Raw genomic sequence first — 72,089 nt, 5'->3', positions numbered from 1 at the left:
AAGAGAAAAAAACCCCAGCCACCTAATACACCCATGCTTTACCCCTACCCCACCCCATGCTGCACCTCTACCTCACTCCTCATTACTTCAACGAGGGTAGCAGTGCAGGCTTCAGTGGCCAATTAATTGAGAGCTAAAGGAAGCACAAGGAACTGCACTCTTCTTCAGCCCCCATTGAGCCAAGGTCCTCCAACACACATATGGTATTGAAAGCCAAACACTGAACGCCAAACACATTCTGCATCCAGAGCACCTCCTGGCTTCCATCAGTAATGGATGCAGAGCACAGCAAGGACATTTCCCCATAAAACTCACCATACAAAGAAATTCTGGTAATCTCAATAATAGACATGTTGTAAAGTAATTTTTAAAAATCTACAAACAAAAGGTCACTCAGAATCTAGAGCAAATCTACCATGCCAGCACTAACTTCCAAAACAAGGATCCTCTACCTATGAAAAGCGGCTCTAAAATATTGATACATCTATCAAGAAAACTGAACAAGCCAAATTACTACAGAATGCTACATAGAAATTTCATGGTGACAGAATACCTCGGGGCCACGCACACAGAACACAAGAGCCAAATACAGAATAAGTGACCACAAACTCTATAAATATAAATTAAACTGAAACCCCAAGAAACCAGACCTTGTATGTAGTACAACACTAGAGAAACAAAAAAGAAAGGCATTTCCTCCTGTGCAAAATTTAAAGGTATCACATGCCAGGGATGATGTCTTTTTTTTTTGGGGGGGGGGGTGCAAATAGGGCAATGTGCTTGGCTTTCTGGCCAGAGAGAGCCCTAAGCCTGCCAGAAGCTGAAGAAGGTGCAGCCTGGTAATGGGCTTTGGGGTCCTCTCCTAGATTTCTTCCCTGGGCCCCAGCCATGTCTGACATATGCCAACTCTGACATAATCTAATCACAAAATAGAAATAAAAATAATTTTTGTACCTTTTTGTTGTCTGGTCATTTTATTTTTCATATCATATTGGTCCCTGTCTCTGGTTTCTGCTTCCCTGTGTCTTTCCTGTCCAATTGACATTTCTTCTGTCTCCATGTCCACCATCCATCTCCCATCTCTGTGTCCATATATTTCCTTATCCAGAATCTCCCGTGTTCATATCCCCGCATCCATTATCATTCCTTTGTGCACCCATGTACCCCATGCCCAGCATCTCCCATCTGTGTTCATATTCTCCCTCTTGTCTGGTATCTCCCCTCTGTGTCCATTATATCTCTATTCTCATACCCCCCCCCCATGTCCATTGTATCTCTATTCCCATATCTCCCTCCCCACCCCCATGTCAGGCATTGCCCCTATGTGCCCATATGTCATCCCAATACAGCATCTCATCTGTGTCCCTGACCCCATGCTCCCATCCAATGCTCATCCCTTCTGTTTCTTTGTACCTCTCTATGTCCCCTTTCTCCCTCCCACACACCTTTCCTCTCTAACCAGCAACTTTCCTTCTCTCTCCCCCCCCCTTATGCATCTGGTTCATTCTCCACTGTGGGTTCAGCATTGACCCCCCCCCCCCCATTCCTTTATCTCCTTGATCCAACATCCTTCTCCCTTTCCTCTAACACTAACCCTTCCCCCTCTCATAGGTCCAGTGCTTCTCTCCCTTTGTTCTCGCCCCCCTTGCAGGTCCACATCTCTCCCTCTTCCCTCCAGTCCTCCCCTACATATCCAGCACCTCTCTCCCTTTGCTGCAGCCTCCCTTGCATGCCCAGCACCTCTCCCCCTTCCCGCCTGCCCTCCCCCACAAATCCAGCAGCTCTCTCCCTTCCCTCCCACACCCTCACCCAGCACATCTCTCCCTTCTCTCCCTCCTACATATCCAGCACCTCTCCCTTCCCTCCCACCCACATATCCAGCACCTCTTTCCCTTCCCTCCCACCCACATATCCAGCACCTCTATCCCTTCTCTCCAGCACCTCCTTACATGCCCAGCACCTCTCTCCCTTCTCTCCAACCTCCCACCCACAAGCATACATGTCCAGGGCCCCTTCCCTCCCCTCCAACCCCCATGTCCAGCGCCTCTCTCCCCTACCACAGTTCCGGCACCGCCAGGGCGCTACCTCCGTGTCTTCCTTACCCACCCGCCATCCTTGCCGTGGAACTTCTCTCTCTATGATCGCCGCCCAGCAGGAACTTCAAACAGCGCGTCAGCGCTGTGTCAGAGCCTTCCTCTCTGCCGCGTCCCACCCAGCCTGCGTAAACAGGAAGTTGCGTGAGATGCGTCAGAGAGGAAGGCTCTGACACAGCGCTGACGCGCTGTTTGAAGTTCCTGCTGGGCGGCGATCATAGAGAGAGAGCAAGGTCCGCGGCAAGGATGGCGGGTGGGTAAGGAAGACACGTAGGTAACGGTGCCGGAACTGTGGGAGGGGAGAGAGAGGCGCCGGACATGCGAGGGTGGAGGGAATTGGTTTGGGTGTAGCGCTTCTGGGTGGGCCTGAAGCAAGACTGGACGGGCCTAGGCCCACCCAGGCCCACCCGTAGCTACGCCTCACACTCCCTTTCTCCAAGCAAGCTACTTGAAATTTCAGGACCTTCTCTGTTCTCAATCTCATACTATAGAACAAACTTCCTAGAAATATCTAAGAGGCCCTGTCTCTGGCTTACATCCGGTCTAAACTTCCCTAATTTTTAAGTAAGTGATCCAATCGATTTATCCTCTTTGAAATGATTTAGCCCAACTGTATCTTAACTCCTGCTCCTCACCATTGTTATACACCACGAAAGAACGAAAACAAACATCTATACTTTAGGACTGAAAAAATACAAGTAAGATGTCTGTGTTTTCATGGCGTAAGGTTGAGTGTCATATCCATGTATTTAAGCAGGGGCAAGTTTTGTAATAATGTTGACTGAAGCTGAAAGAAAAACAAGTAAACATTTGCAACCCCCCCCCCCCCAAAAAAAAAACAAAAAAAAAAAACAAATAGGTATTTAATTGAAAAACCTGGCTGATATTACTTGTTATAGCTGGTGGCACCTTATAGATTAATAGATGTTATTGAAGCATGCAATACAGTGGACTTGTCATCAAAAGCTAATGTCCCAATGAATTTATCTGCCTATAAAGTGCCACCAGCATCTGTGTCATTTTTGTTACTATCTCTACATAGTTTCCTTGAAGTGCCAAGACAGGCAAACATTGAGGGCCCCTTTTACAAAGCAGCGGTAAGCCCAATGCAGACTTATCGCTCGCTATAAAGGAAGTAACGCCGGGCCACCGCAGCAGCCCAGTGATACTTCCCACCCCCAGAGTGCCATCATACACCAGTGTGTACCCAGAGGTAATGGGCAGTGCCACATGCTGCCCAGTTACCATTGGGATAGCGCTGGAGCCCTTACCACCACCTCAATGGGTGGCGGTAAGGGCTCCCTCCAAAAAAAGACCACGCAGCAAATGCTTCACTTGCCACATGGCCATTTCTTAAAAAAAAGAAAGACCTACATTATACCAGCTGAGGTAAAAGGGGACCTCGGCGGGCATCAAAAACACAGGCCCCCTTTTACCGCAGCCTGGTAAAAGGGGCCCTCAGTGCCTTGGTTTCTCTTACGAATTAGGAAGACTGGATCACATATAAGTGCAGATAGATTTTTAAAAGTGCCAAAACTCTCAATTCATTCTCATCAAGTGGCTGCTCCTCTGATACAAAAGGAATTCTGAGGGCTAATTCTCTAACAGTGCCCCTATGTATGAGGCACAATTCAACTGTGTTGTTCATGAAATCCTCAGAAGAAGACATGGAGGGGGCATAATCGAACGGGGCACCTAAGTTCTCATAAGGGCGCCCTTTCAGGATGGCCCCATAAAGGGACGGGGCAACCCGTATTATCGAAACAAGATGGGCATCCATCTTTCGTTTCAATAATACGGTTGGGGACGCCCAAATCATGAACTTTAGGTCGACCTTAGAGATGGTCGTCCTTAGGTCGTTTTTGAGATGGTCGTCCCTGGTTTTCGGCGATAATGGAAACCGAGGACACCCATCTCAAAAGCAACCAAATCCAGGCCGTTTGGTCATGGGAGGAGCCAGCATTCGTAGTGCACTGGTCCCCCTCACATGCCAGGACACCAACCGGGCACCCTAGGGGGCACTGCAGTGGACTTCAGAAAAAGGTCCCAGGTGCATAGCTCCCTTACCTTGGGTGCTGAGCCCCACACCCCCCCAAACCCACTCCCCACAACTGTACACTACCATAGCCCTTAGGGATGAAGGGGGCTCCTAGATGTGGATACAGTGGGTTTCTGTGGGTTTCATAGAGCTCACATTTGCCACCACAAGTGTAACAGGTGGGGGGGATGGGCCTGGGTCTGCCTGTCTGAAGTACACTGCACCCACTACAACTGCTCCAGGTACCTGCATACTGCTGCGATGGACCTGAGTATGGCATTTGAGGCTGGCATAGAGACTGGTAAAAAAAGTATTAAAAAAATTTGTTGGGGGGTGGGAGGGGGTTAGTGACCACTGGGGGAGTAAGGGGAGGTGATCCCCAATTCCCTCCGGTGGTCATCTGGTCAATTCGGGCACCTTTTTGATGCTTGGTCGTGAAAAAAATGGACCAAGTAAAGTTGCCCAAGTGTTCGTCAGGGACGCCCTTCTTTTTTCCATTATCGGCTGAGGACGCGCATCTCCTAAGCATGCCAGAGTTCTGCCTTTGCTGCACTGCCGACACGTCCCCGTGAACTTTGGTCGTCCCCGTGATGGAAAGCAGTTGAGGGCGCCCAAAATCGGCTTTCGATTATGCCGATTTGGGCGACCTTGCGAGAAGGACACCCATCTCCCGATTTGTGTCTGAAGTTGGGCGCCCTTCTCCTTCGAAAATTCACCTGAAAGAATCTTATTCTCTAGAACTGCTCTTTTATGGAACTTAGCTAGTGGAGAAAACTCAGGAAAAGGAAGAAAGTCCTCACCAGAGATGCCCTGCCTGTGACAATATGTTTGTATAATTTAGGTATGAGCACTTACATCAGACAGAATGTTGTCACTGCTTACGCCTAAATGCCTTTGAAAAACAGCCCTTTTTCCCAGACACAGTAAAAACTGGCCCAGCTCGTGCCAAAAATACACGCCCACACTACTGCAGGCCACTTTTTGCCACAGCTTAGTAAAAGGACCCCTAAGTGACTACAGATTCATAACACTAAAATGCCATTTACAGGTTCCTAAGACTCAGTGAGGCCTGACCAGTGCATGTCCTCCTGTGCAGATCAGAATTTATTTTTTAAATTTCTTCTGTACCATCTTAAAGCCAGAAGACTATTTTATTTTATTTTTTTATTTTTGTTACATTTGTACCCCGCGCTTTCCCACTCATGGCAGGCTCAATGCGGCTTAAATGGGGCAATGGAGGGTTAAGTGACTTGCCCAGAGTCACAAGGAGCTTAAAGTGATGTATATTCAGGTATAGTTAGGTACCGGGCTTTTTTTGAGGGGGTACTTGGAGGGTATTGAGTACCGACACCTTTTACCATTGTCTGCTAAAATTGACCCATGGGCCCCAAGTTTGAATGAAAGAGCTCAGGCTCTACACACCAATTCTGCCTTGTCATAGATTCTGTGACTGGTTGCAGGGGACCTGGCTATTGTGGGGCAGGTCCCTCAGCGATCACCCCACCCCTGAAGGGTGGCCTAGTATTTGAGTACCGGCACCTTTTTTGCTAGAAGAAATGCACTGAGTAGATATTTTCATGTCTGTGGAGGGCTCACGATCTGAGTAGTGTGTACTTTGTACATGAGGCAATGGAGGGTTAGGTGACTTGCCCAAGGTCACAGGTGCTGCAGTGAGATTTGAACCGGGGTTCTCTAGTGCTCACTTCACTGCTCTAACCATCAAGCTACTCCTCCACATCAAGATGCAGACAGAATCCAAATGAAACCAGGACATTCCCCAGTTTATTCACCCTGTCAGAACTGGCCCATCTATACAGCTTTGTGTTTCCATTTCAGTCCATAATAATCAAGCAAAATAAAGGTTATCTATATCTAGGACTCTGATCGTCAAATGAAATTAGGTCAAGCCAATATGGCACCAGATATGCCTTCCTAAATGTTAACATCATAAAGAGACCAAGAGTCAGGTTGCTACAGGCCATGTTCTGCTCGTTTTTTAATTTAAAATCCAATTTCAGGTCATGTAAAGTCTTTGCTCTTTCCCACAATGAAAAAAAAAGCATGAGGTAAAGAATAAAGTGGTTTAATATGGGCTTTCGCTGTTCATTTATGCAGGGCTTTTTAACTTCGAGCAGCGATAAACAGCACGAGCTCTGTGGAAGTACTGAAGGACCTTGGGTCATAAACTTCGTCTTGACAGGAGACTTGAGATATAATAACCTTTAAGAGAATAAGATGATTCTAGTGGCAATAAAAGATGACTGCTACTTTGTAACAATATTGCTGTGAAATAATGAATTTTAGTGTAACTTAAAGGGATAACCATCCTGTTGGACACTGGAGGCTTCAATTTAACTAAATTTAGGGGCTCTTTCATTAAAGAGCTTTAAGTTTTGGGATTAACGAGCTGTAATGCAGGATTTTAACATGTGGCAAGCCCAAAACTAACATGACAGCAAGAAGAGGCATTGACAGCATTTTCACATTCTGGCCGTGCGTTAAAATTGCCAGTAATGCGCAGGACTAGTGCTCTCTAACCGCAGATGCGCTTACCCTCAAATTCTATAAATAATGCATTAAGTTGTGCGTGCTAATTTGGTCACACGGCCAAATAGCGCATACAACTTAATTGAATAACAAGCCAATCAGTGCTGATAATTAGTACTTAACAATCAATTAGCAGCACTAATTGATTTTAATTAGAATTTATGCACACAACTTTCTAGGCATATTCTATATTGTGGTGCATGTAAATTCTAATGCGAGCACTTGAAAAGGGGACATGGCCATGGGTGTGGAATGGGTGGGTCATGAGCATTTCAAAAAAACATGTGCACTATTATGGAATACACCTGATCTGCGCCTAAGTTGGGCGCAGGTAGTTAGGCCTGGTTTTAAGTGGCCTAAATAGGTGCACCTACATTTAAGTCTCCAGAACGATACGTGAGCATATTCTATAAACTATGCCTATCTTTAATTGTAATTAAGTAGAATTGCATTAAGCGTGTGGTTTTTCAGTGCCAATTTTTAAGGCGTCATTTATAGAATTTGGCCCTTAGCACCTCCTATTTAGAAGGCAGTAAGGGCTTCTTTTACAAAGCCATGCAAGCAATTCCCACTCTGCAAATGAGAGGGCGCCCATAGGAATTGAATGGGCTTCCTCTCATTTGACACACTGAGAATCAGTAGCGTGGCTTTGTAAAAGAGATCCTAGGTGCCTCTGCATTAACAGCGCATTAAGAGGTCCTTTTACTAAGCCATGTAAGCGTCTACACGCGCCCAACACGCGCCAAAATGGAGTTACCGCCCGACTACCATGTGGTTCTTGTGGTAATTTCATTTTTGGCGTGCATCTGATATGTGCGTCTGAAAAATATTTTTTTATTTTCGGGCATGTGTAACAGATACGCGCCAAGTGGCATTTGCCATGCGTAGGTCATTACCGCCCAGTTACCGCATGAGTCTTTACTGCTAGGTCAATGGCTGGCGGTAAGGTCTCAGACCCAAAATAGACGCGTGGCAATTTTCATTTTGACGCACGTTGATTTTCGGCAAAAACAAAAAGAATGCTTTTTTTTACAGGTGCGCTAAAAAATGGATTAGCACACGCCCAAAACTCGGGCCTACACTACCACAAGCCATTTTTCAGCACACCTTTTTAAAAGGACCTCCAAGTCAGTTAGCATGCTGTAACTCCAGTGTGTTAACTGCAGGGGGCACTCCACCCAGCATCACCTCCTAACCCCAAACTCCATTAACACATGACTTACCATGTGCTAATGGAGGTTTTACCACAAAGCAACCTTGTGTTAGCTGTTACATCATACTAAACCACACTTAGTAAAAGAGCCCCTTATTGCTGGGGTTTGGTGCAGCTGACCAGGTTACAATTTTTTAAATTATGCCATGTCAGTATAGTTTGGTTGAATGATTTATTTTTTATTTATGTATTTATTTTTAACATTTGTTTTCACAGCCAGCAAAATTTTCTTCAGTGAATCTGTCTAAAAGAAAAGCCCAAGGAAAAGTAGCAAGAATCCCATTAACTTCCTTAAATGTGTGAAACTTAAAAATGGCACAAAATTCAGCAGCTTCAGCAGCTTTGTAATTTCACAACCAAGCTGCACAGTTTTAAACTTGCACGTTTTGTCTGCAATGCAAAAAATGGTGGGACAGTTCTTAAATCTGGACCTAGCCTTCTAAAGTTATAGTGCCTGAAAGCCTGGGGTATCCCAATCTGCCACAGCAGCTGCACTTAGCAGATCTATTGCAGTCTTCCACCTCCTTGTATGCAAGATTTGGATTGCTAATGATTCAGTAATGGATAGATTAGGACTTTCTGCCCACCAGGTCTCTTCAGTTGTCCCTAACTGCTGTTACTGCAGATATTATTCCAGGGGTACTCAACAAGGGCCACAGAGACAAGTGTTGCCAGAGCCTTTGTAAAAGTGGGTGCATGTTTAGTGGGGGGGGGGGGGGTGAAGGGAAGTCAATGGCAGAGGATGTTGACATCACCATGTCCCCTCTCTCCTCCCCCTTGGAACTTCATGCACCTCTTCTCTCTTTCCCAGTATACTGCTACTCTGTCCTCTCCCCAAACCTCATGGTCCCCTTCTCTCTGAAGCTCTGTAACTGCCCCAGTTGAAATGGCAGCAGGCAGTTACTACATGGACTCACTGAGCCTATGTGCACTCACATGCCCTGCCTTCCATATGAAATCCAGGAAGGTATGGGGCACTGATCTCATGCATGCTCAGTCAGTCCTTGTGCTAACTGTCTGCTCCACCTCTGGGGCTATTTTGCTTCCAGAATAGACAGGGCATCACCAGAGGCAGACAAACCTAATTTTTAGGATTCTTATAATAAATATAAAAACATAGTAAATGATGGCAGGTAAAGACTATATGGCCTATCCAGTCTGCCGATCCATACAATCTTCTATCTTTTCTTCTCCATTAGAGGAGACATATTTGATCTAAATCTGATTTTTTCAAGCTACTTGTGAATTTTAAACAATTTTAACAAACAGTTTTACACCAAATAATTTGTATAAATGTATAGGTTGCACAAATTAATTTATATTTTTGCTTGCTTGTTTTGTAAAAAATTGTCCATCCATGTTACCACAGGCAGTGAAATGATAAAATATAAATAAGATCACAGCAACACACACCCTCCTGTTTATTTTCGAAGGAGAAGGGCGCCCATCTTCCGACACAAATCGGGAGATGGGCGCCCTACTCCTAAGGGCGGCCAAATCGGTATAATCGAAAGACAATTTTGGCTGCCCTCAACTGCTTTCCATTGCAGGGTCGGCCAGATTTCAAGGGGGCGTGTCAGCAGTGTACCGAAGGCACGACGGGGGAGTGGTTAAGAGATGGCCGTCCTCGGCCGATAATGGAAAAAAGAAGGGTGGCCCTGACAAGCATTTGGCCGACTTTACTTGGTCCATTTATTTTCAGGACCAAGCCTCAAAAAGGTGTCTGAACTGACCAAATGACCACCGGAGAGAATCGGGGATGACCTCCCCGTACTCCCCCAGTGGTCACCAACCCCCTCCCACCCTAAAAAAATAAAATAAAAACATTTTTTTGCCAGCCGCTATGCCAGCCTCAAATGTCATACCCACCTCCATGACAGCAGTATGCAGGTCCCTGGAGCAGTTTTAGTGGGTGCAGTGCACTTCAGGTAGGCAGACCCAGGCCTACAATATCCCTATAGGCGCCTACATGGTTAGCATGCGTGCTAAGTGTAGGCATGCTAAAAACACTAACACACCTTAGTAAACAGGGCCCTTAAGAATTGTTCTCGCTCTACAAGTGGAATGCTGAGAACAGATGATGGTCAACGGGCAGGCTTGGTACTGTAATGCATAGTTTTGGCACCTTGCTGATAGATTCAAAGGGGCAAAAAGGCTTGACAGCAACATTTTAAGATAGGGTTCCTAGCTAGGTACATTTGAAACTTTCAGTTCACCAGGTTTGGCAGAGGCAGCTTTGCAGAAGAGGATAAGATGGTGGGATCCTACAGGTAGCTTGAGCTCACAGCAGGGAATCATAAAGGGTGATCGATTTTTTTTCTACCCACCTATCTCCCCCGCCATCCCCTGCCTTCCATACATGGGTACCTATAAGTTACTATATCTGCCGTGGAATGGGTTCCATAATCCGGCACATTCTGGGCACTGTTTGAACAGAAAGAGCAGACAATGTGGGAGAGTTTATTTTCAGAGTTTTGCTGTTCAGTCGTTTTAGTCTTAAAATGGAACAACTCATCACTGAGGAGTACTGAGCTTTCGGCTTCTAAGTGACAGCCTATTGTTTGGGAGGAGAGGGAATTGGGTCTCTGTGCTGCATTTTTCTACCATTTTCAAATGCAGAATATAATTTTACAATTGGATTGGGGGCCCAGATTCTCAGAAAAGCAGAAGAGCTATAACGTTCCCAGTGAAGTTTCCACAATCATAATGTCAGGTTCAATTTGTTTGAAATATTTTAAAATAAGGAAATTAGTGCCAGCATCAGTGGAAATAAAGCTTTTATACCAGAGAAATTATTTTTAAGAGTGGCAGCACAAATTGCTAGGGAGGGACAATTTAACGATAATGTAGAATCGGACACAGAGTTTCCTAATTACTACACGCATTCAAGGAAAGAAAAGGCAATTAACTTAAACAAGTAGCATGCGTGAGACATGTGAAAATGGGTTTGCAATTGATTTCTAATGTGGGAGTGGTGTCAAATGCAAATAGCTTCATTTTTGATTCTGTATTTGCAAGGTCCTGGTAATTGAAAGGACTCATCTTGCTTAGGGGCCATATATCATACACTTAATATTAGATATAGAATCAAATCAAATCAGCATTTAAATACCGCTAATATCCCCTGGATAGGGTTCAGTGCCTGTCTTCATTCTCTTTTATTCCCTAAACATATTACAGGAATAAGTGGATCAGGTGTAGGTGAGGGATCAGTTTTTGTTTGTGTGTGGAGGGGGGGGGGGGGGAGAAGTTTGACTCAATAAAATTACAAAGCACAAGGTGCTTGTGACCTGTTCCAGAGAAATGGAAACCAAAAACAATAGAAGGATCCATTTTAGGCTACCAAAATAATTCTAGAACTTAATGCCTTGAATTTATATTGGCAACACAAAACAGAGAGGCTCTTCAGATCCGCAACAAGAACAGAGACCACAAATAGCAGGTCCAGAAATGGTGATAATACAAATCTTTTCTCGCCTGACGTGGCCACATTTTGCCTGAAGGCTGCGTCAGGGGCAACACTACAAAACATATGAATATAAATATATAAAAACACTTAATTTTAGAAAATTATATAAATAAAAAATACATAAGAACATGCTCATAAAATGTACACATATACGAATAAAAATAATAATGATAATAATAAATAGTGCAAGGTACATCTTCACATTTCAAAACATGCATTCAAGGGTGATGGACAAGTAAATCATAGAACGCCATAGAAATTGGTGCATTCTAAAAATCATTTACTTCAACAGTAAGCGTGAACAAAAATCATGTATTTCAAGTGAAGCAGGCACAGTGATGAGTTCAATGATCATAGTATTGTCAAAAAAGACACATACCTAATAGGGATTCAGAATAAACTCCCCCCTCCCCCCCCCAATGTTTTTATGTATTTATATAGCAGTGTTGCCAGCCTTTGGGTAAAACATGGCCATGTGGAGTGGAGCAGTGGCCTAGTGGTCAGAGCACTGGTCCTGCAATCCAGAGGTAACTGGTTCAAATCCCACTACTGTTCCTTGTGATCTTCAGTAAGTCACTTAACCCTTCACTGCCCCAGGTAATACAAACTTAGATTGTGAGCCCTCCTGCAAGCAAAATCTAAATAAATAAATGTCAGGTGATTGTTTCAATAAAGAGGTTTGTATTGTCACTATTTCTGGACCTGCTGTCCTTAAATTTAGGTTGTACACCACTTAAAATTGTAAGATAGTGTGGTTTATAAATATTTTAAATAAATAAGGGCCCCTTTTACCAAGCTGTGGCAAAAGGGAGCCTGTGCTGGCATCAGCGTGCGTTTTTCACACGTGCCGAGGCCCCCTTTTACCGCAGCGGGTAAAAGGGAAGTCTCTCTTTCCTGCAAGAAATGGCCATACGGCAAGTAAAGCGCGTGCCATGTAGCCATTTCAGGGGGAGCTCTTACCGCCACCCATTGAGGTGGCGGTAAGGGCTCCCGCACTAACCTGGTGGTAACCAGGTAGCACATGGCACTGCCCGATTACCACAGAGTACACTCTGTTGCTACAAAAATAAATATATTTTTGTAGCACCGGATTTGACGGCACACTAGGGGTGGGAAGTACTGCCGGGTTGCTGCAGTAGCCCAGCGGTACTTCCTGTTTAGTGAGTGGTAAGACCGCATTGGGTTTACCGTCACTTAGTAAAAGGGGCCCTAAATAAAATAAATAGGTGCCACAATGAGACACGATGAGTGCCGATTCTATAATAGCACTTAGATGCATCTTAGATATTATAGAATACTAACCTAAACCAACTTGGCACACCAAAAGATAGGCACAATCATGTGTGCCAGGGCAGTGGTTGATGTAAATGGGGGCACCTAAGTGTGCCCTGCAATGTGTACAACTAATAATATTCTCTGGGTCAGTGTTTCCCAAGTCCAGTCCTGGAATACTCCTTGCCAGTCGGGTTTTCAGGATATCTTCAATGAATATGTATGCAAGAGATTTGCATATAATGGAAGCACTGTATGCAAATCAAGTTCATGCATATTCATTGTGGATATCCTGAAAACCTAACTGGCAAGAGGTACTCCTGGACTGGATTTGGGAAACACTGTTCTAGGTTATGTGCATCGCTTGGTGCCGTGCCCATGTGTGTGCCTAAATTTTATAACCTTAAATTTCAGCACGGTATATAGAATACGTCGAGCGGCTTACCACATGACCAAATTGGGTCGCATCCATTTAGGCCACGTTTTACTTGGTGTAAATCCCGACACTTAAATTAGGTACAGATCAGATCCGTTCTATAATAATGTGGATAGATTTTAGAAACGCGCATGCCTCACCTATAGCCATGCCCCTTTTTCAACCACACAAGTTAAAGCTTAGGCGCACCACGTTATAGAATACACTTAGCGAGTTCTGCGTGTAAATCCCAATTAATGCCAATTAGTGCTGATAATTGCTTGTTAACATTCAATTAACAGCACTGATTAGCTACTTAACCAATTAAATTATGTGTATTGCTATGGAATATACTTTGGTTTCCGCACTGATTTTCAGGCGCCATATATAGATTCTGGGGGTTATTGTGTATCCAACATATAAAGCAGAGTAAACGAAATTTTTAAAAACCCTATAAACGACAAAGTATTTTTTTTCCCATATTTCCAACAGATACAAATAGAGCTCTAAAAACCTTTATTGTGTTTCCAACACATAAATGTGGAGCTCAAAGATAAAGCATGGTGCCGTGTTTTGGCAAAAGGTGCCTCAGGAGTCACACAGTCTGGAAATACTGAGCTCAAATCACATCAACAAGTGCAAGTCAGTACACACATGAAATTGTTTTCGGGAGCAGTTCTTGTGTCTGTGCCGTGCTCCTATTCAGGAGGCACTAAGGGGCCCTTTTACTAAGGCATGCCTAAAAGTGGCCTGTGCTGGTGTAGGCGTATGTTTTGGACGCACGCTGCTGCATTTCCTCAGCAAACCTGGAAAAAAAAGCATATTTTTTTTGTGCTGGAAAATGGACGTGCGGCAAAATGAAAACCAGCTCGCGTCCATTTTCGGCCTGAGACCTTACCGCCACCCCATGGACTTAGCGGTAAGGTCTCACAAGCTGACTGGGTGGTAAGCATTCAGCGCGTGTCAACTGCCAGTCACTATCGAGTAAGCACCACGTGATAGAGAATAGAAAATATTTTCTACCGGGTGTTTTGGGTGCACTCGAAAAATGGAATTACTACCCGGGACATGCAGTAGCAGGGCGGTAGTGCCAATTTGATGTGCATTGGACACTTGTAGGTGCCTACGTGCCTTAGGAAAAGGACCCGTACGTGATCCCACATTAAGTCTGCTATATCCAGTTAATCAAAACACAGCAGTTGGATAATGCTTCCATGCCTATTTTCCACCCATGGCACACCCCCTCCTGAAAAATAACAAAACCAAATAACATTCCTCCCTGGCAATTCCGTTCACTGGGTAAATCTCTCTTATCTGCACCCTTCTCCTCCACCGCTAACTCCAGACTTTGTTCCTTTTATCTTGCTGCACCATATGCCTGGAATAGACTTCCTGAGCCGGTATGTCAAGCTCCATCTCTGGCCGTCTTCAAATCTAAGCTGAAAGCCCACCTTTTTGATGCTGCTTTTAACTCCTAACCCTTATTCACTTGTTCAGAACCCTTATTTTATCATCCATACTTTAATATTCCCTTAACTCTTATTTGTCCTGTTTGTCTGTCCTAATTAGATTGTAAGGTCTGTCGAGCAGGGACTGTCTCTTCATGTTCAAATGTACAGTGCTGCGTACATCTAGTAGCGCTTTAGAAATGATAAGTAGTAGTAGTAGTAGTAGTAGTAGTAGTAACTAATGCACAAGTAGTGATTACTAACAGGCAAATTACCGCAAAAGGCTTTAACATATTTTTGGCATGCTAACTGCACATTAAGACTAAGGGCCCTGTTTACTAAGCCACACTAGAGGCGTGTTAGCATTTTTAGTATGTGCTAACCATGTAGATGCCCATAATATTCCTGTGGGCGTCTACACGGTTAACGCACTAATTTTTAGCATGTGTTAAAAACCTTAGTAAACAGAGCCCTTAATACCCTCTAGTAGAAAGGCACACATTCAATAGTGGATTGAAACATAAATTTGACTCACTCTTAATGTGCTCACTAATTTGTGGAGGAAAAGATCTCAGAGATCTGTAATACGGCGCCAATTACTTTGCTTATCACATGGGGCAATTGCTGTTCAATCAGATCAAAACTCAATCATTGGTCGAAAAACCTCAACTTTATCAAAACTATGATATTCTGATTAGTCTGCTATATTTTTTATTCACAAAGATTTTTCTTTTCAAGTAGTTCATGAGAGCAGGAATAAAACAGCACTTAAGTGCATAAGAACATAAGAATAGCCATACTGGGTTAAATTAATAGTTCATCTAGCCCAGTACCCTGTTTCCAACAGTGGCCAATCCAAGTCACAAGTACCTGGCAGAAACTCAAATAGTAGCAGCATTCCATGCTACCAATCCCAGGGCAAGCAGTGGCTTTCCCATATCTGTCTTAATAGCAGACTGTGGACTTTTCCTCCAGGAACTTGTCCAAATCTTTTTTAAACCCAAATAACCGCTGTTACTACATCCTCCCCAAAGAGTTCCAGAGCTTAACTATTCTTTGAGTGAAAAAATATTTCCTCTTATTTATTTTAAAAGTATTTCCATGTAACTTCATTGAGTGTCCGCTAGTCTTTGTACTTTTTGAAAGACTAAAAAATCAATTCACTTTTACTCGTTCTACACCGCCCAGGATTTTGTAGACCTCAATCATATCCCCCCTCAGCCATGTCTTTTCCAAGCTGAAGGGCTCTAACTTCTTTAGCCTTTCCTCGTATGAGAGGATTTCCATCCCCTTTATTATTTTGGCTGCTCTTCTTTGAACCTTTTCTAATTCTGCTATATCTGTTTTTAAAATACAGTGACCGGAATTGAACACTATTCTCTAGATGAGGTGGCACCGTGGAGCGATACTGAGGCTTTATGGTATTCACAGTTTTATTTACCGTCCCTTTTCTCCTGTTTGCTTTTTTGGCTGCCGCCACACACTGGGCAGAAGATTTCAGCGTATTATCTACAAGGACACCTAGATCTTTTTCTTGGGTACTGACCCCCCAATGTGGATCCTAGCATCAGGTAACTATGATTTGGCTTGTTCTTCCCAAGGTGCGCCACTTTGCATTTGTCCACATTAAATTCATCTGCCATAATCACTCTTTTCTTGTGATTGAGGGCTTTGGTAAATAGGCCCCATAATAAGATGAAAGGGCTACTTCAAAATTCTTCACCTTCCCTGCAGATAAAAGTATCTACAGCTGCCAGAGCTTATTGTTTGCCTTGTCTACAACTTCTCCTTGTTGTCCCACAGTAGCTGTTGCCAGAGGTGACTGCTTAGTTTTCATAATGGTTAAGCCAACCTTGCTATAGCAATTTTCCAAGTGAACGTATGAATATAATTTCACATTGAAAACTAGTGCAAAGTCCATGGATAAAAAATTGCCCATGAATTTTGCAGCTATGCAGACAGCATGGAAATTACACCCAAAAAGATTATGTCTGGCACCCTTAATCAAGTGGGTTTCGTAACTCCCAAGTACCCAGAGTTAATGCAAGAATAAAGCCACAGTCCAGTACGCAATGAAGCAAAGAGCTCTCGATAGATGGCATGAGGGCAACAGCCAGTGCTCCGGGAGGAAATGTTCTTACTGCAGTCCACTTCTCCTCATGCACACGAGAAGCACCTCTATGTGTAATTAAAATCTTCAAGATTTACAGCTAGATTAGAGGCATTTTTAAGCAGTGCTTTCAAGAAGATTTATACTGGCCATGCTTGGAGCAGATTGTGAAAAACAGAGTCACAAGGCCACCGAAACCCTTCCAGCTGCTGCCTCCCCTCTCCCAGCCTTCCAGTGCTATAATTCTTCTGCACTGAGTTGGGCTAAAGTTTCTGTAGCATTTGGTGCAGGTTTAAATGTAAATTCAGAACCATGGGACTGGGGGATTCGGATCTATTTGAACCCTGTCATCATCAGAGTCCAACTGAATACAAATCAACCCCATTTTCTCTTCCTGGTATTTTCTTTAGGAAAATGTTAATTTAGCTGACCTCTTTTCTAGCTGTAGATTAATATTGTAGGCACCAAGTAGCATCTTAAGACAGTGTTTGGTTGCAGGAATCCTTCCAGCTTCCATTGGGCGCTCCATTAGTCATAATTAAACAGGCAAGAAGGCTTTTTAGCTATAGCTGTGCAGGTAGGCAACTCAGGGGTGGTTAGTTTAAAATTCAGCAGGGACACCAGGGGTTGTTTTAAATGCCAGAAGCTATGGCTGAATAAATTCCAGATATTCAATGCTCATATCTGGATAGTGGCTGACTAGTATATCCAGATACTATGGTCATTGCTGCCAATATCCAGATAATTCACTGCTCCACCCACAGACTGTGATGCTAGTCAGTGCCACTAACAATATAATTACTACAAACTACTACAAATTATTTCTATAGCGCTACCAGTCATACGCAGCGCTTCACAATTGAACATGAAGAAAAGACAGTCCCTGCTCAAAAGAGCTTACAATCTAAATCAGGACAGACAGACAGGACAAATAAGGGATAAGGGTAGGACAGACAGATAGGACACGTGGAGGGGAATAATCGAACGTCGCCGGCGAAATAGGTCACTTGCGATCTATTTTGGTGGCGGCGCAACAGCTGGCCGGAACCGTATTTTCAAAAAAGATGGCCGGCCATCTTTTTTTTTTCGATAATACGGTGTGAGCTGGTGAAATACCTTAGATTTCGCCAGGTTTGAGATTGCCAGTTTTGTTTTTCCGCCATAATGGAAAAAACTGCCGGCGATCTCAAACTCGGCGAAATCCAAGGCATTTGGCTGTGGGAGGAGCCAGCATTTGTAGTGCAATGGTCCCCCTCACATGCCAGGACACCAACCGGGCACCCTAGGGGGCACTTCAAACATCTTTTATAAACAACCAAATTAGCTTCCAGGTGCATAGCACCCTTCCCTTGTGTGCTGAGTCCCCCAAATCCCCCCCAAAACCCACTGCCCACAAGTGTGCACCATTACCCTAGCCCTAAGGGCTGAAGGGGGGCACCTACATGTGGGTACAGTGGGTTTTGGGGGGTTTGGGAGGGCTCAACATTACCCACCATAAGTGGAACAGGTAGGGAGGGATGGGCCTGGCTCTGCCTTTCTGCAGTCCACTGCAACCAACAACAACTGTTCCAGGGACCTGCATACTGCTGTCAGGGTGCTGGGTATGACATTTGAGGCTGGCATACAGGCTGGCAAAAAGGTTTGTATTTTAATAATTTTAATGTGGGAGGGGGTTGGCGCCACTGGGGGAGTAAGGGGAGGTCATCCCCTCCGGTGGTCATCTGGTCAGTTGGGGCACCTTTTTGAGGCTTGGTCGTGAAAATAAAAGGAGCAAGTAAACCCGGCGAAATACTGCTTATCGCCGGGTTTTATTTTTCCATTATCCGCGAAAGCCGGCCATCTGGTAGCCACGCCCAAGCCTGCCCATGTCCCACCTTCGCTTCGCCGCCAACACGCCCCTTTGAACTTTCGCCGGCGAGGCGATGGGAAAGCGGCGAAGCTATCACAAATGTAGCTTTCGATTATACGCTTTTCACCGCTTTTGCGAAATCGCCGGCCATATCCCGATTTGTGTCGGGAAATAGCCGGCGATTACTTTCGATTATAAGCTGGATAGGGAAAAGGGGACTAGTGAAGAGAGGAAGACAAGATAAGGTTATGAGCAGTTCTGTGTCCTAGGTATTTACATTTATGCATGCGGTACACTCATAATATTTAGAAAACGAGCATTTATTAATGTATGGAGTGGAGAAGTGGTCTAATGGTTAGAGCACCGATCTTGCAATCCACAGGTGGCCAGTTCAAATCCCACTACTGCTCCTTGTGGTCTTGGGCAAGCCACTTAACCCTCCATTGCCTCAGGTACAAACTTAGATTGTGATCCCTCCTGGGACAGAGAAATATCCAGCGTACCTGAATTGACTCACCTTGAGATACTACTGAAAAAGGTGTGAGCAAAATATAAATAAATAAATATGTGCCCACTTATGTGTGAAATACAAAAAAAAACACTGAACAATTCCACAATAAAAAGCTCAGTTTAAACCAAAAAATGTGGAAACAAACTAACCTTGAATTATAATCTCTCAACACACCTCCAAATGTAGTGAATCTTTTTTATATAACTTTTCTTATATAAATTATTTTTCTTTCATTTTTAGTCATTTACTAAAAAGGAAGAAAAAAAAAAGCCTCAGCAATCGCATATTAACGAAGTGGGAACTGGGCACTGTTCTTCTAACCCAGTAAACTCTCAGCATGAGAACCACATCTCCTTCCTACTCAGACCAATCATCGGCAAAAACCTCCCAACATTCTTTCTAGTTTCTTCACAATCTTGCAGCAAACATATAATATAATTGCATTTCTGGTATCTGGTCACACAGCGAAAAAAAACCCCCACCTAACTTAATTGTGCTCCGACTTCATCCTGATCCCAACGGGGACCCGTTTCACTACCACAGGTTTCATCAGGGGAAAATGTCTATCTTGCAAGCTGCATGAAAAAGAAAACATATGGGTGGTAAAATAGGTTAGATAAAAAAAGATATACACCAACTCCATCGAGGCACATACTTCTCACCATGCTGCTGGGACTTCACGTTTACCTACAAAGATCCTTCCATTCAAAATGGCACAAGTACTCATCAACAGTAATTTTAAGTAAGAAAAGTTATTTAAAAATTCACTAGATTTGGAGGTGTGTTGGGAGATTATTATTCAAGGTTAGAGTCTGTTTCCACATTTTTTGATTTAAGCTGTCCCATTTATGTGTGGTATGCTAATATCACCTAAGTGATATTTCCTCAAATATCTGCATATTTGCAAGGAGAGTGTACACAGGGATGGAGCATGGGTGGGATATAGGCGGGGTTCCCACTAATATCTGTACATTTTAAAATATTGTAGGTTATGTGCATTCCTTCCACACTTAGGTGCTCACACACCAGTTCTACAGCTGTCATTAGCGTTGGTGCCTAAATACTAAGAACATAAGAATAGCCATGCTTTGTCAGAGCGATGATCTATCTTTCTCAGTATTCAGCTAGCAGCAGTGGTCAATCCAGGTCACAAGTACCTGGCAGCAGGGGCGTAGCTAGGTGGGGCCACGGGGGCATGGGCCCCCGCAGATTTAGCCCTGGCCCCCCTGCTTTCACCCCCCAATGCCGCTGCCCCTCCCCCGCCACATTCTACCCCCATTCCACCGACGCCAACTCTCCCCCGCCGCCGCCATCAGGTACCTTTGCTGGCGGGGGTCCCCAACCCCCGCCAGCTGAAGTCCTCTTCAGCGCCGATCTCCGGCGCGTTGCTGATCTGAATTCTGTTTCTGTGAGTCCTGATGTCCTGCACGTAGGAACGTGCAGGACGTCAGAACTCACGGAAACAGAATCCAGATCAGCGAACGCACTGGATTCGGAGACCGGTGCTGAAGGGGACTTCAGCTGGTGGGGGCTGGGGACCCCCGCCAGCAAAGGTACCTGGCGGTGGCAGGGGAGGATTGGCAGCGGTAGGAGGGGGGTCAAAAGGGACGGGGGGGGCAGCGGCACCCGGGGGGGGGGGTCAAAAGTGGCGGAGGGGTCGGTGGTGCTGGGGGGGGGGGCTAAAATATGCCCCTTCACCTCGGGCTCTGGACCCCCCTCCCGCCAGTCTGGCTGCGCCCCTGCCTGGCAGAATCCCAAAGAGTAATAATAAACAAAAGAAAGGGTAAAAACCAAAAAACAATCCAAAAAATCGTGCTTCTCAAACATTACTATATACTCAAAGGGAGCAAAGAACACTGTAACATAATACTCAAAAAGGGGGAAAAGTGAAAAAAGAGGAAAAAGGACCCGGGGGCATCAGATATCCATCAGTGCAAATGCAGGATAAGTAGTCGCATATTTTCTTTTCTGTTCTCCTATTGCAATTTTGTTGTAACTTTAGTGAGGCTTTACGTTTAATGCCTCAGATGTAGTGACTTAAGGAGCTACTTGTGTGGTTTGCGTTTTGTCTTTATATTTTCTAACATTTTTGAATTTGAAATGCATTCATAATAGAAGTTTAAATAAAAGTTGATGAATAAAGTAGAGGTCTTTTTTTGTTACATTTGTACCCTGTACTACCCCACTCATGGCAGGCTCAATGCAGCTTACATGGGGCAATGGAGGGTTAAGTTACTTGCCCAGAGTCACAAGGAGCTGCCTGTGCCAGGAATTGAACTCAGTTCCTCAGGACCAAAGTCCACCACCCTAACCACTAGGCCACTCATCTCTGGGGTCAAATGATTGATTAAATGCAGTAGATTCAAGGGTTTGGAATAGCTTTGACACTGATGGATATCTGGTTTCCCCCCCCCCCCCCCCCCCGGGTCTTTTTTCCTCTTTTTTCACATTCCCCCCTTTTTTGAGTATTATGTCGCAGTGTTCTTTGTTCTCCTTGGGTACACAGAATCCCAAACAGTAGCAAGATTCTATTCTACTGATCCCAAGGATAAGCAGTGGCTTTCTCCATGTCCATCTTAATAGCAGATTATGGACTTTTCCTCCAGGAACTTGTCCAAACCTTTTTTAAACCCAGATAATGCTAACTACTGTTACCACATCCTCTGGCAACAAGTTTCAGAGCTTAACTATTTGTTGAGTGAAAAAATATTTTATTCTATTTCTTTTTAAAGTATTACCATTTAACCCTAGACTTTGTACTTTTTGAGAGAGTAAACAATCAATTCATGTTAATCCCTGGATTCTATATAGCATGACTTACATTGTGTGTGCAAATCTAACAGGCCAATCAGCGCTGATAATTGCCAATTAACAAGCAATTATTGATACAAATTAGCATTAATTAGAATTTTCACACACACAACTGTTTAAGCGTATTCTGTAGAGTAAGACATGTAAATTCTAAGACGCATAGCTGAAAAGGAGCCATGAGCATTTCTAAAACCTATGCGCTTTGTTATAGAATACACCTAGTCTGTGCCTAACTTAAGTGTCGGCATTTATACAGTTTTACTTGGTACAACTGCGCATGACTAAATTTAGCCCTGCGAATGGGCGCTAGGCATGTTTTATAAACCATGCCTAAATTTAAGCGTACTATATAGAATACACCTAAGAGTATTTCTTTTCTGCGCCAATTTTATAGGTGTGATATATAGAATCTAGCCCTAAATGCATATAGAGTCTGGATTATCTGATGTAAATGGGACCTGCCTGTTGTCAGATAACTAAAATGTCAGATAATATGGAAAACAATATTCACTTTAAAAATGTTTACCAATTTAACCCTTTAGGTTAGAATATGTTTTTAAATTAAAAAAAAACTGGTCAACAGGATTGGGTCTGGGTCAGGAGGCAGGACCTGTATTGACATTGCCATGGCTGAAAATAGCAGGAAGATCTGGTGGTCCGAGTCCAGACAGGATCGGGGCTGAAGAGATTCACAGTCGAGGCTTGCCGCAGGCACTGAAATATTATGGTAAATCAGCCAATATCTGATCAGGCTCGACTCCTGACAATCTCAGTGCATGTGCAGGAAAACTGCGCATGCACAACAAACATCCCGATCAGGCCCAACATTGCCTGTCCCTCACGCTCCCAAGGCATGTGCTCTTTCAGCCCAGACTCCTTAGCCGCAGCGTCAATGCAGCCTAACACTGCCTGTTCACCACGGTACTTCAGCACTCACAGAAACCCTCAACAACGAGTCCATGTTGGGTTCACAGTGGGTCAAGTTTTAACTTCTGTTCCACGTCTGAACTCCAGTGTCTTCAATAAAGGACTTGATGATTTCATTCTGGTCCATCTGTGTGATCAATCCCACTGGGTTTTCTCCTCCTTACCTCTGCAGAGTGCTAGATAAAACTCTGGCCACCTTGGTTGGGTAGAATGTATTGACTGTGTAGGTCTTCATCTGCTGACATGTTACTATAAAACCTTCAGTGGTCATTGGGATCATTGCCTTTTCCCCACAATGGAAGAGTCCTTAGCCATTCTCCAGCATGAGGCTCTACTAAACAAAGAAGTTTTGGGTTCACAGCCAGACAGGTGTTCTAATTGTCTGACTGTATGCTCAGGGCCTTTCCAGTCTCTTTTACTGCAGCCTAGATTAAGCTGTATCTATAAAGTAAGCAGTACTTTAATTGCACAGTCTAATTAAAATAGATTGAAGATACGAGAACTGAAATATATGAAGTGGGAAGAGTTTGCTATATAACCCATATCACATCAATTCAGCATGAAATAAATACAGAAAATTTAGTAAAATGCCCTTGCCATTAAACTGGGGCTATTTGACTATTACCCATCTACTACCTGTCAGAGATGGACACCTTCTCTGATTTGTAACTGCTTGTTGGAAGCAATTACCATTATAGATTTTTCTCTTCCAAAGCTCAGTGTATCTGTAATTACTATGTACAAAATCACCTGTCTGGAAACCATGTCTTTAGAAAGAAACCTCTGTGCCCATAAACCGCTGCACTGTGCAGAAACAGGGCAATTGGTGCCATGTTCTCTATATAAATTCTGTGGACCTGATATTGTGCTGATGGCTTTACTCCCGGATATTCAATATTGGGCCATGCCCAGGCACCGACATTCGATATCTGGGCATACGCAGCAAGATAAAACCTATCCAGTTAAGTGCACTATTCAACACTTAGAGGCACATTTACTAAGCCACATAATCGAACGGGGCTGGCCATCTATAAGGGCGGCCATCTCTAATGACGGCCCCGTCAAGCGGCGTACCCGACTGTATTATTGAAACAAGATGGCCGGCCATCTTTCTTTTCGATAATACAGTCGAGGCTGGCCAAATCTCAACATTTGGGCTGCCCTTAGAGATCGCCGGCGTTAGAGATGGCCGACATTGGTTTTCGCCGATAATGGAAACTAATGGCAGCCATCTCAAACCCGGCAAACTCCAAACCATTTGGTCATGGGAGGAGCCAGCATTTGTAGTGCACTGGTCCCCCTCACATGCCAGGACACCAACCGGGCACCCTAGGGGGCACTGCAGTGGACATCACAAATTGCTCCCAGCTGCATAACTCCCTTACCTTGGGTGCTGAGCCCCCCAAATCTCCCCCAAAATCCACTACCCACAACTGTACACCACTACCATAGCCCTAAGGGGTGAAGTGGGGCACCTACATGTGGGTACAGTGGGTTTCGGGGGGGTTTGAAGGGCTCACATTTACCACCACAAGTGTAACAGGTAGGGGAGGATGGGCCTGGGTCCACCTGCCTGAAGTTTACTGCACCCACTAAAAACTGCTCCAGGGACCTGCATACTGCTGTCATGGAGCTGGGTATGACATTTGAGGCTTGCATAGAGGCTGGCAAAAAAATGTATTAAAATTTTTTTGGGGGGTGGGAGGGGGTTGGTGACCACTGGGGGAGTAAAGGGAGGTGATCCCCGATTCCCTCCGGTGGTCATCTGGTCAGGTTGGGGACCTTTTTGAGGCTTGGTCGTGAACAAAAAGGGACAAAGTAAAGTCGGCCAAATGCTCGTCAGAGCCGGCCTTCTTTTTTCCATTATCAGCCGAGGCCGGCCATCTGTTAACCACGCCCACGTCCCACCTCCGCTACCCTGCCAACATGCCCCCTTGAACTTTGGCCAGCCCTGCGACGGAAAGCTACATCTTCCCAATTGCAGAGGAATAAAGTACAAAACCACCCATGAAACCAATTTCTCCTTTAAAGGCAGTCAACTCTGGAATGCCCTACCAAGATCTATCCGAGCGATCAAACTATCTACCCTTACGGAAACTACTGAAAACCCACCTTTTCAAACAAGCTTACCCAAATGACCCGACTTAGCCTAGGGACCCTCCCACACAACAACAACAGATCAGACAACAGCCCATATTATCTTAGACCTCGTCCTCTATTAATGCCCTTATCCTCACCCTACCTATCCCACATCTACCTCATACCCCATCCCCTGTTAATTCCACTCTATCCCCCGCCTCTCTCCTGCCAATACTACCCCTTCCCCTGTTCATCTAACAAGCACTATAATATACGTTCTCTCTACTACACTTTGTAACCTACCACTATGTAAGCCGCACTGAACCTGCTATGAGTGGGAAAGCGCAGGGTATAAGTGTAACAAATAAATACATAATAAATAAATAAAAGCAGTTGAGGCTGGCCAAAATCGGCTTTCGATTAAGCTGATTTGGCCGGCCCTGAGAGAAGGCCGCCCATCTCCCAATTTGTGTCGGAAGATGGGCGCCCTTCTCTTTCGAAAATGAGCTGGATAGGCACCTACGTGCGTCCAATGTGCACCAATTCAGAACTACCACCTGGCTACCATGTGGCCCAGGCAGTAATTTCATTTTTTACATGCACAGGAAAATTTCTGGTGTGCGGCACCAACCGGGCAGTAATCAGCATTGTACGTGCTGATGATTACCGCCCAGTTAACACATGAGACCTTATCACTAAGTCAATAGACGGCGGTAAAGTCTCAGGCCCAAAATGGAGGTGCGTCAATTTTCATTTTGCCGCATGTCCATTTTTGGCCCAAAAAGGCCTTTTTTGCAGGTGTGCTGAAAAATGAACCTGCACACGTCCAATACATGCGTCTATACCAGCGCAGGCTACTTTTTGCTGCACCTTAGTAAAAGGACCCTTTAACTGGCTAAGATGAACTGCATAAAGATAGAATTGTTTTATGTGGTCCTATTTATGTGGTTATCCTATCTGCTTAAGTGCTGACTCTGCTTCTGTAAATGTTCAGGGCATTTTCAGTGGCACTATCCAGTTAAGTGCCCTATGCCTGGTTAGCTCTGGACAAGGTATTTAAATGGCCAGGATCCATTTCTGGCCATTTAAATTGCTTTGGAATATTGACCTCTGTATTTTTTTTAATGTTTTTTTGACCCTTTTCATGTAAAAAACCTTTTCACTTTAACAGCAGAACCAATGTAGGTAGCAGGTCTCCAAATATACTTTCCTATGGAGTTGCAGGAGAAACATGGAGGGTCCCATCTCCAAAGAAAGATGCAAATCAATGCAGATTTGGAAACGGTTCAATAGCGTCTGAGCCTGACCCTTTGGAGGGAACTATAAAAACCTAAGTAAAAGGGAGGAGCCGGGTGTTCCTGCCTCAGAGGCTGCTCAACAAGGAACATGTAGAGGAGCAGTAGGTGAGGAACCCCACCCAGGGTCCCATTGGAGCTTTAGTTCCCTGCTCTAAGGACTATGGGACAGGAAGGGAGAAAATGCAGAGTGAAGCTGCTGTCAACAGATAGTCCTAGATGGGTAAGGGACTTGAAGCTGGAGACCATGAGGCTGGTGAGTGCACGAGGATAAGATATCCACCAAAAGGCTTGTCCTTAACCTGTCTAACAAGGGTTAAAACAGTACTCAAGAACTACAGAAAACACCAAACAGAATTAATTATCACCATAAAAAGATAAGAACACAGAAACCCTATAAAATAATTCTCTTGGTAAATAAGACCCACCACAATGGACACCCATTGATTCTTTCAAGTCTTTTGATTCCTTACTCACCTGTTCGCCTATTGTGCTCATCACAACTACAACAATTAGTAGTTCTTTCTTTTCGACAAATTTGCTATGATTTTGTCCATAGCCGTACTTTTAGTGTAGCGGGACCTTCACTCTGGAGCACTCTCCCTCTTTATTTATGATCAGAATGTTCCTTGACCATATTTAAAACTGAGAGTTTACTAAAGGGTGGACTATCAAATTGAAATAAAAATTGGACTGGGATATCCTTATTCTGAGTTAGACATACTTTTTAGAATGCTGTTCTACATCAAAAGGCTCAAATTTATCCACATTCTTTATTCATGATTTCAAACAAAAATGTAGCCAATTGGTGACGCAAGACTTCCCTTGGTAAAATCCATGTTGGCTTTGTCCCTTTAGAACCATGTCTATCAATGTGTTCAATAATTTTGTTCTTTATAATAGTTTTGACCATTTTGCCTGGCACTGATGTCAGGCTCACTGGTCTGTACTTTCCTAGATAACCCCTGGAAATTGGTATTATATTGACCAATCTCCAATCATCAAGTACTGCAGTTTTAACTTTTCAGTTTGCTTCTGTCTAGGTCTTGATGTCATCTATTATATCTTCCAAGTTCACTGAGATTTGATTCAGTTCCTCTGAATCATCATCATTAAATACCAGTTCTAGCACAGGTATTTACCTTACAACTTCCGCAATAAAAACTGAAGCAAAGAATTAATTTGGTCTCTCCGCTGTGGCCTTGTCCTTTCAGAATGTCTTTTTCTTACCCTGTGATCATCTAATGGTCAAACAGACTCCCTCACATGTTTCTAGCTTTGAATGTACCTGATAAAGGTTTTGTTATGAATTTTTGCCTCTACAGAAAGCTTCTTTTCAAATTCTATTCTTTGCCTTCCTTATCGGTGATTTGCCAATATTTATGCTGTTTCCTGTTTGCTTTATTCGAAGTTATTTTCCATTTTTTAAAAGATGTTCTTTTGGTTATAATAGCTTCTTTTACATCATCTTTTAACCATGTTGGCTGCCGTTTGCCCTTCCTTTTGCCTTTTCTAATAGATGGAATACCTCTGATCTGGTCTTCCAAGGTTTCATTTTCGAATAACTTAATGCCTAATTTAAACTCTTAACCTTTGAATCTTTTACTTTTTTAAAACAAATTTATTATTTTATCAGAACTGTGGATAAAAGCAGTGGCGTACCAAGGGGGGAGCGGTGGGGGCGGTCCGCCCCGGGTGCACGCCGCTGGGGGGGTGCCACGCGCCTGTCGGCTCTTCGTTTTCATGCTCCCTCTGCCCCGGGAACAGGTTACTTCCGGGGCAGAGGGAGCATGGACCCCCCCCAGCGGCATGCACCCGGAGGGTTCTCTCGCTGGGGGGTCGTGCTGCACCCAGGGGGTTATTTCGCCGGGGGGTGTCGCGCTGTTCCGAGGGGGGGCGCTGCACCCGGGGGGCGGGGCACATCGGCGATCCGCCCCGGGTGTCAGCGCCCCTAGGAACGCCACTGGATAAAAGTTTACAAAGGTCAAATGTGAACTGTGTTACAGGGGAAATGGAATTAACTTATTGGTAGTTGCATCAATGTCTATAATACTGTAAATTTGTTTTGCCATTCAAACACCATCTGTAGAGCTGTGGCAGTTTTTCTGGAAGTGTGCCTGTGCCTATGGCCTTGAAGAGGTGAATCTCTTCCCCCCAATCCAGAGAATTCACGCCAGGTTTTCCAGAGACTGGACCTTGAGTATCTGAGGGAGGGCCTGCTGGGTACATACCCATCCTAACATGAGCAGTGCTTTTTGTTTTGCTTTATTTTTGACCCAGCAGTTTCCTCCTGCTTCATTGGGCTTCCATCTCATATGGAAAGTTATCAACGCATGTGGTAAAATAACATGTCTTAATGGTAGCTCAGGTTGATAACTACCCTCCTTTAGTGTGAGGAGTTTCAATCTCTGGTAACCAGAGCTGGTATTATGATGTCATAATACCTTTTTCCACCAATGCTTAAGAGCCAGCCTCATCAGTGATGTCATAATTGCTTGAGTGCCCTACACTATTAGAACGTGTATCAGTGATTAAAGGGTTCTTTTATTGAGGGGACCCAACACAGGCCGTGCTTCGGTGACCAAGCGCCTGTGTCAGGTGTCAAAGCAAGTTTAAATGGTGACTCACATAGCATTGTCACTGTTAAAGAACACAAATACAAAGGTCCTGCTTGAAGTTGGGAAACAGGAACGCTTCTGAATGATATCAGTCCTTCAGTCCTGTGCCGAAAAAGCTGTTATCAAAAAAACCCTGAAATAAGCAGTGGATTTTCCCCAAGTCAATTGTCCAGATATTTTTTAAACACCGCTAAGCTGACCACCTTTACCACATTCTCTGGCAATGAATTCCAGAGTTTAATTACACATTGAGTGAAGAAAATTTTCTCAGATTCAAATTAAATTTACTACTTTGTAGCTTCATCGCATGCCCCCTAGTCCTAGTATTTTTGGAGAGAGTAAACAAATTTTCCAGGTCTACCCTGTCCACTCCACTCTTTATTTTATAGACCTCTATCATATCTCCCCTCGACCATCTTTTCTCCAAGCTGAAGAGCCCTAGACGCTTCAGCCTTTCCTCATAGGGAAGTCATTCCATCCCCTTTATCATTTTCATCGCCCTTATCTGTGCCTTTTCTAATTCCACTCTATCTTTTTTTGAGATGCGGCGACTAGAATTGAACAGACACCATAAAAAAAAGCACCTCCAGGACTTATGGGACACGATATAAGAAAGAAGCTATGGTTGGTTAAAAAAAAAAAGGCTAGGGAGGGTAGGAAAATAGGAGGGGGGGGGAGAGTCCTTGGTGGGAACTGTCCTCCTTAAGTAGGAATTGCCCTAGGGGGAATTGTCCTAGGTGGGAATTGTCTTGGGGAGAATTGGCAGGTGGGAACTGTCCAGTGGGAACTGACCAGGTGGGAACTCTTACTGTTGAATATATATAATGCATATTCATTGGGGAAATCCTGAAAACCTGACTGGACTGCAACCCTCGAGGACTGAGGTTGGATACTCCTGCCCTAGAGATTTCTCCAGAATGATGCAATCAAGAGCCTTAAATCCATGCAATGGTCTGTCCTCCAAAGGGGCTATGAGTGCTGCTTCTGCAGCTTAAACCAACTCTGAAATCAAGCCCAGGTCCCTCTGCATAACAGTGCACAGCCTGACTCCTTATCGGCATTTTTTTTTAACATGACTGTCTTTTAGCTGGAGCTCTGTAGAAGTACAGTATTAAGAATTAAGCAATTAAAACGTGTTTTATTCATACTGCAGAAACATCAATTTTCAATAATGTAACTAATTAAAGTGTGATGTGACTTAATAAATTGTTTCTCATCAAATCCCACTAAAACTCCCTTTTGCTATTACTGACAAATGCTAGTTTGTACCCTTGTAAAAAAAATGGAATGGGGCGGGATTGCTTATCTCCCACAGTGTCACCGTATTTGCACAGATCAGCCCTAGTCCTGAGCCTTGTAAATAGCTGAATATTCTCATTTGATTTATTATTTTTATCTGCCAACTTATTGAATACAATTGTCTTAGATGGCTCACACAAAAACATTCATAATAAAACCAAACATGCAAAAATAACAATATCAAAAAGCAACAATTTTTTTAAATTCATAGAACAGAAAAAGTTTTAGCATCACCGTCAACTTCAAACCACGTACATATTAAATTAACCCCAACTTCTTTCTTTCCTAAAAAAAAAAAAAAGTCATTGCCCCAAAAGATAAGATTCTGCTGTAGAACAAAAGGTTGCTGGTTTTGGGTTAGTCGGTGCCAGCTTGATAAAAAGAAGCTGCAGGGAAAAGCAAAAGCAGATCACTCTGGTCAAAAGAATACTGTACATGGTGAGAGAAGGGTATGGAACGGTAGGTGGACACTGAACAGATATTTGGGGGGGGGGGGGAGGTTCTCTTGTTTAATTTTTTAATTTATTTCTTTTATTTCATTTTAGAAGGAATGAAACAAATAAATACAATGGGACCGATATTCAAAGCAACCTAACTTGCCCGCTTAAATCGCCTTTTGTGCTGGTGGTACTAAAGCAGGGGCTGCTGCTGAATATTGCCTCTGACTGGCCCCCCAAAAAGTGGGCCATCAGGGGGCGACACTGGGGAGGAGCCAGGGCTTATGCAGACAGTCATCAATTTTTAGCCAAGGCCCACATAAGTTAAGCAGGTGAATTTAGGACAGCTCAAAAGCTGTCCTAAATTCACCTGCTTATCTTATGCAGGCCCCAGTTGAATATCAGCATATGCTCTAGCAGCCTACCCCCCCCCCCCCCCCCCAAAAAAAAAAAAAAATTATCCCCCGATATTCAGTGCCGGTGTCTGGACATGGCCCAGCACTGAATATCGAGGGATAATTTAGCCAGGAACAATTAGCATTTTAAAAAATGTTGATTGCTGCCAGCTGAATATCAAGGGAGGGGGAATGAAAATGAATGAAAGAAATGTAACAAAAATATTCAATGCTCATCCAGAATTTTAGCCACTAATTCTGAGATTATTGTTCCATCAAGAAACAAATTGGAGATGGAAACCAGAAATCTATGGTGCCATGTACCAACCATAAATGTGAGTAAATTTTTGAAGTGAAGTATGGTCAGGGCTTTTTTTGAGGGGGTACTTGGGGGTACTGAGTACCGGCACCTTTTCTATTGTCTGCTAAAATTGACCCAGGGACCCCAAGTTTTAATGGAAGACCTCATGCTCTACACACCAATTCTGCCTTGTCGTAGATTCTGTGTAGGAGGCCTGGCTGTTGTGAGGTGGGCCCCTCAGTGATCACCCCACGCCTGAAGGGTGGCCTAACATTTGAATACCGGCATCTTTTTTGCTAGAAAAAACACATTGAATATGGTAGTACTTTTGCTTTGACATTCTAGCAGAGTCCACAAAGTGCCATTGTCTTCACTCACAGTCCTAGAAATTAGCCAACAGGTTAGGTTTTCAAGATATCCCTAATGAATATGCATGAGAGAAATATGCAAATCTACTGCCTCCATTGCATGTATATCCTAAAAGCCTGACCCTTTGGTGGCCCTTGAAGACTGGGAGTGAAGATAAAGGATGTAGTGTATACACATACATTTTATCACAAATGTGGACTGTTAAAAAATTACCCCATACAGAACACATTTTAGAAAGTGTTTCTTTGGATAAATAAGAATGTGCCCACAGCAAGACTCCTGAAAGCTATTTCCTTCCACTGTGGGAAAGTAGTCACTATTCACAGCATCCACATTTTTTCCAGAAGTGAAAAGAGACAGTGCCAGGGAAGGGACTGAGGCAGCTCCACAGTCTCTCTGGCAAGGTACACATAGGGAAGGATCATTTTTAGCTCCCCTTGTATACTTTACAGTAGGATGTCTGCATCTGCAAACTCGGGGTACTTTTGTACCCACAATCCCCACTATGCCTAAGATTTCTGAAGGAAAACTCTAGGGCTGGCCCTGCTGCTAGCCAGACCTAGATGTCTGTCTAGGGCAGCAGAAGTTTGGAGTCATCAGTGTAGCCCCAGCATGGGAGACAGCCTCCTCCTCTTCCTGTCCCCCTTGCAGGGCTGCTACTGTCCTAACTTCTCTGGGGAAAAGCCCAAAGATACAAGAATATTGAGTGCTGTGCAGGCCTAGAAGCACAGACTTGTGCTCACATGCTGCCAAGTCCTGCTCCCCTCCAATGCAGACTTCCTGTTGGAGGTGAGTGGGGCAAGGCAGTGTTGCACATGGATCTGTGCTTAAAGGCAACATGCAATGCTCAGTCTTCCTTAAGCTTTAGTCTGAGAAGAAGTAGGACAACATTGGTAGTGATTCGGAAGGAAGATAGGAAGAGAGAGAAGATTCTGAATATTAGGTAAGGTTAGACAAGAGGAAATAAGAAGCTGGTCCCTTGGGGGGGGGGGGGGGGAAGAACGGAGGGGAAGGGGAGATGCTGGCTATCTGGAGGGAGATAAAGGTGAAATAAAGATGCTGGTGGGGGTAGAAAGGAAAAGGGGAGGTGCTGGTCAGATAGGGGGGTAGAGAGGGGAAAGGGAGATGCTATCCCTGTGAAGAGGAGGTGCATAGCTGAAGGTTCACATAAAGGGGCATAATCGAATGGAAACGTCTATCTCCATGGGCGTTTATCTCCGAGAACGGGTCCGTGAAGGGGCGGACCGAACCGTAGTTTCGAAAAACATGGACGTTTATCTTTTTTTGAGCTGGGCGTTTTTGTTTTTTCAGCGATAATGGAAACCAAAAGCGCCCAGCTCAAAAACGAATAACTCCAAGACATTTATTCGTGGGAGGAGCCAGGATTCGTAGTGCACTGGTCCCCCTCACATGCCAGGACACCAACCGGGCACCCTAGGGGGCACTTTTACAAAAAAAAAAAAAAACAAGGTAAAACAGCTCCCAGGTGCATAGCACCCTTCCCTTGGGTGTTGAGCCCCCCAAATCCCCCTCAAAACCCACTGCCCACAAGTCTACACCATTACTATAGCCCTAAGGGGTGAAGGGGGGCACGTACATGTGGGTACAGTGGGTTTGGGGGGCGGTTTGGAGGGCTCCCATTTACCAGCACAAGTGTAACAGGTGGGGGGGGATGGGCCTGGGTCCACCTGCCTGAAATCCACTGCACCACCTAATAACTACTCCAGTGACCTGCATCTGCTGCCAGGGAGGTGGGTATGACATTTGAGGGTGAAAATAAAAAGTTGTGAAACGGCATATTTTGTGTTGGGAGGGGGTTTGTGACCACTGGGGGAGTAAGGGGAGGTCATCCCCGATTCCCTCCAGTGGTCATCTGGTCATTTAGGGCACTTTTTGGGGCCTTATTCATGGAAAAACAGGGTCCAGGAAAAGTGCCCTAAATTCTCGCTAAAAATGCATATTTTTTTCCATTATCGGTGAAAGGCGCCCATCTCTGATCGGCCGATAACCACGCCCCAGTTCCGCCTTCACCACGCCTTCGACATGCCCCCATCAACTTTGTCCGCATCCGTGACGGAGTGCAGTTGAAAACGTCCAAATTCGGCTTTTGATTATACCGCTTTATTTGTTTTTGTGAGATAAACGTCTATCTCCCGATTTGGATCACAATATAGGCGTTTTTCTATTTCGATTATAAGCGGGAAAGGGTATCAGATACACCTGGGTTAGCCCTGGAAACTCCACAGAGTTTGCCTTAGAAATGTAGCCGGCAGGCCTGCAAGCTCCACAGGCAGTCTGAAAATTTCCCTGGTAAGGCTAAGGAACACTGAAAGATGCAGCCTCTCAAGTTTCTTCATGGATGGTAGCCCGTGCTCTCTCTTATGCATGAGGGTGATCTCAGGTCTTTCTCCATAGGAACCTTCTTGGTGGGAACCGTCAGAAAAACGCCTCTGACTCTTGTCAAATAATTCTGATAGCAGACATTGATTGTTGCATAACTATTCTCTTTATGATAAACAAGGATGAGATGAAAAGTTTTACAGAAGGAAAAACATTTACAGTGTGTTTACAATCCATCCAATGTGCATTTGGATGAATGAACTCCTTATTCTTCCCAGCTCTTTATTACAGTTAATATAGTCAATGTTTGCCTCAGTCTCTGAAGCTGTTCAGACTCTACATAATAATACAGAAGACTTTATCTAGGACTTAGTAATTTGTATGTGACTCCCTCCACTCTGTTAAATTCAGAAAATGATCATTAGCCAGTCAACCATAGATCGTATGGGGATTTTTGCCTCCTTCCCTACACAGCATCACTACAGGTCATTTTTGAGTCTGTTTCACAGGACAGTATCCTAAAGGTCCCATCAGCTGAGGGTCTTTCTTACTCCCATTCTCCTGGTTATACAAATCAACTGATACAAAGAAATCTCTTTCTCGCAGAAAGTTATCAGCTGTTCTGATTTGTGATTTTAAAGGAGTTGAGGTTGGGTGAACGCAAATACTGTAATCCTCTATAGTTGAAAAACTGAAAGAGACAGAATATAAATTTGGAAATTAAATCTAATGAAATTCCTTTTTTCTTCCTTAAAAAAATTATATATATATATATATATATATATATATATTCTCACTCCCCCTCAAAGCTATATACCTTACTCAGCTCCTCCCTCTTCATTCTCTATTGGAACTTCTCATTTGCACAGCCACCCTAGGGGTGCACAGGATTGTACCATCTCACTGTCTGTATACTAGTGAGACTATAGGGCTTTAGAGCAGTTTCAAGAATTGCATGATTCTGTCCTAGCTTGCCCAAAATGTTATATGTATCAGCACTGAATATTACCGGTATCCTCCATCTTAAATCCCTTCTCTGACCACCTTAGCACTACCCAGATATAGGGTAATTCTCAAAAGGTCACCTGATGTTAGATGCCACTGTTATAGAATACCAGTGTAAGTCCGCAGTTACATGCCTAACTTAGGCAAGAGCACTTATGCTAGCTGAAAGGCTGGTGTAAATGATGATGCCTAATTGCTGATAGGCACATAAGTAATAGTACTGTACAACCCACGCCCCTGACCTGACTATGCCCCTCCAAGGTCTATGCCCCCCTTGCAGATGCAAGCTATGGATTTTGTGCACATAATTTGTAGAATCCCAAATAAGGGCAGTTACATGCATAACTGCTAATTAGTGCAAATTAGCACCAATTAACATCAATTCAGCCAATTATTGGTTGTTAATGCCAATTAACATCTAATTATTAAATTAAGATACACATGTACATAAGAACATAAGAATAGCCATACTGGGTCAGACCAATGGTTCATCTAGCCCAGTATCCTGCTTCCAACAGTGGCCAATCCAGTTCACAAGTAACTGGCAGAAACCCAAATAGTAGCAACATTCCATGCTACCAATCCCAGTGCAAGCAGTGGCTTCCCCCATGTCCATTTCAATAGCAGATTATGGACTTTTCCTCCAGGAACTTGTTCAAACTTTTTTTTAAACCCAGATTCGATAACCACTGTTACCACATCCTCTGGCAACGAGTTCCAGAGCTTAACTATTCTTTAAGTGAAAAAATGTTTCTTCCTATTTGTTTTAAAAGTATTTCCATTTAATTTCATTGAGTGTCCCCTGGTCTTTGTACTTTTTGAAAGAGTGACAAATCGATTTTTAATCCACTCAGGATTTTGTAGACCTCAATCATATCCCCCTCAGCCATCTCTTTTCCAAGCTGAGGAGGCCTAACCTCTTTAGCCTTCCCTCATATGGGAGGAGTTCCATCCCCTTTATCATTTTGCTTGTTCTTCTTTGAACCTTTTCTAATTCCGCTATATCTTTTTTGAGATACGGCAACCAGAACTGAAGACAATACTCAAGGTGAGCTCACACCATGGAGTGATAGAGAGGCATTATAATATTCTTGGTATTGTTTTACATTTCTTTTTTTTTTAATTTATTTATTTATCATTTTCAAAATAAAATTTACATTAAGTAAATATAGGAAAATCAAGTAAATGTACAAAGGCATATTTCCCCCACCCCTTCAATTCAAGGAGTAATAAAGCAATTACACTGTTACTTAGTCCACAATATGAGATGAAGATATAAGGAAATTAAAGAGAAACATTCTCACTCATTAAAAAAAAAAAAACTAATTATAAGGGTAGAGCCCAATTCCTGCCTGCGGTTTCAGCTCCCTACTGAGGTGACCAGATCTCTTCCGCCTCCACTCTCTTTAGCAGTTATAAACTGTTGCAGCTTATCTGGTTCAAAAAATACATAGTATACTGTATTTAAGGAAATTATACATCTACAGGCAAATTTCAATTTAAATGTACCACCTAGAGCGAGAACCCGGGACCTAAGTCCCAAGAATTCTCTTCTCCTTCTCTGAGTATTTTTACTGAGATCTGGAAAAATTTGTATTTTTGATCCAAAAATCTGGGCAGTAATATGTCTGAAGTAAAGTCTGAAAACATGGTTTCTATCAGTCTCAAAGGCAAAGGTAGCCAAAAGGGTCGTATGCTCAGTTACAACTTCTAATAATGATGTTTCTAAGAATTGTGTCACATTCATTTCCGGAGTCTCTGAACTACATTAGCTCCTGTAATATAGAAAGCCTTCACAATAGGAGGCATAAGCTTCTTTTGGAATACCAAGTACTTCAAGAAAATATTTTATCAGCATTTCAATAGGTGATATTAAGGGGGTCTTAGGAAAATTTAAAAATCTCAGGTTGTTACGCCGGAGCTGATTATCAAAAAATTCAATTTTCCTTCGAGTCAAGTCTTTTTCAGCAACCATATTAACAACTGTCTGTAAGTTCTTTATTTCTTGGGAGTTTGACTCACTTTTTACCTCTTGCTCCTGAGCCTTTGATTCCATCGGTCGACGAAAATCCTTTAAATCCTTAACTTCAGTATTGGAGGAATTTGTTAGTTGTAGCAGAGACGAGTTAATGGTCTGGATCACCTCCCAGAGGGCCTCCAAAGTAACCGCTGCGGGTTTACTCCTCACGCCGAGCACCTTGAGCGGGGTCTCCTGGGTGAGAGAGGGCGAGGAATCGAAACCTCCCGCCCCCTCTTCTGTTGACACTCCTCCCGGGGTCGAAAAACCGATGGGGCCACCGCTAACCTCAGCAGGGGTCGTCTGAAGTTCTCCCATCGTTCCTGGCTTCCCGCTCGGTCTCGGCAGCGCAACTTGCAGGGGCAGATTCAAAGAAGTCGCCTCAATGCTAAGATCCCCCTGTTGTCCTGGGGATCCAACCAGGGCAGGAACTTGGGCGCCCGAAGCACGAAGACCGAATGACTCTAGAGGCGGCTATCGGAGCGCTGGATTACCACCGGGACTCGCAGCAGCTTTTGCCCTGACTTTCCCCTTCCTTTTCACCATTATCACAGGTGAAAAAAGGTAAGCGTTCCTAAAGCAGAAACTGTCATTCGGAAGATTCGTGGCACACACCCTCACGCGGTCGCCATCTTGATCTCAGACACCTTATTTTACATTTCTTGCCTGATAATTCCTAGCATCCTGTTTGCTTTTTTGGCCACAGCCACACACTGGGCAGAAGATTCCAGCATATTGTCTACAATGACACCTAGATCTTTTTCTTGAGTACTGTAGGGCTATTTCCCTGTGAGCCTCACTCGGCTGATCTCAGCCTGTGTATACAACTATGTCAAGATGGAGTCTGTGAACTAAGACCCTGCACTTCAGTGACCAAGCAGATTCAACTTTCTGTTTGTACCAGAGCTCTGTAAATAACTGGCAGGTCTGAAAAAAACTCAAGGATATGCAGTGGGCTACCTGACCCTTGCACCTCCCTGATGAGCTACAGGGGGTAAGGCCATGGTGCCAGCGAGTCTGATGAGAGACAGGAATGCATACCACAATGTAACAACTGGAAGAAAAAAAGGTTTTTTTTTCTTGCTCAGGGAAGGAGCTGGACAAGATCCTGATTAGTTGCTGCCTGGTCACCTGGGAATCAGGGGCCAGAGAGCGGGGGGGGGGGGGGGGGGGGGGGGAACCAGAAAGGAAGTATGGAGAACACAGACAGAAGAAGAAAGAAAAGAAGAAAGGGAGAATTTGTCTGGTTCTACTGGAAGAAGGGTAGCTGAAAAGAAGACCAGCGAGACCTGAAGTGGTCCACAACCTTGTGAACTGACCATCTGAAGAAAGTACCTGTTGGTTCAGCTCTACCAGCCAGAGAGACTATAATCCTGCATGCTGCAGAACCTGTGTTGTTTCCTGAGATGGGGACTCGCTGTGGAAAACAGCTGGAGTCTAAAGGGGAAAACCTGTGTCCACTTCATCTGAGAGACCACCTAGAGTCGGCTTGGTGAGGATTGCAGAGATTTATTTCCTATAGTCGGGGATTAGCTAGTGGGTTCTTACCTAAGCAAAGGCGGGTTAGTCAGAACTTTGTGATCAGGAAGATGTGCTGCTAACTGTATTACTTCATGACCTAGTCAGTATGGCTAATCAGGATTGTGTAATAATCTAGTAACCAGTGATATCAGTGTTTTAGTTAGACAATACATTCTACAGTTGCTTATCAGCATAAGGGAGCTACAATTGTACAGCTGAGCTGTAGTGTAGGGTGTATTATACTATTTTCTTACCTATATAATAAATTAATATATTTCACAGCAGTGACTTTACTTTTACTCCAGTTCTCTCTAACAGAAGAAAAGTTCTGGTGTAGGCCCAGAACAGCCAGGTTCCTTTATAATATATAACCCCTGGACAGAGCTAGGAAGTTGGTTTAGCCAGACTCCTGTAAACGGAACCTGGGAATTACTCATTGGGTAGCTTTGCCCAGAAGAGTTATTCAGCCTATAAAAGCTTACAGTACTGACTCCTAAGGTGGACCCTAACGTTAGATAACTATGATTTGTATAATTCTTCCCAATGTGCATCATTTTGCATTTGTCCACATTAAATTTCATCTGCTATTTGGATGCCCAGTTTCCTAAGGTCTTCTTGCAATTTTTCACAATCCACATGTGTTTTGACAACTTTGAACAGTTTTATGTCATCTGCAGAATTAATCACCTCACTTATCGTTCCGTTTTCCAGATCATTGATAAGTATGTTAAATGGCACCAATCCCAGTACACACCCCTGTGGCATTGACACAATTCTATTATTTGCATGCACAACTTTGTGTGCTAAGGATACAATTGTGCATGCAAGTTAACAGATTTAGGAGGATAGTGTCGAGGAGGCATTATTCGTATAATGCCACTGGACATCACTGAGTGGGGATGGTGAGCACTAGTTATCTGAGTAGCAGGTGCTGCTTTCTGGGCAATCAGCTTTGAATATTGATCCCTGTATTTTCAAACCTATGTGTGTTCTATCACAAATGTCTGAAACCTTTAGAAAGAAGGGGAGTTTCTGAAAAAAATGTCCCCCATCTCTATATAACCCCCTGGCAAAACTGGTATGATGGAAGTATTTTCGAGAGTTGCCCCCAGGGGATTACCAGAGAAGAAATCTGTCACAGAGGGCAGACAGGGAGGGTCTAAGTGAGTGACAGTCTGTTGAGGGGGTGGAGATGTAATATTGTGCTGTTATGGTTATGAAAAATATTGATACAGATGATTGATAGTTAATCGTGACTGGGAGGTGGGGATGCTAAAGAATAAAACCACCCATTGAGCTGAGGATGAGGTCTTTGGTAGCCCAAATCCCTGTAAGGACCTGTGAAGCTAAGGGGGTATCCCACTTGGCATAAGAAACAGGGGCTGCTGCAAAACCAAGGGTGGTTGTCTCTGCTCAGGAGCAGAGGCTGAAGTGTTGCCAGGTGGGACAGGACAGAGAGCCCACTAGGTGTGAGACCATAATTAGTTATGGAGATGAGTAAAGACATTGCTACATCAGATGTTTTTCCTTTCTGTTTGTTGATAAGAACTGTTCATTTTGAATTTTTTTTTTAAATTTCTATCCTGTTAGTAAAGTTCAATGTTTTATAAAAGACACCTTTGGTGTGTGAGTGGACTTTGACTATCTGTGAAGTGGTGAACCCCCCATCCCCCAGCCCACTGGGAATTAGCCCGGCCCTGGCCTCACACATAATAGATTTTTGTGAGTTCTGGTCTGGGTGCCAACCCCAAAGAGCTTAGCTAGCGTCCAGGACTGTATGAGCAGGAACTGGGTTACCTCTATAAATGTCCCGATGACGCCTAATGAAACCATCAATATCTCACTGAGTAAGCTGTGAATTATGAGAGACTGGAACAACCTGAAATCTGATTTTTATTTGGAGGGGAAGAGAAAATGTTTGGAGACAGAACAATGTAATGACATGGGAGAAACAAAGGAGTCTAAAAATCTGACTGAAAAAGATGGAAAAATGAAGGCACACAATTAAAAAGAAGTTAAAAAATAAAACTTCACCAAGATTCCTGTTTCAGCAGCATTGAAATATTGGCCAGTCTTTATTAGTATTCATTACAAATACATGAAAATGCATGGTTACATAATGCTTTTGACACATTTGCCTCAAAAACAGCTTTTTTTGAAACAGAAAGATTTCATGATTTGTAGCTACAGATTGCGTTGCATGATAAAAAAGATAAAACTCAGATCCCTATTGACCTCTCCAACAAAGCACAGGAGTCTCCGACTGTGAATAAAACCTGCTTCTGGAATACAGCCTTCCAAGAACAGGCAGCCAACCAGCCATTTATGGAATATATCTACCTAATAACTGCTCAACCAAGGGCCAAAACACTTGATAAACAAATAAATATTTCATGGACATCTCAGCAATAAAGAAGGGAGAAGACAATGTTCTTTTACTGTTTCATTCTACCTTCCATCTTTCCTTGCTTCCCAAGCTTCTCCTCCCTCACGCTGTCCCTCCTCCCACCTTCAAGACCCTCCCCCCCCCCCACACACACACACTATTCCCAAAGATGACGGTTTACTCTGATCCATGTGGTGCCATGTGGGAATATGTCTCTAATGACAATTGTGGTGTATTCACAAGAATAAACATATGAAATGAACAAATGCTTCACTACAGGGACGTAGCCAGACAGCAGATTTTGGGTGGGCCTAGTCAAGAAGTGGGTGGGCACCAAGTGTTTTCTCCCCCCACCCCACCCCCCCATGTGATGAGGCCAGTATCAGCAGCTTAGGAAGCTTAGACTGCTGAAGTGGAGAGCAGTGTTTTCAGCACCATCAGGGGGAGGTCTTCAGCTGGCGGAGCTTGGGATCCCCACTAGCTAGCACTAAATACGTGCTGCTGTTGGGTGGGCCTGAGCCCTAAGTGGATGGGCCCTGGCCCACCCAGGCCCACCTGTGGCTACGCCACTGCTTCACTACACGTGTAACAATTCTTGTTCATAAAGAGGACCCAGAAACAGCAAAGTCACGGTCCATTGATTAGTTCTCTGCTGAATCTTCCACCAATAGCAGTTGCCTTCACTTCGGTTTGAGCCCTCTAGTACTAGCAGATGCCAGGACTTAGCTGCCCAAAACCTAGAACCCAGGTGTGGTGCTAGATATCAGGGGAACCTGGAAAGAAGATGGAGAACACAAGCACACGAACTCACCAGGAAAACTCCTGAATGGATGTAAAGATAAAACTCAGCAGGGGCTTAGTACAAAGTGGAGAAGGCTTCTGCAGACAAGAAACATAAATGCAGTGAGATGACACAGAAAACTGTAGACCAAACTCTGGCAAAGAGGCCAAACCAAGACTGGGGTTATATACAAATGTCACAGGCAGAAGATAGCATACAGTGTAATAAGCACAGCCTCCCAGCTTTTTGGATCCTGCTGCCACCTGCTGGCACTGCCTGGCAGTAAATCACAGGTTAATTCAGGCAAGATTCTCCAGGGATTTGAGCCACCTACAGGCTGGCAATGGAACTTCACAGCATGCTTCCATGAACTTGAGAAAAATTCAGGGGGAAAAGGAATATTTTTTTCAGCAATTATTTGTACAAGAAAAGAGCACCTTCTTCAGGGTTGACTGTTACCATTTTGAAATACCGACCCAGAAGGACAGGAGTAATTGGGGAATCATGGCTGCCCCATCAAATTCTGGATCCCACTGATGAGCTAACATAACTTGGGGAAAGGAGTGGAAGAACTGAGGAAGGCCAAGAGGCTTCAGTTTTAAAAAAATTGGAGATGCTGGGTTGTTTCGGCAGGAAAGGGGGTACTAGGTTGGGTCAGGACTGGCTAGGGCTAATATTGAAAAGGAAATGAAAATAAAATGAAATGAAACAAAAATGAAATTTTGTTGAAATCTGTTTCTTTTAAATGTAACACATATTTCCTTCTTATAACAGTGAAAAGTGAATGTGAGCTCTAAGAATGCTTAGGCCATGGTAAACAGAAGCCATCTCAAGGAAGCTGTGAAGTTTGGGGGAAACAGGGCCACCGACATCCCAGATTAGGGTCAGTAAGGGGCACCTGCAATTAAAGCAAAACATCAACATACAGCATAAACATAAAACTAATATCAATTTGTACATGAGACTGCAGTTGTGATTAAGTCAGCTCAGTCACTGGCTTCTTTATACAGCTGCATATCCTTCACCTCAAATAAACTGTGCAGTCTTTCTGTGACTTTGTTTTTTTTTTTATCGAGTGCAGACAATTGAAAATCACATGACTTAATCCACAATTTTATACCCAGTCTAGCTGAAATGGATCTTAGGAAAAAAATGGTCTGGGAATCAATTTGCACAAATGCCATAATAAACAGAATTCTCAATAGGAGTTTCAAAATGGTACAATTTATGAGCCATATGAGATAAATCATATAGAGGGGCATAATCGAATGAGGCACCCAGGTTTTCATGAGGGCGTCCTTGCAGGACGGCCCCGTAAAGGGGCGTGGCAACCCGTATTATCGAAACAAGATGCGCGTCCATCTTTCGTTTCGATAATATGGTCGGGGACGCCCAAATCATGAAATTTAGGTTGACCTTAGAGATGGTTGTCCTTAGGTCGTTTTTGAGATGGTCATCCCCGGTTTTCAGCGATAATGGAAACCGAGGACGCCCATCTCAAAAGCAGCCAAATCCAGGCCATTTGGTCATGGGAGGAGCCAGCATTCATAGTGCACTGGTCCCCCTCACATGCCAGGACACCAACCAGGCACCCTAGGGGGCACTGCAGTGGACTTCAGAAAAAGGTCCAAGGTGCATAGCTCCCTTACCTTGGGTGCTGAGCCCCCCAAAACCCCACAACTGTACACCACTACCATAGCCCTTAGGGATGAAGGGGGGCACCTACGTGTGGGTACAGTGGGTTTGTGGTGGGTTTTGGAGGGCTCACATTTACCACCACAAGTGTAACAGGTGGGGGGGGGGGGGGGCCTTGGTCCGCCTGCCTGAAGTACACTGCACCCACTACAACTGCTCCAGGTACCTGCATACTGCTGCGATGGACCTGAGTTTGGCATTTGAGGCTGGCATAGAGGCTGGCAAAAAAAGTATTTGTAAACGTTTTCTTTATGGTGGGAGGGGATTGTGACCACTGGGGGAGTAAGGGGAGGTGATCCCCGATTCCCTCTGGTGGTCATCTGCTCAGTTCGGGCACCTTTTTGATGCTTGGTCGTGAAAAAAAATGGACCAAGTAAAATCACCCAAAGTGTTCATCAGGGACGCCCTTCTTTTTTCTATTATCGGCCAAGGACGCCCATCTCCTAAGCACGCCCCAGTCCCGCCTTCGCTACACTGCCAACACGCCCCCATAAACTTTGGTCATCCCGCGACGGAAAGCATTTGAGGGCGCCCAAAATCAGCTTTCAATTATGCCAATTTGGCTGACCTTGCGAGAAGGACGCCCATCTCCCAATTTGTGTCGGGATAGGGACCTGATATTGGACCTGATAGGGTCCAATATGGTCTTGATTATATTACAGGATGCCTATATGGAATAAACGCCACAAAACTGTAGTTTTTTGGGCGCTTTTTTGGTGTGCTTTCATGGTGGTTTGTTCCGCATCAAGTCGATGGTTTACCGTTCTTAGGGCCCTGTTTACTAAGCCACGCTAGAGGCGCGTTAGTGCTTTTAGCGCACGCTATCCATTAGCACTCACTAACTGTGTAGGTGCCCACAATATTGGTATGGGTGCCTACACAGTTAGCACACCCTAATTTTTTGCACGCGCAAAAAATGCTAGCGCACCTTAGTAAACAGGGACCTAAGAGCAGACTGATAACTCTCTGAGTTGAAATTGTTTTGCTGTTCTATTGAATCGACCCCTGAGGAAGGCGTTTCATGCCAAAACACGGCCCGTGTCGGGTCATTAATAAAGCACGCTTGTACCTTTTCTTGAGAGCCCGTTGTGCTTTTTTTCTGGATTGCTTTGCCGTGTACTTTGACCCTCTCCGTTGTATGCTGCCTATACGGAATGTCAGAAAAGATGCCTATTTTAAAAACTCTTTTATAAAGGCACCCATGTGCCTTTACAATATAGGTACCCAGAACTAGCCCTAGTAATGCACAAATTCTCTCATTCAAGGCAGATGTAGATACATGCGTGCACTCATATTTCATAGAATATTCATATACATCAGAAATCCAAGCCAGTTCCACTCAAACTTTGCCCTTGAGATTGCCTATACTCAACGGAGTACATTTAGTAAATGACACTCAAAACTCAGCGCTGTAAAAAATCAGCTCTGAACAGTATTCCATAAAGGTGCTCCAGGATGGGTGCCCTTTATAGAATTGCACGTACTGGGATCTGCGCTGAACTTTGGGTGTGAGGATTTACACCAGCTGAAACCAGGTGTAAATCCTGACCAGTGGTGTTCCTTGGTCGGCAGCCACCCGGGGCGGATCGCCGCTGTGTACCTCCCCTGGATGCAGCATTGACCCCCAACCCGGGTGCAGTGTTGTCTCCTCCCCACGGCACATCACCTCCAACCCCCGCCTGGGTGCATTGTTGTTACCTCCCGGGGTGCTGGGAGCATCCACGTGGCTGTCGGCTCCGCCAGTTCCTTGCTCTCTCTGCCCTGGAACAGGAAGTAACATCAGAGGGAGCAGGGAACCGGCAGAGCTGACAGCTGCACGGCTGCTCCCTGCACCCCTCCTGCAGCATGCACCTGGGGTGGACCGTCCCCACTGCCCTGCCCTTGGTACGCTGCTGATCCTGACACATAGGCGCACATCCCCAGTATTCTGCAATACCACATGAATCTTTACAGAAGACCCTTGACAAGCCCATGTTCCTCCCATGGCCATACACTCTTTTGAGTTGTGCACTAACCCCCAGGTTCTGAATATAGTAACTATGGCCAAATTACATGTGCACCTTGTTTAACAAGCCAATCAGCGCCGATAATTGCCCATTAACAAGAAATTATTGGCACTGATTGACACAAATTAGAATTTATGTGCACAACTTTCTAGGCATATTCTATAAAGTGATGCACATTAATTCTGATGTGTGGATCTCAAAAGGGGGCATAGCCATGGAAGGGGCATGAGAGGGTCATGGGCATTCCTAGAAACTCAGTGAGGCACGGGCATTTACACCAGGTTTTAGTTGGCATAAATAGTCACGTGTAAATGTACATAAGTACATAAGTATTGCCATACTGGGAAAGACCAAAGGTCCATCAAGCCCAGCATCCTGTTTCCAACAGTGGCCAATCCAGGTCACAAATACCTGGCAAGATCCCAAAAAAGTACAAAACATTTTATACTGCTTATCCCAGAAATAGTGGATTTTCCCCAAGTCCATTTAATAATGGTCTATGGACTTTTCCTTTAGGAAGCCGTCCAAACCTTTTTTAAACTCCGCTAAGCTAACTGCCTTTACCACATTCTCTGGCAACGAATTCCAGAGTTTAATTACACATTGAGTGAAGAAACATTTTCTCTGATTTGTTTTACATTTACTACATTGTAGCTTCATTGCATGCCCCCTAGTCCTAGTATTTTTGGAAAGCGTAAACAGACGCTTCACATCTACCCGTTCAACTCCACTCATTATTTTATAGACCTCTATCATATCTCCCCTCAGCCTCATTTTCTCCAAGTTGAAGAGCCCTAGCCGCTTTAGCCTTTCCTCATAGGGACCCCATCCCCTTTATCATTTCCGTCGCACTTCTCTGCACCTTTTCTAATTCCACTATATCTTTTTTGAGATGCGGCGACCAGAATTGAACACAATATTCGAGGTGCGGTTGCACCATGGAGCTATACAAAGGCATTATAACATCCTCATTTTTGTTTTCCATTCCTTTCCTAATAATACCTAACATTCTATTTGCTATCTTAGCCACAGCAGCACACTGAGCAGAAGGTTTCAACGTATCACCAATGACGACACCTAGATCCCTTTCTTGGTTCGTGACTCCTAACATAGAACCTTGCATGACGTAGCTATAATTTGTGTTCCTCTTTCCCACATGCATCACTTTGCACTTGCTCACATTAAACGTCATCTGCCATTTAGATGCCCAGTCTCCTAGTCTCCTAATGTTCTCTTGTAATTTTTCACAATCCTCCCACGATTTAACGACTTTGAATAACTTTGTGTCATCAGCAAATTTAATTACCTCACTAATTACTCCCATCTCTAGGCCATTTATAAATATGTTAAAAAGCAGCAGTCCCAGCACAGACCCCTGGGGAACCCTAATAACTACCCTTCTCCATTGAGAATAATGACCATTTAACCCTACTCTCTGTTTTCTATCTTTTAACCAGTTTTTAATCCACAATAGAACACTACCTCCTATCCCATGACTCTCCAATTTCCTTTGGATTCTTTCATGAGGTACTTTGTCAAACGCCTTCTGAAAATCCAGATACACAATATCAACTGGCTCACCTTTATCCATATGTTGTTCATCCCTTCAAAGAAATGTAGTAGATTGGTGAGGCAAGATTTCCCTTCACTAAATCCATGTTGACTTTGTCTCATTAATCCATGCTTTTGAATATGCTCTGTAGTTTTGTACTTTATAATAGTCTCTACCATTTTGCCCGGCACTGACGTCAGACTCAACGGTCTATAATTTCCAGGATCTCTTCTGGAAACTTTTTAAAAAATTGGTGTTACATTGGCCATCCTCCAGTCTTCTGGTACCCTGCTCGATTTCAAGGATAAATTACATATTATTAACAATAGTTCCACAATCTCATTTTTAAATTCTATCAGTACTCTGGGATGAATACCATCCGGTCCAGGAGATTTGCTACTCTTCAGTTTGTAGAACTGCCCCACGTAGTTGTGGGTCCGGGCGCTATGCGTATTCTATAGACCACACCTAATGTTAGGCACAGTTTATAGCATAGCACTGAGTTTGGATTTTTCCACGCTGATTTTTTCAGCGCCATATATAGAATCTAATTTTAAAAGATTTGCATAGGGATCTTTACAGACAAACTCGTATCAAGATGTGCATAGAAATCCGAAGTGTTGCCAATTAGCACCAATAATCAATTGTTATCATCCAATTATTGGCACTAATTGGCTCTTTAGCCAACTTAATTGCATGTGCATCTCAGAATCATGCATAGTTCTGTGTGCAGAAATTTGGGCACCATTTATGGAATCCGGGGAAAACTGCACAAGAGCGCCTACTTTTAACACGTGTATTCCTGCACATGGTTTGACATGAACCCTTCACATGTGAACATGCTTTATATGTGGGAAAATCTTTCTAAAATTACCCCCCACCCCCACCCCATGCCCACCTTCTATAACTGTGTTTCCCAAGTACGGTCCTGAAGTACCCCTTGCAGTCAGGTTTGCATATAATAGAGGTAGTGTAAACAAATCGCTCATGCATGTTCATTGGGAAAATCCTGAAAACCTGACTGGCAAAGGGTAATCCAGGACTGGACTTGGGAACCAGTGCTCAATACTGTGTGTGGGTATGCACAGAAACTTTTTTCGTTTTTGGTTTGTTTCGCATTGTTGTTTATTTTAACATGTACCCTGCTGTTTGAGTGCCCAATAGCACACTCTTTCGTGCTTAAATTGTGGCATAATGCCAGAGATAACGCCTGGTAGGACATGGATTCATTGATTTCAAACACAACTGATAAAAGTACTTGTGTTTGCTCTTCAAGATGTTCTTCCTTCTCCCCTTTTGCAAAGAGTATAACCTTTCAAAGGTCAGAGATGTTATCTACTAACCATTATTTGTTCTTAGTGCGAAAAATTCCCACCTCAAGAAACAGTATCTATAGCAACCTCATTGTACAAAGAATATTTCCTAATTTATCTGGAGTGACAGTCCTCCCTTATTATTAGATAGACAGAAACAAGGTAAATTGCAAAACACCACCCATAATTTGTGCATTTGCACATGGTAGCTACTGTTTATGATAACCAGAAAAGTTAATGACAGCCAGTAGGGGTTTGTTTGGGTTTTTTTTTACTGGACTGTCTCACATGTTAAATTTAATTTAATTTACTGACAAGTTCTAAGTGGTTTACATTTAACAGTATGTTATCAAAAGATTAGCCAACATTTATTAGCAATAACTTACAGTGGAACTGTTCAGTGTACAGTAAACAATCTTATTAACTAGCTAGACATGGTTGAGCATAATTGTTTATGTAAGATCATATTTAATATGAAGCTTGATAGTCTTTGGAACTCATAGTCAATAATGTAGACCTTTCGCTATTTATTTCGGGACAAATTTAGGGTCCTTGTGAGTATTCTGCTAGGTTTAGCAGGTGGTTTTGTTGCTGTTCTACTTTGTTTTTTATTGTCTCAGAATAATTTTAGCTCCTTCTCCCCAGGAGACTCTGAGAAGTCATTTGCTTTGTAAACTTGTTGAGTGCTGAGATCTCATCACTGTAGCCAATAGGAATGTGAGCACAACACTTTCACTTTTTAAATTTCTTTTTTTTTTTTTTATACTAAAACTGAAAAAGCAAACAACAAACGAAATGAACAAAAAGAAAAGAAAAACAATAGAAAAAATATTTTGTCCAGTCCCCCCCCCCCCCCCCCCCCCCACACACACACATCTCTGCTGCCACAAAAAAAGCCTCTCTTGACTTGGCCACAGCTTACCATCTACATTCTCATCAATCTCTCTGGTCCATCCCTTCCATGAATAGAAACATAGAAACTTGATGGCAGATAAGAGCCAAATGGCCCATCCAGTCTGCTCCTTCCACAGCAACCACTATCTCCTCCTTTCCCTAAGAGATCGCACGTGCCTGTCTCACTCTTTTTAAATTCAGATGCAGTCCTCATCTCCACCACCTCCACTGAGAGGCCACCCTATGGACCGACTCCATTCTGTTTATATCTTTTCATAGGTGTGGTCTCCAGAATTGCACACAGTATTCTAAATGGGGCCTCACCAGAGACCTACACAAGGGCACTATCACCTCCTTTTTCCTGTGGCCATTCCACTCAAGGCAGTGTACAGTAAGAATAGATCAAACATGAGCAATAGGCAATTACAGCAGTAAAAATATTCAAATAATAATACAAAGTATGGCATAGTATACTACTTACAATGTCAACACAATATAAAATAGGACATTTTAATTGATAGTGAAAGATATAAGCAAAGATGGAACATCTAGATAGGTAAGAGAGTAAGAAGACTTAGAAAGTAAGATGAATAATTTAAAGAAAGTTGAACATGAGGTCAGAGAGATAGTTAAATATTCAGCACAAGATTGCCGGTTATCTCCACTGAATATTAATGATTAGTGGCTAGCCACAAATAGTCAAGCTCTGGCCAGCTAAGTTTAGTGGGCAAATTGTACCATATAAATAGTCCTGTCTTTGCCTGCTATTAATTTAACTGGCCAGCGCTGATTAGTCACATGGAGGGGCATAATCGAACGGTGCCGACCATCTTTATGGGCAGCCATTTATATGACCGGCGTCGCAAAGAGCGGTCCCAAACCGTATTAACGAAAAAGATGGCCGGCCATCTTTCATTTCGATAATACGGTTAGGGCTGGCCACATGTCAGAAATGGCCAGTTTTGAGATGGCCGGCATCGGTTTTTGCCGATAATGGAAATCGATGCTGGCCATCTGAAACCCGGCCAAGTCCAAAGGTCATGGGAGGGGCCAGCATTTGTAGTGCACTGGTCCCCCTCACATGCCAGGACACCAACCAGGCACCCTAGGGGGCACTACACTGGACTTCAAAAATTGCTCCCAGGTGCATACCTCCCTTACCTTGGGTGCTGAGCCCACCAAATCCACCCCAAAACCCACTCCCCACAACTGTACACCACTACCATAGCCCTTATGGGTGAAGAGGGGCACCTACATGTGGGTACAGTGAGTTTTGGGGGGTTTGGAGGGCTCAACACTTACCACCACAAGTGTAACAGGTAGGGGGGGATGGACCTGGGTCTGCCTGGCTGAAGTGCACTGCACCCACTAAAACTGCTCCAGGGATCTGCATACTGCTGTCATGTAGCTGGGTATGACATTTGAGGCTGGCATAGAGGCTGGCAAAAAAATGTTTTAAATTTGTTTAGGGTGGGTGGGGGTTGGTGACCACTGGGGGAGTACGGGGAGGTGATCCCCGATTCCCTCCGGTGGTCATCTGGTCAGTTTGGGCACTTTTTTGAAGCTTGGTCCTGAAAATAAATGGACCAAGTAAAGTCGGCCAAATGCTCGTCAGGGCCGCCCTTCTTTTTTCCATTATCGGCTGAGGTCGGCCATGTGTTAACAACGCCCCCGTCCCGCCTTCGGTACGCCTACAACATGCCCCCCTTGAAGTTTGGCTGGCTCCGCGACGGACTTCATTTGAGGCCAGCCAAAATTGGCTTTCGATTATGCCGATTTCGCCGGACTTGAGAGATGGCCGCCATCTCCCAATTTGTGTCGGAAGATGGCCGGCCTTCTCTTTCGAAAATAAGCTAGATAGCCATTTAAGTTAGAGCCAGACAAAGAAAACCCGGATATTCAATGCTAGTCACTGGAAAAGGCAGAAAACCACTCTGCCTGCCACCAGATGAATATCAGGGATTCTATTACCCCTTACAATATACCCGTTTGCGGCTCTTAGAAACTAACATGGCTGCCCTTCTGCTATCACTTGTTCTTTAGTTTTTGGTCAAAAAAAGAACCTGAGCATTTTTTAAATGCCTTAGGGCTCCTTTTACTAAGATTTGATAATGGATTTAGCGCGCCATAATGATTAATGCACAGTAAATGCTAAAAAGCCCCTAGGAATCAAATGAGCTTCTTTGCATTTAGCATGCACTAATTGTCAGTGCATGTTAAACCTGTTAACACACCTCAGCAAAAAGAGCCCTATGAGATCTATAGCAAAGGGTTGGAAGTTTTATTTTTCAGATATATTGTTTATGTGACTATCTGAACACTCCACCTATACATCATATTTATTTATTTATCACAATTCTGATTAATAAAAACATAACAAACCTGAAAAAAACCACCAATGTAGGCAATAATAATCCATGTCAAATTACATTAGGCCAAACAAAATCAATAGTCACTCTAGAATATCAGTTCTGCCAAGTATTCAAAACCTGCTGAGACAATAAAAATTCCACATATTAGAGATTAAATGAACCGCAAGGCTCCCTAAATAAAACAGCTTTAAGATGCTTTCAATACACTTGTAGGGCTCCTCCCTGACTTCTGTAAGTAGGTCTGTGTAGGTGAGGGCCTGCAAAAGAAAACACTATGGATCTTGTTGTTGACAATTTTTAAATTCTCATTGATGGCACCACAAGATTTGCTGATTCAGACCATAGGAGCTGTCGCTGTGGGTGCTTGAGCACCCCCAATATTGAGAAAATTGCTTGAATGTGTACAGGGAGGGGTTATTTCCATTGGGCATAGCACCCCCAATAATTTTGAAAAGTTGGTTCTTATGATTGAGACTGCAACCAGTTTAAAGCCTCATCAAATATACAGGGACAGTTAGAGGGTTCCGCAGCACTACTACTACTACTACTACTACTTAACATTTCTAAAGCGCTACTAGGGTTACGCAGCGCTGTACAATTTAACATAAAAGAACAGGCCCTGCTCAAAGAGCTTACAATCTAAAGGACAACTGAGTAGTCAATACGATAGGGGCAGTCAAATTGGGGCACCATGACAATCATCCAAAATAGTTTAAATTTTGCTTTTAAACCACTTGCAACCAATATAAACTAGAGAGAGGACTGGTGAAATAGAATCACAGTGAATGGTGTCATGGTCGTAGTGTTCTGAACTAATTTTAAGGAAAGAAAATGTTTTAAGAGAAGATGTAAATACAGTATTACAATAATCAAGGCCATTTATCACCATCATATGCAAAACTGAACTACAGAGGAGAATTTTAGAAAAGATGTACAAATCAGAATTAAGACATCCAGGTCGGGATGTCTCAAGTTCCGCTAGTATTTTAGAACAGGATCTGCCAACACAGAGCCTGTCTAAAGTACATGGTGAAATGGATGTTTATGCACTGGTTATGTGCGGTAGGAACATTCATTTTAGAATCATAGACGTCTAAAATATGAACAGGTTAACATGGGCACAAAAATGTTTATGTGTTGACCATTCACTTTTATGAAATAACAACCTGCTGTAGATGTTTATGTGCAGGCACATAGACATCTATGTCGGCCATTTTAAAGTCATAGGGGTCCTTTTACTAAGGTGCCCTGAAAAATGGGCTGCGCTAGTGTAGGCACATGTTTTGGGCGTGTGCAGACCCATTTTTCAGTGCGCCCATAAAAAAGGCCTTTTTTTATTTTTGCCAAAAATGGACATGCGGCAAAAAAAAAATTGGTGCTCGTCCATTTTGGGTGTGAGACCTTACTGCCACCCATTGACTTAGTGGTAAGGTCTCAAGCGTTAACTGTGCTGTAATTGTCTACGCGTGTAGAATGATGATTGCTGCCCGGTTTCTGCCATGCACCATAAAATAGCAATTATTTTCTGGTACACGCAGCGGACGCGCATAAAAAATGAAATTACCTCATGGGCCACACGGTAGCCGGGTGTTAACTCCAAATTGACACGCACTGAGCATGCGTAGACACCTACATAGCTTAGTAAAAGGGCCCCATAAACCTTTATTTTTCCTGAAGTTGTCACAGGTCTGATACCCTTATCATTTTCACTTTTGGGGTCACATCAACCTGAAGCGTAGCCGTTGTAATGCCAGGGGGAGCAGAGAGGCACATGTGCGCACTGCGTTAGTGCAACAGACTGCCTGAAAAATAGGCACCGGTGCCATCCGAAGTCCATTTGGGGGAGTGGTCGCTCCCCTGGCGCCCCACCTAGCTACACCACTGACATCAACCACTAAGAGATTAAAGGTGCAACATTTCCTCATCCTTCTAGTGGAGCACTGCTCAATAGAAGCACTTTTCTGGAACCTAGACATCCCAGGTACCTAGGTAAATCCTAGCCCCATCGTAGCCCCACCCAGAACACACTCAGATCACAAATCCTTGCCATATGAACATTTTCGAGTTTTAGATGTGTGTATCCCAGCTGTATATAATCAGGATGTAGACATTTGTGCAATATAAACATCTAAATATCAATTGATACATGTTTAAAACCTGAATTACACTTCTAAAATAAGCACCATAATCATAAAAAGCAAACAATAGCACAGCATTCTCAAACGATGAAGCTTTAAAAAAGGTGACTTAATAATATGATTTAATTGTTCCTTCAACAACTAATGCTCATCAATATTAATACCTATATCTTGGATACCCGGAGAAAAGATCATATCAATATTATTACTGGTAACTGAAGAGGTAGATATGGATACCAAGGGTCTTCTAGCTCACAGCAGCTCTGTCTTTCTTAAATTTAAAGCAATCCTATTATCATCCATTCACTTTGTGATTTCATTAAGAGTTTAAGTCAAAAAGACTGCAGAATTGACTTCGTGATGAACGGGAAGCACGTTTTGACCATCGTCAGCATATATAATGAAATGAAGCCGAAGAGCATGTAACCATATTGAAGGCTGCAGTAAAATAAAGCGTAATTCACATTATCTGATCACCTAATTCAAATGGCACTTTATGGAGTCAAACATATAGACTAACAACATCTCATTGCTATGGGTTTTACAAAAACCACTCTGGCACTCACCCTATAAATCAAAAGCTTATATAGTAACCCTCTCATTTTAGAAAGTTGTGTACATAAATTTGCAACTAGCACACAAATGTGTGCACAAGTTATAGATATGTGCAGTTGTTCACGTAACTTAATTTAATAATGAACTGATAATTGGTGTTAACGAGCAATAGGAGTGGCCTAGTGAGCACTGGTCTTGCAATCCAGAGGTGGCCAGTTCAAATCCCACTGCTGCTCCTTGTGATCTTGGGCAAGTCACTTAACCCTCCATTGCCTCAGGTACAAACTTAGATTGTGAGCCCTCCTGGGACAGAAAAATATCCAATGTACCTGAATGTAACTCACCTTGAGCTACTACTGAAAAAGGTGTGAGCAAAATCTAAATAAATAATAATACTAATAGCCTGTATTGGCCTTAATTGGTGCAAATTGGCACCTATTAGTAGTTATGCACATAATTGCCTTTAGCTGCTATTCTATAAGTTGCACGCTCAAATTTCAGAGCAAGCAACTTTGAGGAAGCATGGACCTGGGAGGGGCATGGGCAGGTTTGCTCAGAACATAAAGACTTCAAAAATAATTCAAAGGATCTAATAGATAGATTGAGACAGAGAGGGTATCCCAGGACTATAGTCCAACAAGCTTACAGATGAGCTAAATATAACAATAGAGAATATCTTCTAATACAGAGAAAAGAAGTGGAGAAAGAGGATGAGAATATTATAACTTGTGTCCTGAAATACTCAACTGCGGCTAATATCAATGCTTCAATGCTAAAAAAAAACACTGGCACATTATTCAAACACTACCTGTGTTTGCAAAAACTGGAGTCAGATCGGCGTTTAGCAGAGGGAGAAATTTGAAAGAAATGTTATGTCCTTCAGCCTTGAAACCAGAATCACGAATGCAAGCACTCGAACCAGGTCACAGAAAATGTGGGGCATGTCAAATGTGTGAATTAATGCTTGAACAGAATGAGTTTAGAGATCCACAATCAGGCAAAGTTTACATACTCCGCTCAACTACAACGTGTAAGTCAGAATTTGTGATGTATTGTATAGTGTGCCCTTGTAAACAGCTGTATATCGGGCAAAATTCAGAAAAGTTAACCACGTGTTTAACAGAACATAAAAGCAACATACACACCGAGAAAATGACAGCACCTGTAGCAGTGCATTAGATGCATAGTCCTACAACAAGTTGAGTTTAAGATGAAAGGAGGAGACAAGAAAAGAGTGCTCCTCCAGCAAGAACAGAAAATGGAAAGGCCCACCCCTTAAAGGGGGGCCAATTACAACCGGGCTGAAGGCCCATGAAGAATGGGGGGTGGGGAGGGAGGAGTAGGAGCAGAAAGAAAGGATAGGAGAACGAAGAGTTAATGGGAAAAGGGGCGGGTAGGGAGGAGTAGTGAAGAAGGGTTTGAAAGGGAAAGAAAGCGCCATTTGGTACTCAGCAGGCGAAGGGATCAGTGGAATCATTTCTGTTAAGAGGCCGCTGTCATGAAAGGACTTTGGAGAAAGCTGACTTGTATTTTGGAAGGAAGGTCTGCAATAAGAAACAGGTCCTCCGACACAGGTTATGCGTTCGAGTTCACCTATAGGCTAGCACATAAGGTAGGCGTCTGACGTCAATATAAAGGAACAAATGCCATTTTGGTGGCTCAAAAGGGATCGTGAGTGTAAGAGTGATAACAGCAAGTAAGTGAGGTTGTGTGTGAATTTTAGATATAGAGCGAAGAGGTTGAAGAACCCTTGATAACTGACACAAACAAATGTTTTCTGGCTTTAGGCAGTTTGGAATCCACGGACCCTGAAGAAGGACCCAAAGCTCTGGCCACTGTTGGCTGTGGACTGCAGATAACTGCACGACTGCTCAGATAAGTCGAATTATCTAAACATTATTCCTGACTTCTGACTCTGTATAGAGCAGTTACAATTTTGACAACACTAATACTCAGGAGGTTTTTATGCCTATGATGCGAGTGAGTACTTCGTGAATAATTGACAGTATATCTGCAGAACTCAGAGATACATCATGATACTTGAGGCTTTTCCTCCAAGAAAGAAAAAAACAATATAGACATACGCTTTTGAACACACTTTTGAATACACTAAGGATTATAACAGATTATTGTACAGGTTTGGGGTGTGTCAGGCAGTTAGTCGTGCACCTTATAGAATATTAGTATTTATGTATCTAATTACTTACAGTTAAGCACAAGCATTTACCGCAGCCATTGATCTGGCTTAAGTGCTCGTGAATAAAATTAGACGCATAAACACAGACTTAAGTCAGTATTATTTAACTTCAGTTGGACACATAACTGCTGTTATAGAATTCATACTTAGCATCAGTGGAGGCCCTACCATTAGGCCAACAGAGGCAGGGGCCTCCGGCAACACTCTCAATGGAGCGGCACTCTCCCCTTCCCTCCTCAACCCTCTTATTTTTTTCTTTTCTTAAAGGCGGCAGTGACAGCAGCAGCAGTTCCCATAAGCTGCCTGGCCGCCTGCACCGGCCTCTTCTCCCTACTGCGGCCTTCTTCTTGATGTAACTTCCTGTTTCCTCAGAGGTGAGACACAATAGAGCGACGAGGCCAGTGCCAGCGGCACCGCGGCAGGACAGCCTATGGGAATCACTGTCGCTGCCGCCTTTTGGAAAAGAAAAAAATAAGATAAACAAAGGGAAGAGAGTTGAGCAGGGAAGAGGGGAGATGACAGACTAGGCGGGGCGGCATCTTATCCCTGCCCCGGGCAGCAGATTGCATCATCCTGATGGCTCAGTTTCAATGACCTTTTGAGAATTTACCCTCTATATGCTGATCCAACTGCCACAGAATGCATTTCTTGAACACTTTTGCAAGAAGCAATAGGTTAGTAATAGGGTGATAATTTGCAACCAAACCATAATTAATAAAGAGGTGGAAAACAGAAGATAAGATGTGTGCAATGCTGTCCTATGATGGACCTTGAGGGGAACTGTAGAAGGGTCTTGTAAAGGAGTCAAGAAATGATTGTTAGAATAAATAAAAAGATAGAGAAAATGTAGTGTTACACCAAAGCAGAAAAGGCCTTTCTCTGACACTCGAATGTCCTCAGACTAAAGAGGTCCACATTAACTACTCTCTCCACCCAACTCTTGAGACTGGCTCTTGAGACCACTGTATCACTTCTATGGGAACAGGAGGACAAAAATAGAAGCTGAATTGCTTCATATTAACCTCTTTTCTCGAATTCATACATTTTTTTTCTTATCAAGTATTCACCTCAAGTGCAGATTGTATGACAAACTCATTTTCCTTGTAGTATCATGCACTACTAGTGTTGTTGAAGGCATGTCAGAGTTACTGAGGACCTATTCTACCCCATAGCTCTCTCCTATGTTATTTAGTCTCTAACGTATTAAAGGTCTTTTCCTTTACTAGGGTGCTGCAAACATTTTTACATTCTCTAATGAGTGGGTACACCGGCATAGATTTTCGCTAAGTAGATCAATATGTCCAATGTTAATTTAACAAGCAAATAGCTTGTTTTCTGTAGAAATAAACAGGAAATTTAAAAGTGGTCTTCAGCTGCTGCAGGCTGTACAGAATTCATGTGTTTTGCTAGAGGGTGAAAATACCTAGCTGAGTTATGATTTGAATTGCATTTAATATGTAAAAAGAATTCTATCAAAACAGAGGCACTTTAATAAAGCCAGGCTGCAGTGCTCTCTTCTGCAGCAGCTCCAGATGAACTGAATATTTTTTTGGTTTGGGGGGCTGGGGTCTTGGTTGCTGCTAAGTGGATGTCATTAATCTCCCAAAGATCTCTCTGGCTGCTGCTGGGTTTAGACTCCTGGAAAGGGAAAGCATTCAACTATTTTTAATATCATAGAAACATGATGGCAGATAAAAACCCAAATGGCCCATTCTCAGCATCCACTATCTCCTCCTCTCCCTAAGCAATCTCACGTGCTTGTCCCACGCTTTCTTGAATTCAGATACAGCCCTTGTCTTCAACACCTCAATGGGGAGGTTGTTCCATGCATTCACCACCCTTTCCTTAAAAAAGTATTTCCTTAAATTACTCCATAACCTCTTAACTTCATCTTATGCCCTCTCATTCCGCAGTTTTTCTTCATTTGAAAAGGGGCTTATCCCATGTACATTAATGCCATGGAGATATTTAAATGTCTCTATCACATCCCATCTCTCCTGCCTTTATTCCAGAGTATACATATTGAGGTCTATAAGTCTGTCCCCATACACTTTATGACAGAGACCACTGACCAGTTTTATAGCCATCCCCTAGACCGACTTCATCCCAGTGGCGTAGCTACGTGGGACCTGAGGGGGCCTGGGCCCCCATAAATTTGGTCCTGGCCCCCCTGGTGACGATCCCCTTCAACACCCCTCCCGCCACCAACCCTCCCCCGCCGCCGTCCGCCCTGCCGCCGCATCAGATACCTCGTTTGCTGCAGCCGAAGAGAGTCTTCTTTAGTTCAGCGCCGGAGTAGTGCCTTCATTCAAGGAAGTTCCTGCTGTGATCAGCTGTTTCTGATGCCTTACGTCCTGCACGTAAGGCGTCAGAAACAGCTGATCACAGCAGGAACTTCCTAGAACGAAGGCGCTACTCCAGTGCTGAACTAAAGAAGACTCTCTACGGCTACAGCAAACGAGGTATCTGATGCGGCGGCGGGGCGGGCGGTGACGGGGGAGGGTTGGTGGCGGGAGGGGGAGTCCAATGTGGCGGCGGCTGCGGCCGCTGGGGGGGGCGATGGCGGGGGGTTGCTGGCAGGAGGGGGTCCAATGTGGCAGCTGCGGCTGCGGCCGCTGAGGGGGGCGACGGCAGGAGGGGTGGCTAAACAGTGCCCCCCCCCACCTTGGGCTCTGGCCCCCCCTCCCAGCGAGGTCTGGCTACGCCCCTGCTTCATCCTGTTTACATCTTTTTGAAGGTGTGGTCTCCAGAATTGCACATAGTATTTTAAATGGGGCCTCACCAGAGACTTATACGAGGACACTATCACCTCTTTTTTCCTGATGGCCATTCCTCTCCCTATGCACCTGAGCATCCTTCTGGCTTTGACCATTGTCTTTTCTACCTGTTTGTCCATCTTAAGATCATCAAATACGAACACCCCCAAGTCCTGCTCTTCTTTTGTACAGAGAAGTACTTCACCCCCTATATTATACCGTTCCTTTGGATTTTTGCAGCCCAAGTGCATGACCTTGCATTTTTTATCATTAAATCTTAGTTGACAATTTCTGGACCATTTTTCAAGCTTCACGAACAGGCTTATTTTTGAAAGTGATCGCCGGCCATCTTCCGACATAAATCGGGAGATAGCCGGCGATTTTGCAAAATCGGCGAAATCAGTATAATCGAAAGCCGCGTTTTTGACACCATTGCCGCTTTCCCGTCACCAAGCCGGCGAAAATGCAAGGGGGCGTGTCGGTAGCGAAGCGAAGGCAGGACATGGGCGGGCATGGGTGTGGCTACCAGATGGCCGGCTTTCGCGGAAAATGGGGGAAAAAAGCGGCGTTAAGCAGTATTTTGCCGGGTTTACTTGGTCCTTTTATTTTCACGACCGAGCCTCAAAAAGGTGCCCCAACTGACCAGATAACCACCGGAGGAAATGGGGGATGACCTCCCCGTACTCCCCCAGTGGTCACCTACCCCCTCCCCATACTCCCCCAGTGGTCACCAACCCTCTCCCACACTAAAAAAATAAAAATAAAACACTTTTTTGCCAGCCTCAAATGTCATACCCAGCTCCCTGGAGCAGTTTTTAATGGGTGCAGTGCACTTCAGGCAGGCAGACCCAGGTCCATCCCCCCCCCCCCCCCCCCACTTGTTACACTTGTGGTGCTAAGTATTGAGCCCTACAAACCCCCCCCAAAAAAAAAAAAACCACTGTACCCACATGTAGATGCCCTCCTTCACCCATAAGGGCTATGGTAATGGTGTAGAGTTGTGGGGAGTGGGTTTTGGGGGGATTTGGAGGGCTCAGCACACAAGGTAAGGGAGCTATGGACCTGGGAGTTATTTGTATATATTTTTTTAATTTTTAGAAGTGTCCCCTAGGGTGCCCGGTTGGTGTCCTGGCATGTCAGGGGGACCAGTGCACTAAAAATGCGGGCTCCTCCCATGACCAAATGCCTTGGATTTATTTTCTTCCATTTGCGTCTTTGCTTTCCTGACAGCTTTTTCAGCTTCTCTTAGGTTTTCTATGTATTTTTGCCCGTCTTCCTCTTTCTCCGATGAAGGCGAACCTTTTCGCCCTTACCTTTTCAGCTGCTACATTTGAGAACCAAAGCGGCCTTCTTTTCCTCTTATTTGTATGTACTTTTCTAACATAAAGGTTTGTTGCCTCTAAAATAGTTCTTTTCAGTTTTGCCCACTGCTGTTCTACTTCCTTCAGCTGTTCCCATCCAACTAACTTCCCCTTGAGGTATTCCCCGATCTTAACAAAGTTAGTTCTTTTGAAGTCTAGAACCTTCAATCTTTTTTTTCCATGATATTTTATTGGTTTTAATATAAAGGTAATATTACAGAACCATAAAGAAAATGACAAAGTTATTACATATGAAACAGAGTGTGCCAGGGGGGTATACAGTAGGATTGCCCCAGTCAATGTCTGGCATATTAAAATCACCTGTAAGTAGTACTTCCCCTTTCATAGCTGTCTTGCAAATGTCTTCAATTACATTTCTGTCCATTTATTCTGACTGTGAAGGAGTCCTGTCTACCCAGTGCTTTTTTTGCGCCGGTATGGTGTATCGGCACCTTTTTTTGAGGTCCGGCTCAACTGCCCGCTTCCTTCCGTTTGTGCACCCATGCTCCCTGTTTTGAAATCTTTAGTTTACCCGAAGTCACGGCGAACCGGCAGTAAAGGCAGCAGGTAGGCAGGCACTGGCAGGCAGACTCGCCTCCTCGTCGCTTCCCTTCTCCTCTCAGCGTCTCCCACCTTCCTCTGATGTAACTTCTTTTCTATTTTCTTTAGGGGATATGTGCTAAACAGTTAGTGCATCTACATTATCACATGCTAACTGGTTAGCACAGGAATACTGCATGAGCCCTTACTGCCTACAAAATGGATGTTGGTAAGCACTTACATGGTCATTTTTTTAAAATGGCTGCACACTAATGGTAACATTAGCACATGGCCATTAATACAAAAAAAAAATAGAAACTAGATCATTTTATGGCTGTGGTAAAAATGACCTACGCACACAGGAAAGACCCGCCTAAGGCCATGCTAAGGCCATTTTCTACCACACCTTTGTTAAGGAACCCCTTCATTTGGCAATTCTTTTGCTTGGAAATAAGGACAATACATCTTGCCCTTACAGATGTGTGATCCTACATCTGGCAGGAGAACCCAAGAAACCCTGCCGATTCCTAGTTCTCTTGATTAAACTATTACACTATTATCCATGTGACAATGAACATTATGCCCTCTCCAGTGAAATATCGTAACTGTTGCATATACTGTTAGAATGATACAGCTATACAGCTGAGGAAATCCAATATGACATTGTCCATGATTAGGACTCACTAATGCTGTATATTGATTTTTTTTTTGTTTATTTCTTTTCATTTTGGCATTTTAGCTGCTTGACCCTGCATTCACCCCGAGTCCAACATCCCTCCCACCCTGGCAACCCAATGGGAAAAAAAAGATGCCTGCAACCCCCATCCATCCTGACTATCATTCCCCGGCCTATCCAGAACACCCCTTTCCTTCTCAGTCAACAGTAGAAGGTACACTTCCCTCCTCCTTCCTCCACTGCAATATTTTTACTGCTCCCACTGGTGGGGGGAGGGGGAGAGGTGTTCTGCATTTGCTTGTTATTCATTTTTCACTTCACCTTCTGTCTCTGTTCAAAAATAGTATTAATCTCATTAAAGGAGAAGTGAAAATATGAATATTTTCACATTACCAAAAGCTTTGAAAATGACGTACAACCACCTAAACTTCCAGAAATCACTAAAAACCAACCTGTTTAAAAGGCATACCCTACTGATCCAACTTAAATGCCTAATCTCTGCAACACAACCAAACTAAAGCACATAATGGACATAACACAACTCTTCCGTTCTCCGATTCCCTAATGTGGCTGTGCCACATGATCTTACCACAACATCACCCTGTTCACACCGGAGACTGCAAAGGCCTCTCCGGTACTATGTAAGCCACATTGAGCCTACAAATAGGTTGGAAAATGTGGGATACAAATGTAACAAATAAAATTTATTTATTTATTTGTAGCATTTGTATCCCACATTTTCCCACCGATTTGCAGGCTCAATGTGGCTTGCATTTGCCGTAATGGCGATTGCCATTTCCTGGTAACAGAATTACAAAGGCATTGCATTAAGGTGCATACATACATGGAAAAGAAGAATACATTATAGTATTGTATATTGGTTCTTGGTGATAGATTGGAATTGTAACATACATTAGGTCATCAACTATAAAAAGACTACATTCAACATAAGGATTAAATTGGTGGTGCTTGTTCGTTTATATCAAAGAGGTTAATCAGTCAAGTGATAGGAGTTTGGTGTTTCTAGTTCATGTGCAGTCTTATTATTTAGTATTGAAGGCGAATGTTATTGGTATGCCTTCTTGAACAGATCAGTTTTCAGTAACCTTCGGAAGATAGTTAGGTCGTGCATTGTTTTTTAGCTGTAGGAAAGTGCCCCTTACTGACAGCAGAAGAAACAGCAATGGAGCAGTGAAGAAGTAAATATCTGGGGAGTGCCACCATGTATTTTGTCCGTAAGGCTGCCATGATTGGAAGAAAGCTGGCCCGACCAGTTAAAAAGACAAAACAAAAGAAAATAAAATGTTTGCATTCTTTCACAAAATGAAACAACAAATTTTCAGCTAGTTACTAATGTGAGGTACCACAGACTAATGCTATTAACAGACATTTTTAGCTACTAGATCTCCACTGGGACCTGCAGTAAATTAATATGTTTTCACAGTGTTAGCGTCAGTAACTCCAGCTATTTATTATGTTTCCAGTGCTGTTTTCAAACAACAGACCCCCCCCCCCCCTACTCCGTGCCAGTCTCTGTAGCCTTTGAAAGTGAACAAAAATATTGGAAATGCAAGCTTTCGAATATATGTGATTCTTTTTCTCTTGGACAATAAACCTTAAAACAGCAGTATGTTTGCAAATGTATACACAACACACATGTACATGCATGTATGCTCACACGCAATGAAAGAACTATTTACAGTAGGTTGAAAACTTGCCAGAATATAAGCTGAAGCAGGGGATTGAAATGATTGAAACACCACTGCCTCTGTGCTCAGGAGACTTCAGGTACAAAAAAAGCCATGCATGACTATGTAGGCAAGGAAAAGACAGATGTTGTATAGGCTTGAACTAAATAAAAGCTGATTTTTAGGTGGGGGTGCCCTTCTGCAACCCATCAGGAGGACCAGCTGGGAAGTCAATAAGAGTTATGCACTATTTAACTGGAGAGCAAGGGGATACCCAGTTTGCTGAGGCACCTTTTCAAAGAAACAGATGGAGCAGGAGCAGGACACCACAATGTTCTTTCATATGCAGTAACAAGAGGAAAGGAAAATTTGGGGACACTACTGCAGACTAGTAGAAGGTGAACTAATGAAGAGTGGTCTAATCTGGGAAGACCCCTGCAGTAGGTGAGGCTAACATTTTGCAGGGAAGTATAAGAACTGGGCATAGGGACTTGCCCAGGGTCTTCCTTGCTTCCTTCTCACATGGGTGTCCAGTAACCAGGTAGTGAGAAGCATGGAGAAGTCTCTTAAGTAGGAACCCACCAAGGACCTCAGTTCTCTAATTCTGAGATCAGGAGAGGAGAGGAGAGTTGAAAGGAAATGCCAAGTGTGCAGGCTTGCTCCTAAAAACCAGAGGTGTAGAGGAAGAGAGAGTTTAAGTCTGAACTACAGCTAAATCCCAGGATACAAGATGTCCTCAAGATAGAATAAGGGTCAAGGATCCCATCTCTAAGAGAAGAAAAAAGTGTGAGTGATAGCTCTACAATCCGAGTCAGGGAAAGGACTGGAGTTCAGGAGTGGTGGAGCTGCAAGTGCAAGAGATCTGAGTGATAGGAGGTAGGACCCAAATTATGGCTGTAATCCTTTCTGCCTAGGCCAGAGAGGATGAGCAGGTATAATGAATGAGTGAAGAAGAAAGCCCCAGTACAAGGGAAAGGGACTGGGCTGAGTGTGTGGAGACTCAGAACTGGAATAACGGAAAAGGAGCAGAAGTGGAGAAGGAGGAATGGAGTCTAAAATGTTTCCTCATGCCTACACCTTGAAAACTGAACAGCACTGAGAACATTGAAGAAGGAGGTGAATCTATGAGAAGTCTCTGTCTTTACAAGGAACTTACCAAGAAGTTGAGGGGGTGCAAAAACCATCTCAAGAAGGAGAAAGGAGAAGGAGAAATGCAAGAGACCATCCGAGACAGCACTCCACAAAGGAGACCAAGTATGATGAATGCCGTGACTTGTAACACTTTCCATTATTGATGAATTCTTGTTTTTGTTGCTCTATTTTTGTATGTTTTTATGCATCCAAGGTTATGGCTACTATAAAAATAGTAAACTTAGATAAGTTACCACTCTAAAGAATCATACAATGTCCTGTGGGGAGAAAACTGCTGTTTCAAACTAAAGATGGAGAAAAGTTCTCATACTGAATTAACAGCACTTTATAATTGTCTTCAATCATCAGCAAAAATTCCATCTACTGAATACTAGCAGTAGCCACCATCCATGGAAAAATGCTGAAGATTCAGCACCAGGAAAATGTAGAATGCACTTATCTGCTTCTTTCTTCAATAATGTGAAACAAGTTCCCACATCCTCAATATTGAAGCATAAACTCCATAGTATAATCCCAACAAGGAGCCTTGTTTTGCTGGTAAAATTATAAAAATACAGAATTTAATGGGGCCTCCCTTCACTGTATTTTCACTCTTTTCTCTCTTAATATTATGGAGTTTTGTACTATTGTCTGTGACTGCTGGTATCATTATACTGGTACCTGCTTTTTTTTTTATCTATATTTTTACATTATAAACCACTCTGAACATTCCCCATCATAATTATCAGCTTCCTTAAATTATATTTTCAATTTGGGTTGTGTGTGCTTGTCCAGCGATTATACGGAGAATATACTGCTAGTCCACAAGGACCTTTCATCATTATTCTGTGTGCATTATAAGAGACTGGTGAAGGAAATGGGTTTTTTTTGGTTCAAAAGTTTTATTGAAATTTTTCAATATAGAAATATACAAAACAAACAGTACAAATCAATAATATAGCATTAACAACAGAAGAATACCCATTGAACTAAAGGTGATCACTTCTGCTAGAGCAGAGCTGTCCGACATCAGTCCTCAAGAGCTACAATTCAGTTGGGTTTTCAAGATTTCTCCAATGAATTTGCATGAGATCTATTTGCATGCACTGCCTCCATTGTATGCAAATAGATCTCATTGGGAAAATCCTGAACTGGCGAGGGCCGAGGTTGGACACCCCTATGCTAGAGTAACATAAACAGTTTAATTGAGATACCTTAGCAAGAAATTACAAATTACAAAATCTTGGAGAATTCATGTAATGGTGCCCATGCTTTATGAAATGATGGTAATGATCTTGTCTTTTCTGCTGCCACTTTCTCATATATAGCTATTAGGCAAATATTATTCCACCATACGATGGATTAAGCTTGGACAGGTCTTTTCAACAATGACATATCATTTTTATAGCAATATGTAAAAGAATGCGTAGTAATTTAGCTTTATAATCATCAAGAGTAGTTATTAATCAAGAGTAGTATCAATATTTCATATGTAAATGGTTCTGAAATGGATAGCAGTTGACTGATTGTTTTCCATACTGAAGACCAATAAGGCTTTTAAAAGGAGCATTTAAAGAGAAGATGATCTAAACCAATGTTGGATTTGCAGGTCCAGCACTTGATGTCAACATTTTTGGAAAACCTTTGAGAGTTTGTTAGGTTTCCAAAAAGCTCTGTGCGATTTGAAAAAGATAGTCTGGGAGTAAGCAGCTGATCTAGTGGATTTGACTGAAGATTCCCAAAAGTATTGCCATTGTTCTGCAGTTACAGATACATCCAAGTATTTTTCCAAAATAGATTCTAGACTAGATGAAGAGCTGAATTTCCTTTGTTGTTGTACTTTATTCCATTTGGAGGCAAAGCTTGATCCCTTAGACAACTCTGCACAGAAGTCCCAGCGGCTGGGGTTTTCCGGAGTAAGAGATCTAATGTCCAGTTTGGAGGAAATACAGTGTATGAGTTGTAACTACTAGTAATAAAGTTGAAAAGACAATTTTATATTTAGATTGAAGTGATTCCAAGTTAGCCATTTAATTTTGTCCAATACCAGATGCCTGCTTTAATCCACACTGGCCAGTAAACAAGTTTGCTTATTCCAAATGTGGACATGAGTAGTGGACGCATATGGATACTTTACAAAAGAGTCTAAAGTCTTAAAAGCTGAGAAGAGGAGAACAGTTCATTTTGCTGAAGGGGGGATTGAAAAGCCCAAGGTAGGGACTGTAAAGGTATGTTCTTCCACCTTTCAGCCTCAAATTGAAGCCACAAGGGAGCTTTGAAGATGCCATTCATTGTTACCCATGTAGTATTTTGGCTTAATAAAAACAGTACATGATATTCGTAAAAGGTCGGAAAATTAACGCTCTCATGTGTTTTGTCAGGCTTCTCACGGAAGCACGGGGTTTGTGAGCCCTTGGACCACTGCCGTGGAGCGGCAGTAGCAGGCAAAACTACCCCCAAACCAGAGGCAAGGCAGAACAGGACTGGAACCCCGGACTGGAGTTGCACAGAGGCAAACAAGCTGGGGCAGGCAGAGCAGGAACAGCTAGACTTCACCTGCGTTTGACAACCATTCCCCAGGAGTTGAGCCCCTGGGTGCAGGTGGCCGGCAGGACTTACAGGACAGGGCAGGAACTGGATACCAACAGGAACACACACAACAGAGTCAGGACTAAAAGCGGCCAGGCAGCCACTAAGACAGAAACACAGACAGGTGAGAGTCAGCAATGAAAGCTGCCAAGCAGTCACTAAAAAGAAACACAGACACAAGACAAGGAAATGCAGACCAGAAACAAGACTAGGAACTAAGCAATAAAACCAAAGCTAACTACACACAAACAAACTAGAACCAGGCAAGAAACTCAGACTAGAACTGGACTAGGCAGAAGTGCACAGAGCACACCCACATACCAGGGACCTTAGACAATGCAAAGGCAAACACAGAAGTTTCCAGGTGGCTAATAAAGCCCATCAGCAGCTGAAGTTCAGATGCAGGAATCACAAGGCAGCTACGGGTGCTGTTCAGGCACAAACAAGAAAAGCAAGTCTGACAGCCTGGAAGATCCAGACCGGACTATGCTGAAGTCTGGAACGTGTGACAGTTCATAGCAGCCACCGGTTCAGGCCACCAGAGGGCGAGGTGAGCACAGACAAGGAAACAGTCACCACCGTGACATGTTTTTGCACATTTTAGCCACTTGGGACTGGATTCTATATATCACGCCTAAACATTCGGAGCTGAAATGAAATTCGCCTAAGTGCATTCTATAAAGTATGCCTTAATTTTGGTGTACTTTATAGAATAAGCCTTAATTTCCATGCGGAATATAGAATACACCAAGCACTAATCTGCTTGTCTAAATTTACGTAAGGACAGTTACGTCAAGTAAAACTTGTTATAAATGCCAATGCCTAAATTAGACACAGACTGGGTGTATTCTATAACAATTCACATAGATTTTAGAAATATCCATGACCCACCCATTCCACACCTATGGCCACACCCTCTTTTCAACTATGCAAATTAGAATTTATGCACATTACGCTATAGAATACACTTAGACAGGTGTGAGCACAAATTCTAAATAATGACAAGTTAGTGTCAATAATTACTCATTAATTGGCAATTATCAGCGCTGATTAGCTTGTTAACCAGCGCAATCAGCGCAATATATAGAATCTGGGGGTTAAGGGCTATGCAAGGAGGTTTATTTACCCCTAAAAAATTTGTAAAGGTTTTTTTCTCTGTTTTCATAAGTGCTAGAGTTAAGTAATACTGGGATCAGCATCCTGCTTCCAACAGAGGCCCATCCCGGTCACAAGTACTGGCAGAAACCCAATTAGCAGCAACATTCCATGCTATCAATCCTGGGGCAAGCAGTGGCTTCCCCCATGTCCATCTCAATAACATACTATGGACCTTTCCTCCAGGAACTTGTCCAAACCATTTTTAAATCCAGATACACTAACTGCTGTTACCACATCCTCTGGCAGCGAGTTCCAGACCTTAACTATTATTTGAGTGAAAAAATATTTCCTCCTCTTTGTTTTAAAAGTATTTCTATGTAATTTCATTGAGTTTCCCCTGGTCTTTGTACTTTTTCAAAGAGTGACAAATCGATTCACTTCTACCTGTTCTTTACCCCTCAGGATTTTATAGACCTCAATCATATACTCCTCAGCTGTCCCTTTTCCAAACTGAAGAGCCCTAACCTCTTTAGTCTTTCCTCATATGGGAGGAGTTCCATCCCCTCTATCATTTTGGTCACTCTTCCTTGAACCTTTTCTAATTCTGCTATATCCTTTTTGAGATACGGTGACCAGAATTGAATGCAATACTCAAGGTGAGGTCGCACCATAGAGCGATACAGAGGCATTATAATATTCTTGGTCTTATCTTGCATCCCTTTCCTAATAATTCCTAGCATCCTGTTTGTATTTTGGCCGCCGCCACCACACACTGGGTATTCAATTTATAAACAGAAACAGATGAGTATTTAGCGATGACATCAAGAATGGCAAGGATGGAGGAAGGAGTAGTGTATAAGAAGACATTATCTGCATAAGCAGAGATTTTAGCTGAAACAGACCCAAGGTCTATGCCTTGAATGTTAGAAGAGGAGTGGATGGTAATCAGAAGATTTTCAAGAGTAAGGTTAAATAGCAATGAGGATAGGGGGCATCCCTGCCCGGTGCCCCTTGTGGAATAGAAAGGTGTCGATGTTATCCCATTAATTTGGACTTTAGTTGAGGGGGCTGAGTAAAGGATGTTGATCATGTTGATGGTATCTGATGAAAAATCAAACCAGCACAGTACGTGGAAAAGAAATGACCATTCAGCATGATAAAATGCCTTCTTTGCATCCAATTCTATGGCAATATATAGAGTGGTGGTAATTTGTGATTGCATTAAAACATTTGTGAATAGCCGAGTATTGTCAGATAAATAATACTACTACTACTTATCATTTCTATAGTGCTACTAGATGTACACAGCGCTGTACACTTGAACATGAAGAGACAGTCCCTGCTCGACAGAGCTTACAAACTAATTAGGACAGACAAACAGGACAAACAAGAGATAAGGGAATATTAAAGTGAGGATGATAAAATAAGGGTTCTGAACAAGTGAATAAGGGTTAGGAGTTAAAAGCAGCATCAAAAAGGTGGGCTTGTAGCTTAGATTTGAAGGCGGCCAGAGATGGAGCTTGATATACCGGCTCAGGAAGTCTATTCCAGGCATATGGTGCAGCAAGATAAAAGGAACAGAGTCTGGAGTTAGCAGTGGAGGAGAAGGGTGCAGATAAGAGAGATTTACCCAGTGAACGGAGTTCCTGGTGAGGAATGTAGAGAGAGATGAGAGTGGAGAGGTACTGAGGAGCTGCAGAGTGAATGCACTTATAGGTCAGTAAGGTAGGACTAATTGTAACCAGTCTGCTATAATCTTTGCGAAGATTTTAGCATCAAGATTAATCAAAGATAGGGGCCTATAGTTTTGAACTAAAAGGGGATCCTTGGCAGGTTTCAGTAACACAAAAATTGTTGCTTCAGTAAAAGTGCCCTAAACATTACCTGATTAGATAAAGTAGGTAAAGAACGAAATCAACAGAGGGGCTAATAGGGATTGAAAAGCTAGGCAAAATTCTAGCGTCAGGCCATCTGGGCCAAGGCCTTTCTTTTTTTGCCATGCTTTTGAATGCATATATAACATCTGCCTCAGTGATGGGTTTAGACAGTCTCGCATTATCATCCTCATAATGTGGGATGATCCAGATTATTTTGAAAGGATAAGTCAGCGTTGTCAAAGGCTATTTCTGAATTATACAGCGAGAAATAAAACATTCTGAATCTATGAATTATATCATCATTAGATGCCAATATGCTATTATTGTCTTTCTTTATTGCTGCTATATCGTTTCTTTCAGTTCTGGCCTTTAAATAGTTTGCCAATAAATGGCCGGCTTTATTGCTTTCAGTGTAATAGTCGGCTGATTTCATGAATATATCTTTACTAGCCTGTTTACCTAGGGCACTATGATAAGCAAAACGTGCCTTTTTCAACTTCAAATAAGTATCTATAACTGAGGGATTGGATTGGTGCAGATGTTCCAGCTGTAATATATTTTTTCTAAGTCATTAATTTCTGCATTAACCCTTGTATTCTATAGAGTATTACTTAAGTTGTGGGTGCAAATCCTGTCGTATTCTGAATTTGTATGCACAACTTAATTAGTTAACAAGCCAATCAGCGTAGATAGCTTGTATCCCTACTAGATGATCTTCACAAAAACCGAGACAGGGGATTTGCCTCAGTGTTAGTACTGCTGGATTTCTCAGTAGCTTTTGACACTGTGGACCATGATATCATGCTAGCATGACTAGCAGAAACAGGTACCAATGGCACACTACTTGCTTGGTTCAAATCCTATTTATCAAAAGGCAACAGTTCATTCTGTTCGGTGGCATCTCTTCATCACCATGGGCACAGACCTGCAGGGTACCATAATGATCAATACTGTCACCTATTCTGTTCAATATCTACCTCAAGTCACTAACTGAGCTGATTCGATCGATGGACACTCAGTTCTACATCTACGTAGACGATGTGCAGCTACTTATCCCCCATTGAAACTGACTTACCCACAGCCCTGAAAAAACGAACTACCATCAATTCAAGAATGGGCTAAAAAAACAAGAAATTTTGCCTCAACCCAAATAAAACCAAGCTTCTATGGGTCCCTAACAAATACGAGTTCCCCCTCAAATCACAAGTCAGCAACCTTGGACTACAGCTAGATTCAGCACTTATTCTGATTCCCCAAAACCAAGCAACCTTCAAAAGCTGCGTCTATCATTAACGACAACTACGCTGCCTTTCTCCTTACATTGAGAAGGCAAGTCTTGTCTCAGTTATGCATGCCATGATAACATCAGGACTGGGTTACTGTAATGCACTCTACACTGGTCTGACTACAAAGGATCTGTACCAGCTCCAATTGATTCAGAATGCTGCAGCAAGACTAATAGAAGGTTGTAAGTGAGGTGACCATGTCACACCATTTTTGCAAAAACTTTACTGGCTACCAGTACAATACAGGGCTAAATTTAGAACTCTTTGTCTGAACTTCAAGGATCTTAAAGTTCAGCCCAGAGTACTTGAAGAACAGGATCTCCCTCTACACACCTCCAAGGCCACTAAGGTCATCCCAAGGAGTATCCTTAACCACACCCTATCCAAAGGACATCACACAATGTGTTACCCTCCAGCAAGCCTTCTCTGGAGTAGCCACCACACTCTGGAAAGTACTCCCTGAAAGGCTTTGCTTAACACAATACTATCTCTACTTCAGGTAGTAGATGAAACTTGTCTCATCCAGGCCTTTAATGGAAGAAGTAACTATCTTGTTAGTAACACATACACAAGGAGTAACACTGACTGCACATACTGTAGAAAGACTTGCTTATTTACTCCTACCCTAGTGGAGATAATATTCAAGCACCTTTCTGACTTCATGTGCAACTTTCTCTAAATTAGCCCCCTTATTTTCTCATCTTATTACACTGCCTTATTTATGTGACCATCCCTGGGAAAAGGTGACTAAAGTATTAGATCCAAAATGTTGAGAATGGCTTCATGTCATGAACCCATAAGCAAACTGAAAAACTAACA

The sequence above is a fragment of the Microcaecilia unicolor genome, chromosome 8 (assembly GCF_901765095.1).
Source record: "Microcaecilia unicolor chromosome 8, aMicUni1.1, whole genome shotgun sequence".
Classification (NCBI taxonomy): Eukaryota; Metazoa; Chordata; class Amphibia; order Gymnophiona; family Siphonopidae; genus Microcaecilia; species Microcaecilia unicolor.
This window is presented reverse-complemented; position numbering follows the sequence as displayed.